Source organism: Magnolia sinica, chromosome 5 (assembly GCF_029962835.1).
Source record: "Magnolia sinica isolate HGM2019 chromosome 5, MsV1, whole genome shotgun sequence".
NCBI classification, from domain to species: domain Eukaryota; kingdom Viridiplantae; phylum Streptophyta; class Magnoliopsida; order Magnoliales; family Magnoliaceae; genus Magnolia; species Magnolia sinica.
In genome coordinates this window covers 21,371,214-21,443,302 of record NC_080577.1, presented here as the reverse complement: position 1 = coordinate 21,443,302, position 72,089 = coordinate 21,371,214, and the positions used below count along the sequence as shown (strand labels likewise).

The following is a 72,089-nucleotide window of genomic DNA, read 5'->3' as shown; positions in this document are numbered from 1 at the left end:
CAGTTAAATATTGGATCTAGCTAGTTGGTTTCTTGGACACCGGATGCTAGATTGGCAAGACGGAGGTGTATTTGATGTAGGACAAGGTCAAGGAACATCACATGGTCAGATAGGATTGAAGGAAAATTGGCTAGCGAGTTTGATCCAAGGGTCTGGCATGCAATATGGCTTTTGATGGCTATAACTTTGCAATTAATTAATTATTTATTTTATATAATATATTATTTTAGAGATTAGTTTTGAATTTTAAGTTAAATTTTACTATTTTTGATAAGTTTTATTTTTTCTATTTTAAAGGTGTTTGCATGCAATATGGCTTTTGATGGCCATAATTTTGCAATTAATTAATTATTTATTTTATATGATATATCATTTTAGAGATTGGTTTTGAGTTTTAATTTAAATTTTACTATTTTCGATAAGTTTTATTTTTCTATTTTAAAGGTGTTTGATGGTTTCAACAGTAATGTAATAACTTAAAGCCCTTGTATTAGTCAATTTAAAAATCATTTAATAAATTTCTTATTTCGGAAAAGTTATTAATTTTGAATTTAGAGGCTTGTATAAGAAACTTTACTCAAACTACTCATCAATGATATCAATTTTATCTCTTAAACATCTCCCTCTTCTTATCGATTTAAGAGTTACTTTAAAAAAAATTAAAAAAATGAAGAAGAAGAAGAAGAAGAGGGTGATCTCTCTTTTTTGGTTCATGCGATAGCTATGTTACATGCGATTGATTGAAAAGCGGCATAGGCAGCTAATGGTCTTAGGTGGGTGACATATAGTCTCAGGTGGGCGACAACTGGTCCAGGAATGGTCATGCTTCAAAGATGGGTGAAAATGGCATTATCCTTCCACGGCTTCCCTATTTTGTTCTTGAAAAAACAATGGATGCATATAAAAGAGGAAACATTAAGGTCATCCTTTTGAGATAGAGACCTGTCCATAGCAAGGAACCACCAAAAACCCCACATGGTGTGGTCCCAACACTATAGTAGGTTGTTATGTTTGTGAAAATTTGGTATAAGTGGTTGCACTAGATTGTGTTTCAAGTAAAAATTTAAAAAATCCCATGTGAAAAAAAAATTTTAAAAAAAATCATCAGTATAGTTAGGTGTGAATGAATCTTATTGGCATACGATAAATACTGCATGATGTAGGACAGGTCATGAATAACTTAATAGAGTGATAGGATTACACGATTTCAAGTTGGAAGGGGAATTCAAGCGTATAACATGTTGTTGGAAAGTTATTGACAAACGTTATGCCCTGGCCAATCAATTAAGGTTTATTAATTTTTCAAATAGCTTTGGAAAAGTTAATCCTTTTAGATACAAGTACAAAATTAAATTTATTAATTTTAGTAATTAACATTTTTGTTTCCATTTTTTGGTTTTAAAATTAAAGTTGTACTTACAGAGTTTTTGTTTTGGTCATATGAGAGTCATTGACGAGTTTCAGTAATATTAGACATATTTTACTATTTTTTGTAATGATTTATACTATCTTAGAAAACTTTACTATTTGAGGATGTGTATAATATATGATGGATGAGCTTAGGCCTCTTTGCTTATATAATGCTCTCTGTTATATTGTAAACAACAATTTTCATCAATTATATCAATTTCATTTCTTGTTTTCAAGAATATTTTCTTGTAGTGGGTTCAAGGATTGTTAACAAGAAGATGACGATCTCCTCTTTACTACATGCACCCACTATGGCACACGAAAATGGATGGAGGGCCACTGCTTGAATGGTCAAAGAGGTAAGGCTTTCCATCATTGTCCCAACTTGATTGGAGAGCAATGAGTTTCAATCACATAGAACATTAGGCTGTAGGTGTTGGTTGTCAAATTCAACTGCACGTAACACGGGCGAGGGTTGAGGGTGTGCCAGAATCGATTGGGTCCGATTCAAAATGATTCAAAATGAGACCACCAACTCCTAGCATCAAGATAGAGCGTGGTTCGACTGTGGCTTAACCATTCGTCTGTTCGACCAATTGTCATAAGCAATTAGAAATGAATTAAAAGAAGAGAATGGTCGAAATGAACAAAGAGGAGATATTGGTGCGGTTCAGGAAAATGTAAATGAATTATTACTATGGGGAATCACCTATCCAGCTCAGAGCAAGAGCGTCGTGCTGATGAGAAAAGCAAAGGCAACACCGGGTATTACAACTATGGTCAGCCCAGCATAAAAGCATAGGCGGACGGGTTCCTAAGCTAATGTCTTTCCTCAGATCTAGCACACAGGTGCAGATGGAAGAGAAGTACAATCATTGGCTACAACCCAAGTTGGTCTGACAAATATGTAAGAACGAAATGATCTTAAATGTACACTAAGGTTAGTAGCTACTGAGTAGGGAGAGACTAAGCCTAGATATACAACATTGTGCTGGTGTAATAGTTGTGTTTATTGTTGGATCATCTTCCTCATATTTACTTTTTGTATTTACAGGCTTTAAGGAGAAGGATGAGAGAATAACCATTCATCAATGTGACTTCATCATATGCAACCAATCAGAGAAAGAGTAGTTATACTTTATCGACCATGACCTTACACTTGAACATGTACTTAGAAGTTAATGTAAGCTTCTTCTTTTTTGGTGGGGCGGGGGGTGGGTTAGCTTGTTAGTACACACACTCATGCTAGCCACCCCCGCTAGGGATTGATACCAAGACCTTGAAATTGGTTGGGACAACCATCTATCTTTTATCCAAAAAAGCTACAATACTAAAAATTGCCCAGAGATGGAATCGGTCATTGGCCTTAATGTATCTCCCTTCTCGAATATCTTCTTTGCCACATGCAACATCCACACCATCATCTAATTCGCAAGCAGATTAGCTTGTGTAAAACATACCAGCGATCTACCTTGTGTGTTGACGTCAGTAAATTCTTTGGGTCCCATCATGAGGTATGTGTTATATCCAAACCGTCCATTCATTTGGTGAGCTCATCGTAAGGCTTGAGCCGAAAAACAATACAGATCTAAATATCAAGTGAACCACACTCTTGGCAATGGTAGGTTAAACTTCTACCATTAAAATCCTTTTGGGAGTCGCAGAAGTTTTGGATCAATATAATATTTTTTTTTCCTCTTCATCCGTGTCTTTGTGATCTTATGGACTGATTGGATGGAAAATAATCGTTATGGTGGTCCTTATGAATGTTTTAACGGTGAAAATCAGTATCCCCCACTGCTATTTGTGGTGGTGTGGTACAATTGAGCTTAGTTGGGATATGATTCATTTTTTAGCTCATGCTCTAAAATGATCTCATCAAGTGGATGAGCGGTGTGGATATAATAAATACATATTTTGAGGCCATATAACTTTGATCTCCTTTCAACCATCTGCACAGCTCCAGGAGCGTTAGCTCGTCTTCCCACGACACCTACCCACACCACCTCTGACGCTGGTGTGTAGCATACCATCCAATCCGCTTCCATCTAATTCGCATCGGTCATGGTACAAACAGTATATGTCTCGGTAAGCGGACTGGCTGGTCTACCACATGCCAGCTATAAAGCTGGTGTTGGTGCATGCTGTGCAAAGCCGAGTTCGCTGACACTCCTCGGTCTCAGAGTTGTACGAAACGGTTTAAAGAATATCATAGTTACATGCTCCATGTATTTATTATATTCACGCCGTCCAATTGCTCATCTATCCTTGAGATCATTTTAGAGCATTATCTAATAAGTAAGCATAGCTAAAGATCAACTGGACTACACCACAAATAGCAACAGGATAATAGTTTTCACGGTTAAAAAAACTGACGAGGCCTGATATTTTTCATTCCAATCTGTTCATAAGGTCATAAGGATCGAGATGAAGAAGAAAAACAAAATTCATATTGATCCAAAATTTCTATGACCTAAAAGGGTTTCAATGATAGATGTTCAATTCCCAATTGCTTTTTCCAGTGTGGTCCATTTGATAGATAGATTTGTCGTATTTTTCGTCTAAAGCCTTAAGATAAGCTCACCAAATGAATGAACTGTTTGGATATAATACATACCTCGTGATGGGACTCACACGACTTGCTGACATGAATACACCAACTATGTAGGTCAATACGCTTCCTCTTATCAATGGATGAAAATAAATATAAAGAAAAAGAAAAACACACCTGTACTTGTAATTGAAGTGACTTATATCCTCATTCAACATCACTGAAAATCATGAAAGAGAGTACATATTCCTCAATTAATTGAAAGATAGAGATGAATATTTAAAGCCTCTGCATTAAAAGCATTATACACTTACGAATTAAAACTACAAAAACGAATTTTGTATAATTATAAAGAATATTCATAATCCAATACGAATTCTTTGCACCTTGTTACACTGTGCGGGCCACCTACAATCACGGTGGAGCACTGAATACAAGGGGGTCCACTACATGGCCCCAATATCACAATGATTTGATGATTACAGCCATTCAAGTACGGGCCAACAGACAAGGATGCCAATACCAGTTTTAATCTCACCATCCATTCTGCATACTTTATGCGTATGGATTGAAATACACAATCGTAGTTATTTTCAAGTAATATGCAATTAATTAGAAAGGATATCTTCATAATGGGTCCACTGGGCCCCACATAGGAATTCGCAGATAAATAAGGTATGCAAGAATTCATATTGGATCATTGCTATGATTATGAAAGTAAACTTAAAACTATAGTTTAAAACCTAATTGAAGACTTTGTTAGTACAACTGAGTACTCTATTTAAATAATATTTCAAATTTGGGAGGAAAAAAAAGAAGGAAATATGTTAGGCCCCCGATGGATGGACCTAAGAGGTAGGTCATTCTCAGATGGCAAGGATGGACTGCATCATGAAAATTTTTACCTTTGTGACATACCCTCAGTATATTAGTTGAGCTACCTCATGTGGGCCCCTTAAAAAAATGTTCAAACTCAGGTGGGCCACATTACTAGAACTATGTAAAATCATGCCTAAAATATCTAGATTCACCTGGTGCTGCTGACCTGAATTTTGGACCAGGTTGAGTTATGGTGCACCTATTTATCCTGGTAGATCTAAAGTTAAGAATGTGATGTTATATAAATAAGATAGTGGATTTAGGAAGACATCTGTGGTGGGCGTCCCCATCCACACTATTCCATGTGGTGTGGCCCACTAGAGTTTTGAATCAGCCCAATTTTTAAGTCAGGTCTTAACATTAGGTGTCACACACACATCAAGGTGGACCTTCAGACTCTAACAGCGTGGTTATATATATAACAATCTAGGCTGTCCAAATCAGTACCTACTCCAACTGATAAATTATATGAGAAAATGATAGTAACCATCTTATTTTTATTTTTAGACCACTATTATTTTACATTTAGCAATCCATTTGATAGTTGCTTGATTAGTATAGTGTTAAATATATGCTCCATCCATGATGGAACTCACCATGTAGTCCCGTCTGAAATATTTCTACTTCAGCAGTCACAAATAGGGAACCGTGCAATGCACAAGTGCACATCCTAACATAGCAAGGATGTTCATGCAAAATCTAGATTATTAACATGTGGTTCTTAGCATGTATGTGTCTTGGAGCAAAGTTGTTAAGGATGGTTCTTTATTGCTTATATTTATGTGCTAGTATTATTATATATTTTTTGAATATTAAATAAATTTTTTGTGATATAAGAGAGCATTAAAAGAAAAAAATATATGTAGAGAGAGAGCAAATAAAAGGATGATACATCCACATTTAAGTCAGTGCGGGAAAAGCTCTGTGGACGCCACCATGATGCGTATGTTTCATACACTCCATCCATCCATTTTGATAGCTCGTATTAGAGCATGAGCCCAAAAATGAAGTGGATCTAAATATTCAGTGGACCACATTATAGGAAACAATGGTGATTAAACACCTGCCATCAAGTGTTTTCCCTTAATCTAAGTCTGGCTGACCTTTTTTTTCACACGCAACAGGTTGGACAACAAACATAGCATTCTAGTGGGAGGGGTTCTTACTCATGCTTGGGAGGTAGACTCACAAGAGTTTCAACATGAGGTCATCGGTTTAAGTGGCCATTGTCGTAAAATCCCACTATAATGTGAGTGCTCGTGTAATAAATAAATAAATAATTTTCCAGTGGAGCCTAGAAAGTTTTTAAGCCAAGGCATTCAATCACTACCTTATCCTATAATGGGGTATACTGGAGATTGGATCTGCCTCATTTTTTAACTCTTGACTTAAAATGAGCTGGAATAATAGATAGGCAGCATGGATAAAACATATACATCATGATGGACCGATAGAGCCTTTTAGGCACCGACCAATAAAAGGTGGGTACTGGTGATGTCACTAAGGAATCGAGTCCCTACCTTCCATACCCTTAAGATTTTTCTGGCCATACAAAAAAATAAATATGTCCACACTTTCTACCTTTGGTTATTAAATATTAAAAAGCTGTGATGCCATATACCAACTAAAGGTATAAAGGCTGGATTCCATCAAATAAAAAAGGAAAAAAGAAAGGCTAGATTTATTAAAGAGGTACATTTAATCTTGCCGTTTTTTAGAAGTGGGGCCATGGCTTTAATGATCCAAATAGTTGATTTGATGTGCCTAACTCGCCACAAATTGCTAGCTTGGTAAAAATCTCCAGACCATTTTTCTTAGGTAATATTTAGACCCCCCGAATTGCAATTTATATGCAATTTCACCAAGTACCAATATTTCATCAAATTGCATTATAAAAAAAATACATTGTTTGGATGGAACAATAATATGGATTTGAAATATCATCTAGAGAGGGCCATTAAAAGATCATTTATTGGCTTGTAATCCAAATAGAAACTAGAAATGCAATTTCGAGAGTGCTGGAAGAACTATTTTGTCAACCAATTAGGATCATTTGATATGAAAGTAAATCTTAATCAGTATGTGCGGGAGTAAGTGGGGCCCATGTGATAGAGGCTAGCAATGTATATGAAGTTTTAGAATTTGATTAGACGGAAGGCTGATGTCAGAGTTGGGTAGAATCTAATATATATATATATATACACACATACTTGACCAAGTAATTTTCAATCATTATTTTTCTTACAGTAATCTGCCTTGTGATAGAGGCGAGCAATGTATATGAAGTTATAGGATTTGATTGGGCGGAAGATTGGTGCCAGAATTGGGTGCAATCTAGCTAATATATATACTTAACCAAACAACTTTCAATCATTATTTTTCTAATAGTAATTTGTTATCCAATCAAATCCTACCACGTCGTGGTACACCGACTTCAGCATGGGAAAGAGCACTACCCAATCTACATCCTAAAAAATGCTAGTTTGATCATGATCGGATAATTCCCTTCACCATTGATGGGATAGATTCAATATTGAAGTGATTCTTGAGAAGCATAAAAATCAATGGAAAAATCAAAGGTGGTGCCATGTTGGACAATCCAAATGGCTAAAATGACCTTTCTGGTTTAGACAATATTTTTATTTTTAGCCATTAATTGGATGGATAGAATTATATGAAAGTAGTTATTGAGAGTAATGGACAATTAAAGTCGCGCTATGTGATGGATGATAAAATCCATTGTCTAACCTAAAAGTATAAACAATTTAAATCGTCCATTTTCCTAGCATGTGATCAAGGTTAGGATCATCCAATCAAAGTGATTATGGAAAGTTAGCAATCAAAGGCTGCACAACCGTTGGTCCCATACATAATCAAAATTACAGCAACATAATCTAATAGGCAGTCTACTTTTCTTGGCCATTTATGAGATGATTTGACTTGGGAATAGTAATTTTGAAATGCATGGGCGATGTGGACGGACACGAGAGACTGATACAAAATAATGATCAATCACTTTTCAAAATGATCAATATGGATCGTTCATTTTCATGGTCATTAATAAAATGGACGTCCAATCAAAGCAATTGTTGAAAGTCATGAGAAACTTCATGTGGGACCCACATGATGGACCATCATATTGATGAAAAGACCTTTATAGCATACTTAATCTAGACCATCAATTTTTTGCCACCCATTAATCAAATGGTTAGTATCATCCAGCATGAGTGATTTTTAAGAGGTATGGGTAGTCAAACGGGGTCTGGGTCGATCATATGTTTTCTACTTAATAATTACACATGACCATCCATTTCTCTACCCAATAATTGGATGGTCGGGATTCTCTTTTGAGAGAGGAGCCAATGAAGTGTGGAACCCACGTGACAAGCGATGGAGTTGATTTCTGATATGTTCAATTAGGACCGTCCAATTTTTTCAACCATGGATCTAATGGGTTGAATCATCCGATCAAAGTGATTATAGAGGGTCATGGGCAAACAAAGGTGAGGCCACCTGATGGCTGGTCTAGATCCATGATCAAACATTTTCTAATGTACAGTCAAAGCGAGAGGCACGATAATCAAAGGTGGGCCTAAAAGATAGATGGTCCAAATTAATGAATAGATATTTTCGATTATACCATTCATTTTCTAGTTATTGATTAGATAATTAGAATCATGCAGTCAAAAGGCTTACCTGAAAGATGAATACTAGATTGATGACTGAAGATTTTGCATTATAATCCATTTAAATGGTCCGATTATTGGCCATTGATCAGACGGTTAGGATGACTCTTGAGATCATATAACATGTGCATCTAATGGTATTTCAAGATGTTTTGAAAATCAGACCAGATCTTGATGCATTTGGAAAATTTTGTAAAAAGAAGAAAAGCAAAAACATTTATTATAAATTAATAATTTTAAAATTGAAATATATGTATAGAATGAAATTATGAAAGCTTAACTAAAATTTTTTGATTAAATCATAATAAGTTAAGATATGCGGAGGTTTTGAAAATCTTGCGACATTTACTTAATTGATTGGTTGGTATCACAAGATTTTCAAAAAATAGTTGATAGTTGTTATGATGATATAAGTAGGCATATGATGGGAGTTAGCAACTAACTTCCCATGGAAAATTTGGCAGTGTGTGTACATGTGGCATAAATAGAGTTTGTTCCGGGTTTAAGCCCCACCATGCTTTGTATTTTGATCACAACCGCTGAATTGATTAATCTAATGTTGAAATATTTTAAATAAAAGAACAAATGAAAAAAAGAAATATAGAAATGAATCTTCTTTTTATCTCGTGTGTATTTTGTTTTGTGATACCTTTTGTGATTTTGTCATTATGTAAAAGAATAGTCACTGCTTCGAAAAAGTGGGAAGTTTGGAATGAGCGCATGTGTGATTTCTCACCATAATCTTTTATGAATTTATCATATCGTGCTTAAGCTTAGAAAATAAAAATATGATTAACGCGAGTCTATTACACTAGTCTAATGAATTAAGGAGCACGAAATATCTCAAAGATATAATGATTCGAACTTATGTTCGCATGTACTCATTATCAAACATGCATGTCCTGTTTGAACTTTAAAGGTTAAAATTAGCATATTAGGTATTGGATCATTCATGAAGGATACCTGATATGCATTGGCCAGAGCACCTTATTTTTGTTAATAAAAGTCCCAAAGTCTAATAAAATTATTTAAAACAGGTTTAGAAACATTTCTAAACACATCTCTAGCTCCCCCTACTAATAGATTAAAACAGCCTAATTGTGAAGTCCTTCATGCAGCTCATTTATATCATCAGACCTGGAAACTAAAACACACGGGCAGTATGTAAAACCCAGATGTATGGACACATTTCAAGAACAGTTCAGCTCCAACCATTCAGTCCCACAAGGTTTCGAACGTTGATCAAAGTACAAAAAATTTTGAACCATCCAAAGAGTAATGGTCCTTGGTAGTGGCGTATAAGTTATAATGCTCTTAGTTTCATGGAGAAACGTGGACCGTTCATATGATTGATCTGAGCTTAAATTAGATCCAGGATACATCTATGGCCTTATTATGAAAAATTCACGTTAAACATATGATCAATCTCCTATAAATGCACTATCAATATTATTTACATAAAAACAGGTCCAATGAACAATTTGAGACATTTAGTTGTTGGGCACATGGATCGCTTACAGCTTTAAAGCATCACTTCTATTAGGTCATCCTATCCATCCCTTCACGGCTTGGAGAATGGATGGCCACAGAAAGGGAGGAAGCTATCTTATGATTATATAATCATCTGATTTGTGGTCTCTCTCTCTCTCTCTCACGCACACAGCCAGCTCCACCTAATGAAAGTCAGATTAGTAGCCTGGCTGTCCAACTGTTTCGGTGCAACTAGAAGCACCATGAAGCTAAGGTGGTCTGAGGACATTGATTGCCTGTTGACCCAACAGGATCTAAGTTGTTGATGCGGATGTGTCAGAGATTAGGCCACCTAAAGCAAGTTTGAAAATTGTGAGTAGTCATACCGTAGATTGCTCAGCAGTGTTGGTACTTAGCAGAATTTGATTTGGCAGCTTTGGAGTGGTGCGTTCCAACACTTCTAGGGTCACCATACAATATTCCTTGTTAATATACCTGGTTATGATTCTCCCGTAACAGCATGCGGCTAAATCAAATCTTACCATCCCAAAAGCACTAAGCTAAATGGTCTTGGGGCCACCACACAGTTTATGTTAGTGAACTGAGTACTAATTCATTTGTTCATATAGAATATTTGGTTTCTTTTTATTTTCTTTACGGTGTGAGTTGTTCATGTATTTTATTTTTCTGCCGTTCATTTGTTACCCATGTACGAGAAGTATTGGAATTTTTGAAATCTGGGTAATTTTTACTTCATGGCCATCCACGATTTGGACAACAACATATTGATCCCACTCGTCGTCCACATTGTAATGTACAAGATTTCGGCTCAAAGAGGAGTGCATAGATATTCTGATAACATGCGATGGATGATATATGTAACACCCCGCAACTCTGGTATGCGGGCCTTACCATTTAAACTTATATCAGTGGAATTTCAAACCTATTTAACAAATAATTCCAATTCAACTCATACAGGAAGGGGCTTCCACTTATTAGTGAAGCCGCCCATCAGGGACCCTAGGAACTAAGAAGGACCCTACACCAGCCACAAGGGTAAGCTTAACTGACCATCTCAAATCAAAGTAGATTTCAAATCACCAGGTCGTAGAATAACGGGACACTAACAACTTAAACTGTCGAATCACCGACTTAGGATCCACCACTTCCTACGAGATCAACCCAACTATTGAATCCAACCATAGACTCCTCAAGGAATGGGAGTGCATGAGCTTGGGTAGGTGGCCCACGCCGACGATCCTGATCAGATACAAGATCCCACAAATGGGTAGGCAGACAAATGTACGTCCCTGCACGGTGTTGGGCTATTGGAAGTGGCCAGGAGGGAAATAGCTGGGCCTAAGTACACCAATGGCCCTTGGAAACCTTTTCAACCATCCATAATCGAATCGGGAATGATCCAGCCCTTGGATCAGCAAAAAAAAAAAACCATGATCAAATAATGAATGGTCCACTCGGACTTTGGGTCAGCCTGATCAATGGCCCAAGACCCCAAAGTGGGGCTTCCAAGTAGAGTGGATGGGGTGGATTCATCACAACCATCATGGTGGACCCCACACAGGGTGCATGCACACCACAGCAGCCCATGCACGAGGTGCACTGGACCACAACAAGGGTCAAATGGGCGCTGACCTGTGAAAATTCAAAAAAAGGAGGTAAACCTCCCTGTCTCGTGCGTTAAACGTAACGGACGGACAATGTCCATTTATCACCGTTGTGGCCCACCTCGGGCCACCATCCTGGCAATTTGAACCCTCCATTTTACAAGGAGCACTGGGACGACCAGACCCACATTGTCCAAGCCCCTCCATGTAAGTGAGCCTGCGATCACGCCGTGGACAGCCAGTAACGAAGCGAGGTTCTCCGAAGATCGGGCGGTTTCAGAGGCTCCACGTGGCAATCCAGGTCGGGCTCCCTCCCGCCATCCCAGCCGTCCGTTCAGCCATCAATCCACACCCTTCTCCTATTGCCAAAAACAAGCAGGCAACCATTTGCAACAAGAAAAGAGAGGGGAGACAACGCGGCTTTTAGCAAGGGCAATTGGCTCAATCCGAGCCCTCCCTAGGCCACGTGAACGAGTTCCGACCATCCCTCCTAGGGCGACACAATCTAAGAACAGGAGACCATCTCATCTCATGAGAAAATAGCGAGATGAGGATTATCTCGTGAGAAATTTTGAAACGCGGATGAATGGCCCAAAAAGTGGGCGTCGCGGTGATCTGCAGTCTCATCTGGTCCGTTCAAACGGACCAGATCTTGTTAAAATACCATAGATGATGATTGGCCATTAACGGCCATCTCATCTTCTCCGTTAACACGTCCAACCCACTCTGACAAGATGGACCTCACAACGGATAAAAATATGCTTTTCTGGTGGGCTGTGGTAGTAGGAATCCATCCTTAGGGTCGAATGGATCCTATACATGCAGGATTTTCACGATTGGTTGTGGGAAGGGCCATCTTTTCTCAACCGTTGGATGGCCCCTTCCCTTACTTATATAAAACGATAACTGTCATTGGGATTTGCACCAGAGAAGGAAAGAGAGTGTGAGAGAGGGAGTGGTGGGTGTGGCTGTGTGACTCAATGCAATGAGTCAACCCAGCTATATTGGGTTGAGTCGGGTCAGTGAGGGCTGCCTGGCGAACTCTCTAAGCCGGTGATCGATCTGGACCGTTAGACGCACCCCATCATCGTAGCCTGCAAGGTATAACCCGTACGCACATCATCCCTCCCACACCACGTAACACGATGGGCCACACCTGAGAAGAAGCTCAGTGGGCCACACCACATACATGATGGGCCGCACCTGAGACGAATCTCAGTGGGCCTCATCACATGCACGATGGCCCTCACCTAAGTCAAAAGCTCAGTGGGCCATGCCCTGCACCAGCGTTGTAGGGCATACTCATGGCCTATAGAAGGGTCAGTCAAGCAATATGGTGAGCCCAAGTGTTTGACACAACCATGCTAGGACAAGACAGGCCCAGCATTGGACAGTAGATGATGGGCCAGGCCGGACTAGGTCTGGCCCAATTTCCTAGGCAGTCGTTGATCATACAGACCGTTCCTGGGTCCCACTGTAGAAATGGGTAAAGCCCAGGCTCTTATCTCAGCCGTTTGGAGCCTTGGGCCTGGGCCGAATCAGTGCTGAACCCAGATCCCTGTAAGGTATGTGAGTGAGTGCATAGTGCTGGGCCGGATGGACCCAGCCCAGCCAGCCTGGGCCAACAGCAGACATTGCTGCTGGGCCAGAGTCAGCCCAGTCAGCTCGCCTCAAGGTGGTATGGACGTCACTGTGGCTGGGCCAGGAACGGGCTAACCAGCCCAATTCTCTTGTGAACAGGACGTTGTTGCTAGGCCAAAGCAAGTCAGCCTAGCCAACCGTCTTTGGGCCGTTTGGGTGTAACTGACGCTGGGCTAGATAAGAGTCGGACCAGCCTAGTCCTCGATGTTGGGATTGGGTGTACAACTAGGTCAGGACAAGCCCAGCCCAGTTCTGGTATAGGGGATGCAACAACGGTCTTTGGCCAGCTGGGCCAAGACAAGCCCAGCCCAGCCGGCCTCTAGTCAGCAAATGTTGGGCCAAAGACGGCCCAGCTAGTGATGGTGGCGCTACTGGGCCACATTCTATTCAGCAGGCCCACCTCAGGTTTGTGTTGACGCTGGGCCAAGATGGGCCCAGCCTAGCTGCCTTGTTGGGGCTTTGTAAACGTAGAAACTAGTGGGCCAAAATCAATCAGCCCACCCAGTTTCTGGGCCCTGCAGGTATAATGTAAACTGGGCCAAACTACGCCCAGTTCGGGCCTTAGTAATGGACAATCTCAGGCCCAGTCCAGGCCACTTGGTTGGGCCAAAAATTGATGGGCCCAGTCACCCTAATGCAGGCCCAATTCCCTTGTTAACGAGTCCTTACAAACCCCACTCATTTCGATAACTTAGATATTTAAAAAGTCTTAAAGAATACTCGTCTAGTACAAGCTATCATATCGAGAATGACTCTAGGAAATCACTTGCGTGATATTGGGCCGCAAAGATACTCACGAGAACTTGAACCGAGGAAAGGACTACGACCCTACAGGTGATGACTACTCCCCTTGGGCTTTTCATCTCTAAATTAGATCAAAGATAGCTTTTACATTGACTATAAATGATATCTTAGAGTTTGATTAATCATTTGATTAGTTTACCTAAACACATGTTTGAGAATTGATAATCCATTATCATAAATATCCAATGCAAATGCTAGAACTTGATTTATTAAGTGACTCTTGAATTATATTTACATGTGTACTTAAGTTTTATTTCAATTATTAGAATGATGCCTTAGTTATTTAAGATGGTTCATTACTTGATCTCTATGTAATTCTCACATGCTATTGTACTGTTTGCAAGACACATGAATCAAAATCTCTCTAGTCAAGTAGGGAAACCTCTATCTAAGAAAGAGAGTCCGTACTTAAGGTGTAATGAGATTAATTGTACTAGGAATAGACCCTTAACATGGAGGTTATGTTAGTGGCAAATTATTCATGTGATTTACCGTTTATGGGGTAATTCCACCTACCTGATTGTGGGATGATCTATTTTATGTTTTTTTTTAATTTTTTTTTTATCACCATTGTTTATTCGTGTTTAAGGCATATATACCGACTCATTTTAACCATTGTATTTAGTATCTTCGATGGTCATTCTCACTCAACATACAATGGTAGTTTCTCATACATTGAGAGTTGATTGGATACATGCTAATGGGTTCTACCAATACCCTAAGGCAATAGACTCATAGGCCAGGGATGGTGGAATGGGACACTATGCCCAAGCCGTCGGCCTACGTTGGGTGACGAGCCCCCCGTAATGACCTTGAGCTTTATTAAACTGGTTGATTGCAATTGGACTAATAATGGTCTGGCTAATCATGTATACATGGCATATTGACGATAGCTAGTGGATATTTCTGGATAGTATAGCACGTGCCCTTAGGTTTATTGGGGTATCATTTCGCTAACTGTCAAACCACCGACTATCGATATACATACTTGATGTTCGATGGTTCAGTTATTATGTTGTACGTGATGTACACACGTGATGTGCTACACTGATAACCAGCCTTTTACATGGGTGACGAGCCCAACTGCCGACTGGATGAGCATCCACAGGTCGATGATGCATTCACACATCCATCATATAATAAGACTGCATTTTGTTATGTTCGTATGCCTTGTTGCTTTCATGTTATACTTGTCTAAGGCGGAGGTGTGTAATCTTGAGGGAAATTCACACTGAGCTGGTTACTCATTCATTCAATGTTCAACCGTACAGAAAATGCAGGTGCAGGTATGAGCGACTATGGTGCGGATCTCGGGACTGATGTAATTGAAGCAGATGAGGAATTGTAAAAGAAAGAGCCGCATCAGGAAGCAGCGGAGTATTTCGAATTAAATCAATAGTTATAAATGTTGTTTGTTTATTTAGAACATTTGAACTTAAGATTTTATATTTAGGTCCCCAGCTAAGTGGACCAGGATATTATCATTTAGTTTGTGGCTTATTCTACGCTTGATTTCTCTATTGCACTTTGATTCGACTTGAATGCCACTTATCCGATCACTAACACCCGGGCTTTTAGGAAACGATTTGTATACTCGGGTTCTGAAAACAGAGGCGTTACAATAAATCTGTCAAAAGAAAAGTGGTCAAAGGATAAACGCATCATCCGTCGAGGACATAGCTCATCATTATCTCTCTTTTAGAGTAATTTTAATATAAATAATATAGAGATTGAGTGCATTACGAACCGCTTTCTTTTTTCTTCTCATTCAAACTTTCGACAATATCGGTAGTTAGAAATTGCTAAAAATAATTGCATTTACATACAAATCAAGTAATTCAAAATAAATCATCCAACCGCTTTAAATGTATCATAAAGTAAAAGGTACTTTTATCTGGTTAAAAGTGAAAATTTTCCCATGGTCTTATTTTAAAAATAAGTGCCCTATGTGTTGTTGTTTAATTCAAATGCGTCATCACATATGTAATGATTGACTTGAATTTGGTCAAACATATATGATTAGGAATAATGACAAGCATGCCAGAGTTTGACTCGAATCAATTGAACACTTGTAATTCCAAGCGCCAAAATAGCTTGATTAAGATTAGGCCTATGAAGGTTGATCATCGATTTTATTAATTTAAGGGTTAGAACATTACAATCGACGAGAAAAAATAAGTAGAAAAGAAAATAAATACCTACAACAGCGTATGGTAGCAAAATTACTCTTGAAATGACTAGATGTTGTGATACACTCGTGGTATGAAGTTAGTATGATATAATTGGTGATATGCCAAGTAAGGATTTAGTGATTAGGAATACGACGATGGTGGTTGCTAACCTACTTATGGTATGTACTACAATGATGACATTGGTTGGATAGAAGTGGAGTATTTAAGTTAAGAAGCTAACCTAAGGGTAATCAACATTTCATTGTAAAGATATTGATTATATATATATATATATATATATATATATATATATATGTTACCAAATGCTGTTTTTATAGACTTTGAAGAGGTAATGTCACGTATAAGTTTATGTATCGTGAGAGATTTTTATAATTAGCCATACGAATGTCTTCAATCTATGTAATTGACTGTACAAATGTTTTCGATTCCCAACATAAGCATACCTTACATATATAAGAGATTATGGATGCCTCTTGCTATTTCAGTTACTAAGAGATTTCAGCAAAGTAACTGAGCTTGTGCATCTATAAAAGTTGCATTAACGAAAATTTAACATTTATTGATGGATGAAGATTTGTTTTGATAGAGTTTGTTTAATCTGTAAATTACTTTTGATAGAAATCTAGTATTTAATTGTACACATATACTTTCATATCTCACTCTAACTCTTCTAAGTTCATCTAGCACTAAACTAATTTAATTTTCAAAATGTAACTAATTTCGGATGCACCGTTTACGTGGTTTAACTTGGGATTTTATAATATCCGTACCAAGAGTCCTAGCCAGCCAGATTATCAAATAACCAAGGCAGTAGTAATAGGAAATCGCGTTCAAGAAAAAGACCCGTTAGTCCGCAGTGATGTTTGAATTCATGTGCCAGGTTATATTTGGACATGAATCAAAAAACGAGGGTGAGATAAAACTCATGTGGCCCACACTGGAATGGAGACGCCACCGTTGAAACCTTCATCGGGCCCATTGGAGTGTTTGCATGACATCCAAGCCATTCATAAGGTCAGCAAATACAAGATGGAAGGGAAAATTCAATACAAGCATAATCCAAAATTTCGGTGGGCCAAGGTTTCAACGGTATGCATGCCATTACCGCTTTTCCCTCTGATGTGGCCCACTTAAGGTTTGGACGTCTTCATTTTATGGATCCGATGTATCCGATTTCGCATGCACATCGGGTAATCCCTGCAGTTATTTTTCTCGTGTCAGTGGATTGTCTAGAGATCCATGGGATTGCTATATCCCTGGATTGCTAAATCCGGTCTGTTTGGCACGCCCGGCTAATCCCGGGATTAAACCTTCTCATCCCTTCCAATCCCTCAAACCAAGCACGTCCGGGGCAAATTTGAACGGTTTAGGGTGGATTGGATGGGATTTAAAGGTAATGATGGTGTTGTAAGTGGATTGTCTTAAATACAAGCATAATCCAAAATTTCGGTGGGCCAAGGTTTCAACGGTATGCATGCCATTACCGCTTTTCCCTCTGATGTGGCCCACTTAAGGTTTGGACGTCTTCATTTTATGGATCCGATGTATCCGATTTCGCATGCACATCGGGTAATCCCTGCAGTTATTTTTCTCGTGAGTGGATTAGGTGGGACTATAACCGTAGTAACTACCTTTATGTATGTATTGTATATCCACACTGTCCATCCGTTATCTCATCTCATTATATGACTAGATCCCAAAAATCATCCATATCAAAATTTCAGGTGGACCACACCACAAGAAACATTATAAATTGGCCATTAAAACTTTTTGTGAGCCACATAAGTTTTGGATCAAGATGATCTGTGGGTCCCAGGAATTTTTTTAGTGGCGGGCGTTCAATCACTTGATTTTTGAGATAATAACCCGAAATGAGCTGACAAAACGGATGCACGGCGTTGATATACAATACATACATCGAGGTGGGCCCCACTATCAGGGACGCGACGTGTTGGGTGTGGAAGGGGCCGCACCGAATCCGCTCCCATTTTTTTCTCTTTCCGTCTTTGGGCGGGTACATCTGTCCGATAAAATGCGACTAGAGAAGACACGTGTATACGAAGGAGGACGAATCTCCCTCACATTACTCAGATTTTAGTGCAGCGATGTACCTTATACGTACAATAGTAGGATATACCGTACTCTAAGTCCATTGAAAATCTCTCGCGTTGGCAATTTCGTTGTTTCTACACGTTCCAGAGTCATTTATTACAAGAGAAAGTACACTTGCCAACGTGTGGGAACAAGAAACATGTGTGTGAGATCGGAATGAGATCGGAGCCTTTCATCAGGAAATCCCCAATGGGTAGATACTATATATAAGAAATGAGACTGATAAGATTACTAGGTAGTTCACACACGTACAAAATAAATGAACCGTTAATAGAACTTGACCAATGGTATTCACTCAGATGATGATCAGCCACTAATTTTGGATATGTGGCGTTTGAACTGTGAGAATAGCGTGATGATCGGATCAGATCTGGAGAATTGTGCCTCATTTCCACGTGTGAGGTAAGTGAACTTGACATTTATCTAAGTGGGCCACGTACTGAAATACAAAAAAGCAACTCGAATATTCGAAGGGTAGTTGCTTGCTACTCCAGCGGTTTATGACTCTTGATATGCCAGCAGGCATCTCATTGCATGATACATCTAAGTACATTAAATTCCAGTCAGATAAGCTTTTCCGTCCATGACACAACTAAGTGCCTGCGTACCATCATCACACTCTGCGGGAGTATCAAAGCTTTTATCTTCTAATAAAACGCAATTGCTGCGGTATTAGAACGGGGCGAACGTACATTCGCGGAAATTTCCACTGTGTACGATCAGATTCCGCTAACCATCGATGGACGCGGTTTGGGCAGTGACTCCCAAACTCTGTGGGCCCTATCATGATGTATGAATTTAATCCATTCCGTCCATTCATTTTTTGATCTTATTTTAGGACGTGAGCCCAAAAATGAGGCAGATCCAATCACAGGTGGACCACACCACAGGAAGACAGTATTGATTGAACTTCCACCGTTAAAAACTTCCTCGGTTTTGATTAGGTCACGAGACCTGGATGAAAGGAAAATACAAATATCAGTTGATGCAAAATTTATGGGGCCCACCAATTTTTTTCAATGATAAGCACTCAATCCCTACTGTTTCGTGTGCTCTGGTCCACCTAATATTTGAATCGGCCTTATTTTTAGGCTCATGCCGTGCGATGAACGGGAGAAATGAATGAACGGCGTGCGTGGGTAAAACTCATACATCGTAGTGGGGTCCACAGCGCTTTGACATTAGCTGGATGACTAGTGTTGGGTCACTAGCCGAACCTCCACCAGGGACATACAGCATAACCGAAATTCACACTGGCCGAATGATCCCGACCGTTAAATTGAATTTGGATGGATGTCTTATTATTTCAATTTTAACCGTCGGTTTTGTCAGTCGTAAATTGATGGTTCTGATCACTCAGTTTTGTCCTCCTCTAGATATGAACAATAAAATTTTAGTAATAATAATAATAAAGATTCCCTTATAAACAGCATATCTGCTGCGGGTCATAAGAGATTGAAACTACACAATCGCCTTGTACATCTTTATTTTATTTGGACGCAGTTTGGCCAGTGACGCCGACACTAGCCAAGTGGCTAGTGGTCGGTGCTATGTGGGCCGACCATAATCTATATGTCTTATCGAAATGTTCCATTTATTTTTTCAAATCATTTTAATAATTCATACATATCAAAATCCCGTGTGGATCACACGGGGGAAAACAATAGTGATTAAACGTCTACCATTAAAAACCCCATGAGGTTATTATAATATTTATTTGAAATCCAACCTGTATATTAGGTCACAAGACCCAGATGGAGTTAAAAATCAAATATCAGCTTCATTTAAAACTTTTTCCTAGCCTTGAGAAATTTTTAATGATAAGAGTCCAATTAACAATGTGTAGTCCACTTGATATTTTGATCTACTTCAATTTTGAGTTCATACTATAAAATTATTTAGAAAAGTGACTGAACGGCACCCATGAGACACATACATCATGTTGGGTGCTCCATACTAATCAGTGGCTAGTGGCAGGGAGTAGCCAATCCGTTTCTTTTATTTCAGGCAAGTAGTCATGGGAAAAATTGCACGCCATTGCTTTTTTGAGGGCCGGGTATTAGGTGCCACCCACCTCATCTGTAAAATGATACGGCTAGATTTGATTGCTGGATGGTATAGATAGGTTTCCCGGCTCGGCTCAGCTCATCTAGTCATGTATTTCCTGACCATTCAAATCTCACCGTGTCATTTCATCATGGGTGGTGATTTGCTCGCCACACAATCCGTACATTTCATATTTTAAATATCTCATGACAGTTGTCACTTGAAACGAAAGGTAATTCCTCAACTAATAACGTTTGGATTTTATGCTTGATATGAGGCCCACCTGTAGGGTATGTGGATGACTTTGAATGAAATAGTATGAGTGAATTTGTATTTTTGTCCTCTAATAAATGCAATATTACTGCTTTTACTTTTGATTGTGGCCCTTAGATATAAGCCATTTTGCAATAATCTAAACCATTCATCGTTCCTACAATAACATACACAATGGATGGTTAATAACTGAAATAATCTTTAATATTGAACAGCAATATAAATAACCCTCGGAAGGAACATTTAAAGGTAAAATTCATAAGATTAATGATAAAGGGTTAAAATATTCAAATCAAAGAAATTCACAGCTATCTCATCATATAAACAATTTGGGCCGTTGAGGCATGAAATCATATTTAAAAATTATATTCCCAGCAGAAAAATTATAATATCAGGAGACGTATTGTAGCAAACACCCCATCCAAAAGACCGTTTCACAGTAGCTTCTTATCCTATAACTCCCAGTCTTGTAAACCACTTCCTCTGTCCACATTCATTGCATGTGCCTCATCCACTTGCCTGATGAAAGAAAAAACAAACAAGCAAAATTCCAAGTTATTGGTCTTATTTCTCATGTCAGGCGGTGGTTGTATCCCTCTGTTGTAATAACGCCATATGTGTACATCATGTGTGGGACCCACATTAAAAAATAAAAATAAAATAAAATAAAATAAAAAAAAAACTCCTTAGATGAAATGACAATTTTGTCCTTTTTTAATATGTGTCGGATGTTTATATATGCTTTTTATTAGTGTTGAATGGAGTGTGGCTCACGCCCTGTTGGACGCAATTTACTAATATATGGAGTGAAATCTTTGTCAATTAGCTAGGTCATGTCATTAGTGTAAGATGCTGCAGGATGTAGCCATGTAGGTCCGGTCATTGATGGCTCTCCATGGTCCTCTTTTTATTTATAACAGCGTACCTGTTTTGTGAGTGGACTTGCATGTAAGTTGTCGGTGATTCCATGATTATCTGTCCGTAGTTTAAATTGATAGAATGGTTTGTGATAATAGGCCTTTTTTTTTCTATGGCCACCACAATAATCTCCACCTTTGATCAGCAAGTGGGTCACAATTCAGAAATCCAAGGGTCCAAATTTCATATAATGCAAAGAAAACGTTTATAAATTGTTATTTTTGTGTTTTGATAAACATTGAGGTTTAAGTAAACCTCCCACGTAAGCAATGGGACATACGTGCGTGCAATAAAGCTATTGTAGCACCACACGTGCCAGCAATGGAACATATATGCAAGATCTAATCCATGCATCAGGTTAGCACTGTCTTAAAATCTTGGACAAGCAGCATGTAGGGCCCAATATTGGAAATAGGTGTATGGAAATATGTAATCCATTGCCCACCTGACCAGTGGATCAACCTGATTCTTGGACTAGGGCATTAATGAAGTGGTGGTATTCCGATGGATGGATTGGATCTTGAAACTATCGTTTGTGTGACATATGGAGGGATGTGATAAGGCCAATCATCATCTTCCTCAAGGAATAACTACTTCAATTATACTAGTTGCCTCAAATTCATAATAGATAAAATAGAAATAATTTTTAATAAAAATAAAAATAAGTTGATTAATTATAAAAAAAAAATTTACAATCCTTTAAATAATGAGCCTAAACCTAGGATGGAATTTTAGACTCAAACTCCAACTAAAACACCCTAAAAATGTGACTTACTATAAATAGTAAACTTACTATTTATAGCTTGTCACCATTCCTACTAGCCTACATGGTTTTCTACCAAAAGTAGTAAGTGTCCAATGTAGCCTAATCATGTTATTCTCTTAATTTTTCTAAGCCATTTTCATGTTGAGCACGATTCTTACAACTCACAACATCAGAAGTTATTATCAATCTAAACCTTACTACTAATAGTAAAAAAAACAAAATTAAAAAGTACTTTTGATCATCAATATGATGGAATCTTGCAAATCTGCCATGGGCAACATGGCATAAGCAGGGTTGGTTGGTTAAAGTATCTTCTCCTACCCAAAACCATAAAATATGTTGAAAAACTACTCATCCTGATTTGTGAAATACGACTGTTTTAAGGTTTAAACGGTCTAGATCATTTCCACCTATGACCGAGCCTTCTCCGGTCCATCCTTGCTATGAAAGTGTCCGTGGCCCTCTCTACATTATCATGCCATGCTAGTACACATGTCGACATACACATGAGCTTTATTGCATACGTGTGTGGCCTTAGCAAGGTTTTTCCTTCTAATTATTTTTAGCATTAAGATATCCTTTGTTATCTCTAACATGGATGTCACCTGGACTGTCGAAAGAAATCGATGGATCTTGTTAAAGTACACATGGACTATTTGTATTTGGGTGCTGTACAGATCATCCACGTACAGCTCATGGATCCACCCATAACTCGTCTGACTTACCCTTTTGCCGAGTCAGATCATGTAGACCGACGAAGATGCTTCTCCCTTTCACACCATCATTCTTCTTGTTGTGAATATGGGAGTTGCAAATGGACCTGTACTTACTGTATAAACTTACCTTTTTAGATGATTTTGATCATCCATCCAACTATAGGATGGTCCTATAGTTGGTGGATCCTATAATCGGTAGTCCACCAACTATAGGACCATCCTCTTCCCTGTAGGAGGAGAAATTTACAACTGTACGACCCATTTGTGGCCCATTTACATTTCTAAGCCCACTTCTTTTTACCTCGTGAGAATAATCCCCATATGTACGGACGACTTGCCAAAAGTCAAAAATGCCCCTACTTTTTCAGAAATGTGATTGCTGAAAGTTGGGGGGTTTTCTATAGCTACGAATCATAACCGTAGCCCCTGCTTTTACAATATGTCCTTTGATATATATTGAAAGTATTTTGATATGCATCGAAGGCCTTTCGATATGATCAAAAAAGGTCCAAAACTGTCCAACAAGTTTGCCTAAAAAATCCTGCAATTTTTGATACATATCAAAGAGTATTCAATATGTAGGGAAGGTATTTTTTAGCTATAGCTACGGATTATAACCGTAGCCATAATTGTAGTCCATGCCTGTCTATAAAATAAAATAAAATTATTTTTTATTTTTATTTTTTTATATGGGGAACTTTATTCTACCTACAATTTTCTCTAATACATATTTATATAAATATGTATATATAAGCATATAAAAAAAAAATTTCTCTTTTTTCATTTCTTTCTCTATTTATTTAACAAGAATATCTTCTAAACCAAAATTAATTATTTGACATACCATATATGATTTTAGGGTAGGAAAAGCTGCTTTAGCCAACCAACTTGGTTATTTTCCAAGATTCCATCAGGTCAATGGTCGAAAATCCATTTCATTCACTTCGCGATCAATTTCAATCAGTTTACGGTCAATTTCATTCATTTCATTTACTTCACGATCAATTCCATGCGTTTCACGGCCAATCCCGGCGATTCCCCTTCACTTCACGGTCAATTCCCTTCACTTCACGGTCAATTCTATGCATTTCATGGTCAATTCCCTTCATTGCACGGTCAATTCCATGCATGGAATTGACCGTGAATTGAGGGGAATTGACTGTGAAATGCATGGAATTGACCATGAAGTGAAGGGGAATCGTCAGAATTGACCATGAAATGCATGAAATTGACCGTGACATGAAGGGAATTGACCGTGAAATGCATGGAATTGACCATGAAGTGAAAGAAATTGACAATGAAATGCATGAAATTAACCGTAAAGTGAAGGGGAATCGCCAGAATTGACCGTGAAGTGAAGGGAATTGACCATGAAATGCATGGAACTGACCATGAAGTGAAGGGAATTGACCATGAAATGCATGGAATGACTGTGACGTGAAGCGAATTGACCATGAAATACATGGAAATGACCGTGAAGTGAAGCGAATTGACTATAAAATGCATTGAAATGACCGTGAAGTATAGGAAATTGACCGTGAAATGCATTGAATTGACTGTGAAGTAAAGGAAATTGACCATGAAATGCATGGAATTGATCGTGAAGGGGAATAGATGGGATTGACCATGAAATGCATGGAATTAACCGTGAAATGAAGGGAATAGACCGTGAAATGCACAGAATTAACCGTGAAGTAAAGGGAATTGACCGTGAAATGTATGGAATTGACCGTGAAGTGAAGGGGAATCATTAGGATTGACTGTGAAATGCATGGAATTAATCGCGAAGTAAATGAAATGAATGAAATTGACCGTGAACTAATTGAAATTGACCGCGAAGTGAATGAAATAGATTTTCGACCATCGACCTGATGGAATCTTGGAAAATAACCAAATTGGTTGGCTAAAGTAGTTTCTCCTACCCCAAAATCATATAGGGTACATCAAGTAACTAATTTTGGTTTAGAAGATATTTTTATTAAATGAATAAAGAAAGAAATGAAAAAAAGAGAGAAAAAGAATTTTATATGCTTATATATACATATTTATATAATTATGTATTAGGGAAAATTGTAGGTAGAATAAATTTCTCCATGTTAAAAAATAATAATAAATAAAAATGAATAGACTTGCATGGACTACAGTTATGGTTATGGTTATTATCCGTAGCCATAGGTAAAATCACCTTCAATACATATCAAATACTCTTCGATATGTATCGAAAATTGCAGGATTTTTGAGGCAAACTCGCTGGACAGTTCTGGATCTTTTTCGATCATATCAAAAGACCTTCAATACATATTGAAGTACATATCGAAAGACCTTCGATACATATCAAAGGACATATCGAAAAAGCAGGGGCTACAATTATCACTACGGTTATAATCTGTAGGCATAAGAACACCATAGTTATAGGTTCCGTGTTTTTTTTTTTTTTTTTCCTGTTGTAATCCCCACCGCTTTTTGTGGGTCCTATTATGAGATATGTGTTATATCCAAACTGTCCATCTATTTGGTAAACTCGTATTAAGGCTTGAGACGAAAAATAAGACATATCTAGCTATCAAGTGGACCACACTGTAAAAGGCAGTGGAGGATTGAATGTCTACCATTGAAACTCTTTTAAAGGTCACAGAAGTTTTGGATCATTATGAAATTTGTTTTTCCTCTTCATACAGGTCTTTGTGACCTTATGAATACATTGGATGGAAAATAAATGTTATGGTGGGCCCTACAAAATTTTTAACAGTGAAAATCATTTTTCCCGCTACTCTTTGTGGTATGGTCCAGTTGATCTTTGGATATGATTCTTTTTTATATATATAATGCTCTGAAATGATCTCGAAATATGGATGAACGTTGTGGATATAATATATATATAACTGTGGGGCCCATGTAACTTTGATCTCTTTTGAACCGTTCGTACAACTCGGAGTTCGAGGAGCGTCAATGCTCGTCTTCGAGCACCAGCCGGTCCTCTTGCGGAAGGAAAAGCAGGGGCATTTTTTACTTTTGGGAAGCCGTCCATACGTATGGGGCTTATTTTTGAGAGGTAAAAAGAAGTGGGCTTAAAAAGGTAAATGGGCCATATATGGGTCGTACAGTTGTAAATTTCTCCTGTAGGAAGAACAATTAGCTAGGTATGGGTATAGCTATATGGGTGTGTAGATTTGGATATTGATTTGGGGCCCAGCAGTATATGGGTGTATATGTATACTACCCAAATCTGACCTAACCTGATAATGTTATACATTAGATATTTATATATGGCAAGGTCTTAAATCCAACCAGTTGGAATATAATTTAATGCCTAACTAGTAGAAGCTTCAACCTTTTATGTGCATGAAAAATCCAACCCATCCAAGAAGTTGGCCCCATCATGAGGATCACCTTTTGGAAAACCTATCACTAGTTAGTAATTGAGTGGACCACACTTCTGTTTTTCTATTTACCAATGGATGAAATTTGCTTTCTACAGTATGAACTACTTGATATATATCAGATAGGCTGACCTTTTCACTAGGGGATTTTTGTGGTGGGGCCAACTTATTGAGAGGGTTGGATGTCACATTCACTTAATAGGTTGGAACTCATCATCTAGGTGGACTATAAATTGTGGTCCAATTAGATTTGAGACTTCTTTTTTATTATATTTTGTAACCATATAACACATTTTTCAGTTCATGAAACTACTTAAAAAGAGAGGTTTCTCTACAACAACATTCAGAATAAGCTTATTGTACCATACTTGTACATGGGCCCTACCGTCACACGTGTAGTGTGTATGTCATCCAATCTGTCCAATAGGGTCACCCATCATCAAAATGGGATGCCCCGGCCAATCTAGCCTTCACGGGCCGCTAAGTAAATTTAGAGGTTTTTGGGTGATTGTCTATTGTTTTCTATCGTGAGGCCTACTTGATAATTAGATAGTCATGATTTTTGGGGCATCCATCGTCATGGTAGGCCTCACATAATGAGTGGGTAGCATAGTGTACCGACACACCCCACTATGCTTCCACAAGCAAAGTGCCTCAAAAAAGCAATTCAAAAAGTGGAAAAAAATTCAGTACTTTCTCAAAGCGTAAAGGCCTGATGGTTGACATGGGAACACTAATTTATATTGATGGCGACCATGGGTAGTGACACCAAACGCTTTTTTCAAATTTCAAACCACAAATGAACACTAGACACCCTAATTAATATGGGTATGGTGTCCATTTCAGGCCTTCATTGGTATCAATAAGGCTATTGGGTGATACTCATTAGTTGGTATGGTATCAGTTCCTAATGTGATGGCAAGTGCATTAGTAGGTATGGTACCAGTTCCTAATGTGATGGCATGCACTTGCGATGGTAGTTCGATTTATGCATGTTTTGGTGGGCTCAAATCAGTGCCAAGGAAGAAAGCCAAGTCATTAGGTCTTCTGAATTTGAATTTACAAGCAGTTATTTCCCTGAGCTTGGAATATGTTTATGTTAGTAGGAAGTTATCTTCTTGAAAGGTTTTAATTTAAATTTGCTACAAAAATAGATATATAATGGTGGATTAAGAGTAAAATATTGCATTTGGAAGTTTTTATTAAAAGTAAACTATTGTATTTGGAATTTGTAATAGGAGTAAATGGTTGATGTAATCAATGGATGAGCTTATATATGAGAGGGTTACTAATTAAAAGTGGGTGAAGATATTATTTTGTGTCAGTGAAAGATTCTCTTTTGTTGGAAGTAAAATCTCCTTTTGGTTGAGCATTTCTCTTGAGTGAAGTAATCTTCCTTCTTGTTTCTCTTTCTCATCCTCTTATCCTTTTCTTTTCTATCATTTAGTATTTAGAGATTGAGATAGCTCTTGGGTAGTGCTTTTTTAATGGAATGAACTCTTTTTCCACGGATGAAAGAAGGCTTAGAGAAGGATGCGATAACATCTTAATTACTGTTTTTTTTGAAAAAAAAAAAAAAAAGAAGAGCCACAGGAAATTAAGGTTGGACTTGAAGGTAGTTCTATTGTATTTTATTGTTAAAAAAATGGGTCCAGCTCCATGGCTAGGTAATAGACAGACTTTGTTTTAATATTAAGATCATGGGATCAAATGCCCCTGTGGTATGAGTGGGTGGATGGGTGGGCGTGGGTGTTAAAGAAAAAAAAGAAAAAGAAAAAAGCAACGTTAAAAGAAAGTAGGTTTAAGTCTCAGCCATCTGCACCCAAGCAGCTATTGTTCAAAGAAGATTTGATACGCGTGGAATTGGATGTCGAGGAAGAAGATGTACTTGATAAGCATGATTGGAATTTAAATCTCAGCTAAGGCCCAATCTTCGACGCCAAACCACAGTAAGTGCTTGAGGAAATTGTAATCCTAAATGAATTTACCGTTAGATCTCTTGGTTGTGGCAATTGTGAATGTGATGAAAAATTTAAACAGTTAGATTGGTGGAATCAAACAAAAACCTCTCACGAAATGAGTATACCATGTGGAGATAATAGATAAGGGAACATGAGTATGATCACAATAAAAATTCATTTGAGTGCATCAATTTTCTTAGAGTTGATCTTTACTAATTACCCACCTAAGCAATTCGAGCATATTACCTACTTGAGGAATGACATTGAGAGAATTTGGAAGATTCAATGACATGTTAATGTACATTACCATTAATGCAAGCAAAGTTGATTTGACTCGACGATTACATCATCAACTTTCACGGAAAATGAAGAAGATATATACAATATAAAGGCATATCATAATCAAAGGCCAACAATAGCTTAAATGTCAAGGACAAGTTTCTTTCCAATTCTAAGAGTATGATGCAACACACGTAATAGCATGCACTTGATATGGTAGTGTTGTTGTCATAAAATTCATAGTCTCAAATTGGTGCCAACAAGAAAGTCCAAAAGCTAATAAGCTTTTTTAATTTGAATTTACAAATAACTATTTCAATGCACTTGAAATATGTTTGTGTTTGTTAAAGTTATCTTTCTATGTGAATATATAAGTTAAGAGTTGTACAAACCCTACTTAGATAGTGGAGCAAGCCATTGGACTTGACCGAAAGGATCACATCTCATAGGTAAACCCTAAACTACACACTCGTATCTAAGTTGGTATAGGTCATTATAAATCCATCCAAATCTACTCCAATCTGATCCAAATCAACCCAAGATCTAATTCGAGCCATCTAAACTCTAAAAACAAGGTAATATGGGCCATTTGGGAGAAGTTGAAATCCAAAATCCACACCTACTTTTTCTCTTCTAGAGGTTGTCAAGTGTTGTTGGTTTTTAATGACAATTAAATTATGACATCATTTTTTCAATTTTTTGAATTTTCTATCATTTTTATTCTTATCATAAACTAATTTTAAAGGTTGTTATATATAAAATAAATAAATAAAAGAAAATTACTCTATATCTCCACCCACAAACATCAACCAAATTACAAGTCTTACGCCCCAAACATTGATCAGTGAGAAGATGTTATGTGTCCAATGTTGGGAAGCACGCCAACAACACAGTGAACCGAAATCTAATCTTCGGTCTCACCCACAAATGATAAACAAGAAGAAATATAAACTAGAAACAGATCAAAGGAATCCAAACAAACCATAAGACAAGATATACGTGGAAAAATCTTAAACTAGGGTAAAAAATCATGGATGCAGACTTCCACTATGAAAAAAAAATGAAGATTATAAGGCAACATACTAACCTCTCCCTTGGAAGTACAGATAAAATTTATTGTCTACACTTTAGAAATATTTTTCAATATTCACCTTTAACCCTAAAATAGCCCTATGGACCCCAATTTATAGTTTTGGCAACTTTCCTTTCGCAACCTTGTGAAAGGCGACCGTCCGCATCAAATTCAGAAACGAATCTGCATAACCTCGACTGGTCGAGCAGACTACATGACCGGTCGAGCGAATCCCACGACTGGTCGAGCACCTCAGACCCAAAAATCTGATGCTCGCTGGACTTTGAGTCGAGCCAGTCCACGACTGGTCGAGCAGGGGCCATGACCGGTCGTGCGGCCCCTAGATGTGGCTCCACATCTAAACAATCTCCCACTTTGAGACACATTGCTATAAACCTTCGCCTTCTACATCTGGAGTGCACCATCTCCCCGTTATCAAGCCTGAAGACCAATCAAAGCTGAATTAAGCTTCAGCTTCTCCCGTGTGACCGTCTTGGTCAGTATATCCACAGGATTCTCACTTGTATGAATCTTCTCCAGAGCAATCGATCCATCTTCCAGTAACGAACGTATGAAGTGATATCTGATGGCAATATGCTTAGTCCTTGAATGAAAGGCTGAATTCTTAGCTAAGTGTATTGCACTCTGACTGTCACTGTACAACTTGTAATCTGCTTGCTTCTTACCCAACTCTTCCATGAAACCTTACATCCATACCATGTCCTTGCATGCTTCTGTAGCCGCAACATATTTTGCTTCTGTCGTATTGATAGATACTATCTTTTTTAACTGAGAGACGTAACTGACTGCAGCACTACCCAGAGTCAAGACATAACCTGTAGTGCTTCTTCTGCTGTCGATATCTCCTACCAAATCTGAATTCACGTAGCCTTATAGCTTGATTTTCGATCCACCATAGCACAGCCCTACATCCTTAGTACCTACCAAGTATCTAAGGATCCATTTCACAGCTTCCCAATATTCTTTTCCGGGGTTGTTCATGAACCTGCTAACAACTCCCACTGCTTGAGCAATGTCTGGTCTCGTGCTCACCATAGCATACATAAGACTCCCAATAGCTGACGCATATAGGACTTTAGTCATGTAGTCTCGTTTCTCCTATGTCTTTGCACATTGCTCCTTAGATGGCTTGAAGTAGTTAGCTAATGGAGTGCTAACCGGCTTAACACCTCCCATATTGAATCGATTAAGTACCTTGGCTATGTACTCTGCCTGTAACAAAATCAGTTTCTTGTTTTTCCTATCATGTTTTATCCTCATGCCATGGATTTGTTTTGCAGCTCCTAAATCCTTCATGGAAAATTCTCTAGACAGTTGTCTTTTAAGATCTGAGATGTCCTTCATACTTGAACCAGCCACGAGGATATCATCAACGTATAGAAGAAGGATGATGTATAACGTATCAAACTTCTTCAAGTAACAACAGTAGTCTGCATGACATCTCCTAAAACTGTTTCCCGACATAAAACTATCGAACTTCTCTGCATCGGGGCCTGCTTCAGGCTATATAAGTTTTTCTTCAGTTTGTACACTTTGTTCTCCTTTCCTGATGTCACGTATCTAGTCGGCTGATGCATATATATCTCTTCTTCAAGGTCCTCATGAAGAAAGGTTGTCTTAACATCTAGTTACTCTATATGTAAGTCCTCTGTAGCCACTATACTTAAGACCATATGAATTGTAGACATTTTTATCACAGGTGAAAATATTTCGGTGAAATCAATACATGCCTTTTGTTGAAACTCTTTCACAACCAATCTAGCCTTGTACCGTTTCGAACCATCGTGCTCCTCCTTCATTCTGTAAATTCACTTGTTATGAAGAGATTTCTTATCCTTAGGTAGAGTCACTAGCTCCCATGTATGATTGGACTCAAGAGAGTCTATCTCCTCATCCATGGCCTGCTCCCACTTAACCCGTGTATCTGACTGTAGCGCCTCTTCAAAACACTCTGGCTCACCATTATCTGTTAGCAGTAGATAATGTAAGGAGGGTGAGTATCGAACCATGGGTCTCCTCTCCCGAGTAGACTGTTAAGGGTCAAATATTGCATATTAGACCCCATTGATTGCATGGATTTATGATTATGATATTGCTTAACGGCCTGAATTAATCGTGTTTGTAATGCAGGGTGTGTTTAAGAGCCTGGACTGAAAAAGGGTGGTAAATGCATGGATTTGACGCTCCAGAAGCACCAAGGCAAGGGACGGACTCTAGGAGACCAAGAGCGACGGAATTATACACCAGGAGTCCGCGAAAATCGAGAAACTAAAGCTCAAGCGGCCTGAAAGTCAGGCAGAATGCAAGATCACAGGGTTCCCACCATCCGTTCAGCTCAAAACTTTATATATGGACTGAAGACCTTAAATAAGCCGTACAAATCAAAAATCAGCCATTGGATCGCTGTGGAAGTGGCCCAACGGATAGATCAGCCCCTTAAAACCTCAAGTAGGGCCCACCTAATCTCTGGATGTGCTCCAATTTTGTTCTCAACCCCTTAAACTATATGGAAAACAGGATGGACGGAGCGGATTCAGCGAAACATTACAGTGGACCTCATATGTACACTGTGTGTGCACAACGTGCACGTACACAGGTCATGCACCACTACACCTAAGGTCGGTCAGCATACGCTGATCGACCAGTTTCTTAAAAACCGGAAACTCACAGCGGACAGATGTCCGTCCGTCGGTTTCACGCAGTGGGGCCCGCACTTCATCCAAATCAGCCATCTGGACCGGTAATACTGTATAGAGGAGGGGTATTAACCTCACCTAGGAGTCCCTTCTCCACCATGAAAGCAGACGTGTGAAGATCTCAACCGCGCGCAGGATGGACGGCGGAGTAGAAGATCTTGTGTACCCCATCGATTTCACTCCAAAAGTCACCATTCCCGAATGGTTTTTCACAAGTATTTAAATGGACGGTGTGGATTTCTCAACCGAATTCAATCATGGCCTCCACCAACATCCCAGCGCAAGAAGCGCGCAAGCTCTGTTGCGCGCAGCCGGGACTTCCGGGCCGTTCTCTGATCAAGATGGTGATCGGATCAGCAATCCAAACCGTTCATTCTCATCAATAGGGAGCCGTGACCACCACCAAGAAGTCCGATTCTGATTTTGGACGATCAGTCGTCCAAATCTCAAGCCAAACGCAGGTTGATCGCGGGTCCTTCGCCTGTTGCTGCGGAAGTTTGTTTTATTCCGACTCCAACACGTTCTCTTGTGCGGAAGACTTCCGCCTAGAGTGGGGAAATTCGGCTCCGACGAGTTCTATAAAGGGAGATGAATGGAGGTTTTGCAAAGAAGGACGGGAGCGGGAGGGAAGCTGGTTAGCTTGGTGGTCGGCTGGAACGTTAGACAGGGGGCTGGACGTGAAAGGGAAGCTGGAGCCGTGGGCTGCTGGATCATGAGAGGCACGGCTGGGACATCGAAGGAAGGAAGGAAGGGAGCTTTGGACGGGCAGATGGAGGCAGCAGGAGGGCTCGTTTTGGAAGGCTTCAACGTGGGATGTTAGACAGGGAGCTAGGAAAGTAATTTTTATTTTTTTTCTTTTTTCTATTTTTTTCTTTCTATTGTATTTGTTTTGGATCCAGCCCATTCATGTTGGGCTGAACCTCTTAGCTAGGGCTAAGAGGTGAAGCCTGTAAGACCCGTATTTTAGACCGTACCGTTCTGTAGGCTCCCGCGGTACTCTCGGTCGAATTCCTGCAACCCTTGACCTGTTATCGGCATTTGCGCGTGGTCCTGAGTTGTGTCCCTTATATTTGAGTCGACTTGAACCGAGACTTGTATCCTTGCGACCGCGCCGTCGCCGCGGTTCCGATGCCGTGTCTTGCGCGTCGAGGCGATACCCAGGCCGCGAGATGTGGGCTCGCGTTCAGTTTGAGAAAACACCGCGCATTTTGCAAACCCGAGAGAAGATTTCAAATCATGTCCCATCAATCACATTAATCACACCTCATGTCAAGTACACATCACCTCATCCCCAAGCAACCCCTAAAGTCAATACTCTCTTACACAAGGTACACCCATCACTCACTTCACCCATCACCCCATCACTCACCCATCCCTCTCTCTCTTACAACCACTCTCTCTCATCTCTCTCTCCCTCATTCTCCAAGCAACCCACGTCCAAGCTTCCATGGGAGAGAGCTTGTGTGGCCCACTTCCTATCTCCCATCCCCACCCTCCAAAACCAATCTCGACCGTTGAATCTCAACCGTTGGAGCTCTAAAATGCATTGATGGAAGAAGAAATTCAAGAAGATCAAAGGTGGGTGTTTTCTTTTGAGTTGATTTGTGGATTGGTGGCCCACATATGGTGGGACCCATCTTGATATATGTGTTATATTGAGGAGCCATAGTGGCGGGACCCCTCCATCTATCTCTCTCTCCCTCCCCTCTCATGTCCGTCTCTTTTTCCCCTCTCTTGATGTCGTGTGGTGTACCCATGCCATCCATCATGGTGGAGCCTACTTGATGTATGTAGTGCAATCACACTGTCAGCGACTTGGACGATGGGTCCCACAATAGCGTGTGTGATTCATCCATCGCTGTGGAGCCCACCATGAATGGTGTGATGTATAGGCCATATAGAGCCGTCCAGATGGTGGAACCCACCGCTGGACCAATGTCATCTTGCTCTGTGGGTTCCACCAGTTTCAACAATTTTTGTGGGTCCCCGTACAACAGACGCAGATTAACCACTGGTAGGATGACACGTCACCGAGGATTGTGTGGGCCAGCGTGATGTATGTGGACATCCACACCTTCCGTCCATCTTCCATGCATGAGGACCACCTCACATGTGTGGATCGTGTGAGGGTGGGCCCACCCATATGTATGTATTTGATCCAGCACCGTCCATTTGGACGGTGCGTGAATAGATGCCCACCTTGATGTACTCAACTCCCACCGTCCATCTGTCCAGGACGGTGGGCTGATCAGGAGGTATTTATCATATCAAAACTAACCACCCAACTGGAGGACGTGGCCACCTCTGCACGTGCGGCTGGAGCTCACCGTGATGTATTTGTTCGATCCACACTGTCCTCTGCACGTGCGGCTGGAGCCCGCCGTGATGTATTTGTTTGATCCACACCGTCCAGACCTCTGAACGGTGCTGGATTGGCTGAAGGGTGCCAGACCACCATGGTGCATGTGTCTGCACATCACGCTGTTCATCTGTTTTGCGGGTGGGGCCCGCTGGTGTGTGTGGCGTCCACACGTGGGGCCAGCGAATCCTGACCGTCCATCTTGCATTCACGAGCAGCTTGGCTGCTGTTTTGATGCCGCTGCATGTTTCAATAATAAATAAAATAAGATAAAATAAAATACATATATAAGTAATAATGATAATAATAATATAATAATGAATATTATCATAATATTATAATATACCAAATATGTTGGTGGGCCCCATGTAGGCCCCACCTAGAATCGGAAGTGGATTAGCTGGACTACCTCATACCAGTAGCTGTTGCTGCTGTCTGGTCTTTCATCCACGCTGTCTAGATCATGCTGGACGGTGTTGAACATGTCTGGATGGTACCAATTTGCATGGATAATGTTTGGATGGTGCTGATCTACCTAAACAATGTTTGGGTGGTGCCGACCATCATTAGGGTGCCATGCGCCCCGTAGGATGATGTGTACATTGATACACATGTTGCATGTGCAACTATTGAAGTGATCCAAGCTCCCACTCATGGCCTATTTGTGAGGACTACCTTGTTATATATTTGTAGTCCATCTACAAGGCCCATTTGTTGCGTGTTCGGGGCCCACATATTATGTATTTGAGGCCCATTGCAGGGTCCATCCGTTGTGTATATTAGACCTATTATTGCGGCCCATTGATGTAACCCAATTGATGTATATAAAGCCCATTGGTGCGGCCTATGGACGCAGTCCACTTAATATATATGAGGTCCGTTGGTGCGGCCTGTGGACGCGGTCCACTTAATATATATGAGGTCCGTTGGTGCGGCCTATGTGATGTGGCCCATCGTGATATATATTGAAGGCCCATATGATAGGGCCCACCTGTATGAATCTAAGGCCCATAGTAAGGCCCATTGTGATGTAGTCGAGGTCTATGTGATGCGGCCCATCATGATGCGTATTAGACCCATATGATGTGGCCCACCGTGACATATGTGTTTGATTGGAGCGGCCCATTGATACGGCCCGCTTGATGTTTATGGGGCCCACTCGATATATAAGGCCTAGTATTGAGGCCCGTGCTATGAGACCCATATGATATACTTGAGGCCCAGGCGTAAAGCTCACCTGTTGTGTATTCGAGGCTCATGGGCTGTGGCCCATCGTCATGTATTTGAGGCCCATGGGCATGGCCCGATGCGATGTATGTGTGGCCATTACGTTACATATGAATCCCCTATGTGGGCCACTCCTTAGGAGCAATGTTGGTTAAATGTCCACATTGATGGACAATGATGGCTAGATGTCCTTATTGTGACCTTCCCTTAGGCCTTGTTCAGCTTATTCTCGTCGACTCCGATTGTTGTAACCGATTTACCGATTCTGATTATCGATCGATCCGATTGTCATGACCGATTTGCCGACTCTGATTATCGATCGATCCCGATTGTCGAGACTGATTATCGACTCCGATTGTCGTAACCGATTTACCGATTCTGATTATCGATCGATCCGATTGTCATGACCGATTTGCCGACTCTGATTATCGATCGATCCTGATTGTCGAGACTGATTATCGACTCCGATTGTCGTAACCGAGTTACCGATTCTGATTATCGATCGCTCCGATTGTCATGACCGATTTGCCGACTCTGATTATCGATCAATCCCGATTGTCGAGACCGATTATCGACTCTGATTGTCGAGACCGATTTACCGATTCTGATTATCGGTCGATCCGATTGTCATAACCGATTTGCCGACTCTGATTATCGATCGATCCCGATTGTCGAGACCGATTATCGACTCCGATTGTCGTAACCGATTTACCGATTCTGATTATCGATCGATCTGATTGTCATGACCGATTTGCCGACTCTGATTATCGATTGATCCCGATTGTCGAGACCGATTATCGACTCCGATTACCGTGACTGATTTACCGATTTTAATTATCGATCGATCCGATTGTCGTGACTGATTTGCCGACTCTGATTATCGATCGATCTTGATTGTTGAGACCAATTACCGACTCCGATTGTCATGACCGATTTGCCGACTCTGATTATTGATCGATCCAGATTGTCGAGACCGATTACCGAGTCCGATTGCCGTGACTGATTTACCGATTCTGATTATCGATCGATCCGATTGTCATGACCGATTTGCCGACTCTGATTATCGATCGATCCTGATTGTCGAGACCGATTTACCGATTCTGATTATCTATCAATTTCGTTTGTCATGACCGATTGCCGATTGACGTGACCAATTTGTCGATTCCGATTATCGATCGATTCCGATTGTATAGCTCAATTCCGATTTGTTGAGGCCGATTGTATAGGCCGATTCCGGTTGTCGAGGCCTATGTGATGAGGCCCATTATGATGCATTTTAGGGCCAGGCGATAGAGCCATTGTGATCTATGTTAGGCCCATGTGAGAGGCCCATCGTGATGTGTATTAAACCCTTGAGTAAGGCCCATCGTCTTGTATATTAGGACTCTATGTGAGGCCGTAGGCCCATTATGTGTTTGGCTCTATGTGGCCATTCCTTGGGGGCAATGTTGGTTAAATGTCCTCATTGTCGAGGTCGATTGTTGATGTCGGTTATTGATACCGATTATGAGTATGTGACAGCATAACATCATGATACATGCTCATTCGCATCATCTGTATGTTTGTTATGAGATCCATTGCATATGTCATTGTGCAGGATGTTATGAGACTCCCTGATAGGGGGATGTTGTCTCACATGAGTGCACAGTATGCGCAGGATTGATGCATGACTGGATTGTATGACTCATGCATCTTACATTGTGTACTGTGATTATTGTACGCCCTAGCGACATCAGGGTCGTAGCCTCCACAGGCATATCGTGGATGGCCAGATGGGACACCGGAAATCTGTTTTACATGGGGTGCTATAGATATCCCTGGGTGAAAGTCCCTAAACCCTCTTGGTTCCAGAGGTTGCTCCAACGTCTAGACCGAGTGGATGCATGAGCGCATGAGGGCCGTATACCGTTAGGCCACGTCCCCACTGTATCGTGGTCGGTTGGAAGGGGGTGCGGCCTTACCTGCCCGAGAGGAGGGGGCAATGCTAGGCTGAGTCTCCGCTATCGACGTGTCGGGTAGATATTGGCTGACTACTGGTCAAGCAAATAGTGAGGTCTCTTCCACTTGCATAGTCACGCATCAGTGGGCGACGATTTGCATGTAAAGTGTGCTAGACCCCGGTGATTTTCTAGAGAGGAACCGTACTGATATGTGAACTTATTGAGCAGGAATTGCATACTCATTCATTCATTCATTCACTATCCACTCGGGCTGGTGGTGCGCAACTATTTATTACGTGTACCTTCGCATGGCCAGGATTTCGGTTGGGCGCGCGACTAACCTGAGATCAGGAGTTCACCACATTAGGTCTGACTATCCAAAGTTAGGTATGGGACTGGTTTGGATAGAAGTCCCTTGTGATGGACCCCATAGCTTGCGATACTACGTACTATCGTCCCGGCTTCATACTCTAGCATGGTCATTCCATTCTCACCGCATATTGCATTACATCCGCGACATATAGCATTTTGGGTTATTGTGTGTTTGGCATTTATATGGTTTAGATAGGACTGATGCTATTTATGAACTCATTAGGAATTGCATATTGCATCGCATCCTCGGCATTTAATATTTGGCTCTTTATGACTCCTCATTTGTATAGTTGTTTTATATTACGTATTCTGAAATTGATTGACTCATGGACTTGTCCGTATTTCCATTTACTCTATTATCGTATGAGTTATGATCTTGTCAGTATTTCTGCTTAATCTGATAATTCATGATCTTGTCAGTATTTCTGCTTATTCTGATTATGTACGATTTATGGATTACTAGTATTTTCGGTATTGTATGATGATGGCATTGTATTGAATACTTGGCACTTACCTTGTGCACACACTTACACCACCCTCTAAGCTTTTTATAAGCTTATGCACGATAGATGCGTGCAGGTGATGTTAGGTTGTAGCAGTGTTGAGCTTGGAGCATGCAGCGGTCTTCTGAAGCTTGACTTTCGATTTATATATTTCTTTTCAGCATTGTACTCGATGATTATATTAGTGGATATGTCGTGATGTTATTGCCTTTGTGAAATTGGTAATCTTGTGGTTATGCTTATTACAAGTTAAATGTATGTAAAAAAATAAAAAAATAAAAAAAAAATCCTCCTTGTAGGATCCCAGGATCGGAATCTGGCGTATGGACGCTAAGAGCCGAGAATGGGGTACTACGGAGGTGGATCCAGCCCATTTATGTTGGGTTGAACCTCTTAGCTAGGGCTAAGAGGTGAAGCCTGTAGCGTGATGGGAGAGACTTCGCTCGTGCCTATTGTCTAGACTAACTGATGTTGATTTTTGTTCAACTTAAAAGGAATACTTTTAGTTATTTTTAATGGTTTGTTGTGACTGAAATTACAATAGATCTGCGATAGTTTTGAATATTTCTTCTTCCTTTTAATGTTTATGACGTCAGGAAGCCCTGTTGTTCACCATCGTCTCATGGGCATGGTCGGATGGCGGTATCCTTCCTAACTTTTATGCATTGATGATTGGTTGGTACTTAGTTTAATTCTGTTGTTTGCTCTGTCTCCTGGGCATGGTTTGATGATGGAATTCATTCTAATTCATATACCTTTCACCTCGTGAAGACCAAATCAAGTAAGTTCAGTTTAATTTCCATGGTTCTTGATACAGGCATACAATCTCCCTGATCTCTACAAGTGGATCCTCTGAATCCCTAGTTTTCCTTCATCTGAATTCCTTAAGTTTTAGATAATTATTCCACAACTATTCCCTAAATTCTATTTGATTTAGATTGCATCTTAGGCTAGTTCTATTTCTACCTAGTTTCAGGAAACGTACAGGTTTCAGTCCCTGTGGATTCGACCTCGGTCTTACCGAGTTTATTACTACATCACAACCCTATACTTGGGGAGTGAACATAGACCTCCGCACAACCAGTGTCTGTAGCTCTACCTCATAATGCTCATGTGCATGATCATCTAGTGGCGCCGTAACACCCGTGTCCGGTAACTCTTCCATCTTTACGAATTCTTTCTCATCGGCCTTATTTTCATGCGCACTGTCCTTATGCATCACTTTTTCATTGAAGACTACGTCCTTGCTTCTGATGATTTTCTTGTTTTCTGCATCCCAAAACCTGTAGCCAAAATCATACTGCCCGTATCCTATAAACGTGCACCTCCTTAATTCGCATCCAGCTTGTTTTTATACTCTGCATCAATGTGAGCATATGAAGTGCAACCGAACACTCTGAGATGTGCAAGGTTCACTTCTTTCTCAGTCCATGCTTATTCTAATAGCTTACCATCCAATGGTGCTGAGGGACTTCTATTGATGAGATATACGGCAGTATTCACAGCATCTCCCCAAAACGTCTTGGGCAACCCTACATGTAACCTCATGCTCCTGGCGCGCTCAAAGATGGTCCTGTTAATGCGCTCAGCCATACCATTCTACTGCGGTGTCCCTGGAATCGTTTTCTGATGTTTGATTCCATTTGCTGCACAACACTCATCAAATCTCTTATCACAGTACTCTCCCTCATTATCAAATCTAAGACATTTTACTGTTTTACATGTCTTATTTCTATCATAACTTTTCACTTCTTAAAGACATCAAATACATCAGATTTATGTTTTAAGAAATAGACCCACAGTTTTCTACTAGCATCATCAATAAAGGAAACAAAATAACGTGAGCCACCAAGAGATAATACCTGTGCCGGTCCCCGCACATTAGTGTGTACAAGCTCCAATAGATGCTTCTTTGGAGCGCGTCTCGTCTTCTTGAAACTTACCCTCTTCTACTTTCCATACACGCAATCCTCGTAGAATTCCAAGTCAATAGACTTCAGCACTAGTAGCTTCCCTTTTGACAATAACACTTTCATCTCTTTCTCACTCATATGTCCTAACCTCTGATGTCATAACTGCTCATTCACTCCAGTTGATGCGACTGCAAGTGAATTATATGATCCTGAAGTCACGTACAAAGTGCCTTCCTTTTTACCTCGAGATACCACCAAGGCACCTTTTGTGATCTTCCAGGAATCACTGGTGAATGTCATCACATAACCAGTATTGGCCAACTGCCCCACTGAGATCAGATTCCTTCTCAAACTCAGTACATGTCTGACATCCTTCAATTTTAATGTCGTTCCATCTTTCTGATTTATATGAACGTCTTCCTTTCTAAAAATACTGCACGACTCATCATCACCCAAGTAAACTCTCCCAAAGTCACCTGACACGTAATCACGCAGAACTTCCTTATATGAAGTGGTATGAAACGAAGCACCCGAGTCTATAACCCAAGACTCATTCCTCGCATCAAGAGACAAGATCAATGCCTCTGTGTCACTCTCCTCAAATAGATTCACTGAATCATTCCATCCATAAGAGTTTCCTTCTTGTTTCTTGAGCGCCCTGCAATCACGTTTCATATGCCTCTTCTTGCCGCAATGCCAACACCCGTCTTTGTCTTTTAGTCCCTTGGACTTCTTCCTCGACTTAGAACGTCCGGGTTTATTGTCTCATTTGTTCAGCGATCTTCCTCTTCCTTCAACGTTTAGAGTATTCCCTGAATCCCCTAAAACCCCCGATGCCTTTCTTCTAGATTCTTCACTGAGAATTAGACCGGCCACATCATCAAATTTCAGCTTTGTCAACCCTGAAGAATTGCTCACAGCAATCACCAAACCATCCCAACTGGATAAGATCAATAACGCCCTGACCTCATCCTAAAAAACAATGCCAACGGATTCCAATTGGCTCTTGACTGTATTGAGCTCGTTTAGATGTTCAGTCACGCTCCCACCATCTAACATCTTCATATTGAATAGCTGTTTTATAAGATGAACCTTGTTGGACGCTGAGGGTTTTTTATACATGGTGACTAGGGCTTCCATTAATTCTTTTGTAGTTTTCATCTTTGATATATTAAAGGTGACGCTCTTAGACAAAGAGAGTCGAATTGTTCCTAAAGCCTTCCTATCCAGTAAAAACCATTCATCATCTGTCATCTTTTCTGGTTTCTTCTCTTTTCCTCCTAGAGGAATATAGAGGTCTTTCTGATACAGATAATCCTCCATCTGCATCTTCCAGAAGGCAAAGTTTGAACCATCAAACTTCTCAATTCTAGTTTTCCTTCTTCCGTCATCGCTCCCAATAGAGCTAAACCAATAACTCTGATATCAGTTGTTGCGTAGCACGCCAACAACGCAGTGAACTGAGATCTAATCTTCGGTCTCACCCACAAACGATAAACAAGAAGAAATATAAACTAGAAACAAATCAAAGCAATCCAAACAAACCACAAGACAAGATATACGTGAAAAAACTCCAAACAAGGGTAAAAAACCACGGATGCAAACTTCCACTATGAAAAAAATGAAGATTACAAAGCAATATACTAACCTCTCCCTTAAAAGTATAGAGAAAATCCCTTGCCCACACCTTAGAAATATTTTTTAATATTTACCTTTAACCCTAAAATTGCCCTAGGGATCCCAATTTATAGTTTTGACAACTTTCCTTTCGCACCCTTGCGAAAGGCGACTCAAATTTCCGCAGTCCGCATTAAATTCGGAAACGAATCTACGTAACCTCGACTGGACAAGCGAACTACATGACCGATCGAGCGGATCTCACGACCGGTCGAGTACCTCGAACCCAAAAATCTGATGCTCGCTGGACTTTGAGTCGAGTCAGTCCACGACCGGTCGAGCAGGAGCCATGACCGGTCGTGCAGCCCCCAAATGTGGCTCCACATCTCAACATCAAAAAGCTTTCAAGAGCCAAGCATGCAATATTTTACATTTACTTACGCACCAATAATCAAAATATCATCACCTTTATCTATAAATACCTTTCCTATCCCATTTCTAATACATCATCAACAAGCCCTATGGATTAGCTGAGGAAGTCTTTGAGAAAAAAAAAATGAAATGTTTTGGTCTCTAGAATCTTGTCCTCCTTCAGGTTCCATATGATAAGGCTGTAAGACTAGGGTATAGATTTTTTTTTTAAAAAGCTTTAATTATTTTCTTTAATTTTAAAAAATGCTAGTGTTTTTCCTCTTCTACTCACATCTTTGATAATGACCTATCATATTACAATTGAAAGTTTTATGGAGTAGAGTCAAAAACCTAAGAGCTTTGATCTTTTTCCTTTTTTCTAAAAAAAAAATAATAAAAATCATTGGAGTGACAGATTTTATTTTATTTTTCTCTCTACTCACATCTCCAAGCTTTCAAATAGTTTGAGAAACTTCTTTATTGCTTTCGTTTACATTATTTTTTGCTTATTAGGTTGCTATATTTTTCTTCTCTTAACACCTCATACTATAATTTTGCTTTATTTCTCATTCTATTCATTTATTAATTTGCAATCAATAATATAAAGTTTAATCATAATAATCTCAAATTCTGCAAAAAAAAAGATCTTATATTTACATGAATGAGGAATGATGCCTCACATCTTTCTTCCACATAACACCCTTAGAATTTATGAACATAGACCAAGTTGATTTATTCAAATCCAAATTATTTATTCAGATCTTGGGTAATAGTGATTTTACAACATCTAGACTGCTATAAATTCTAAGATTTTGGCTGACGGTGACTTAAAAATCATTTTCATCTCTTCCTATCCCAACCCTTTTGATGTATTTGCCAATTTAAGTTATGAAGAAAGTAATAAAGCATTTAATGCGATGGTTGCATATTAAATTAAGATTCAATCTTATATAAAAAATAGTTGTAATATGAATAAATGGGTGGTGAAATGACTTAAAGAATTCTTAAGAAAATAGACACCAGGTGGTGGCTAGAAGATATATTGGTAGGTGCAATCAAGAAATGAGTTGAAGATAATGTTGTTATATAAAATGATATGATTTTGAAGTATTGATAATTCTCTCTCTAAGTTGAGGACTGCCTCCTGTAATGTACTTTAAGGCGTGTTTGATTTTTCAGTGAACCGGTAAATATCAGGTAAAAGAGTAATAATTATTTCCCGTGTATTTACAACATGCCTAACTAGACTACTTACTTTTTTTACATGGGAACCGAAAGCATTACAAAATATGTATGGGTCCCACTGTGATGCATTTCGCTTATCCACACCGTTCATCCATTATGCCATTTGAATTTATAGTATGAGCAAAAAAATAAGGTATATCCAAAACTCAAGTGGACCACAGCATACGAAAAAGTGAATCGAATACTTGCCGTTAAAAACTTTGTGGGGCCACTGTTTCTTTTAGTGTGAGCCACCTGAGTGTTGTATCTGCTTCATTTTTTGTCCACGCTTCAAAATATTGTAATAAAATAGATGTACGGAACGGATGTATCATAAAATTAAAATTATTTCTTTTGAATTAGTTTCAATGACACAAATGCATATGAATTTTCAAACACGTGGACCGAAATAATTATTTATTTCCATTGTATTTTTGAAAAAAACAAAGAGGCCCTTAAGACCCTTCTTTTATTTATTAAATTTTTATTTTTATTTTTTCTTTCTTTTTAATTTCTTTATACATCATCCAACCAACATGAGTAAGAGGGTAAAACAATCACATCACTTTTGTGTGGATATTGAGTTGGAACTTTCACCAGTACTGATGTAAATAGAATAACTTTCCATGAGATAAAATCGGCCAGCGGTCAAGTACGCAACCATTTATTTAGATTAATAAAGCATACAGGCCCATTCAAAACTAAGGTGGGCTCCATACAGAAGATAGTTAAAATGGTGAGAATTGTGGGTCCACCTTCACATGCATATGTCATTCAATCTACTCAACTCATCTGCCACCACATGTAGATAAATAAATGACTAAAAATAATGACATTCCAAAATGGTGGGTCACATTCTATGAATTTGGAGTTGTTGGACATCATTTTACACCATTTCCTAAAATGGCAACCCACTAGCTTTTGGACTTTACACCGTTTAGTATAGTGTAGCCCTTCTATGTCTTGAATTTGTCTGTATTTTAGGATCTATGGTGAAAATGTGGCGGAAGGCCTGATGGACGGTGTGGATCTGATGCATGTCTGTCCGACTTGCAGTGATCAGATATCAGGCTTTCCACATGCCTTCCCAAATCTGGCAAACACCGGTGAATAATAAGAGACTTGTTGAGGGGCATTTACGTCCTTTAGCTGGTCATGACATGCTCACGCCATTTGTCCGAGAACCATCCAAAATGCGTCACCATCCGTCACTAATACCTGAGCTATTTTCTCCTCCTCCTCCCACTCCCACAAACCCTCCTAAACAACATCCCAAACCAGAAAAGAAAAAAAAAATTAAAAAAAAAATTTTAAAAAAAACCCTATTTTCTCATCTTCTCATGTAACAAAGAAGAAAAAGAAGAAGAAAAGCTCTACTTCATCTGATCTTTCTCTCTTCCATGGCTTCTCCAATTCCATTTCTAGACCTAAATCTGCTTCCTGACACTCCTCTCATTTCCCCCAAAATCGAACCGAAATCTGAACCCCATGAAGAAGAACCCCTCCAAATTCTACCTCCTACAGACCCTAACCCTAACCCTAATCCTGGCCACCAAATCTCCACCGTTCCAGAAACACCTCCTGCTGCTGCCGACGATGTATACTCTGAATTCCTCCGGATCTCCCATCTCTTCCGCTCCGCCTTCGCTGAGAAGCTCCGTCGCCGATACCGCGACGTTGCGGTCCTGCACCCTGATTCTCTTTCGATCATCCCCGCCAATCACGAGCCGTACCTCTCGTCGGCTATCGTCACTGCCACGAGGGCAAAGCGGCACCGGTCTACTGAGATGGTCCGGGTATCGCCTATCGGCGTCCATGATCACCAGCACTTCAGGGGTTCGGTGCGGACGGCTCGGATCACTTACGAGTCCCTCCGGCTGTTCTTGATCCAGGAGGAGGAGCGGGCGACGAATTCCTCTGGGTCTGCTAAGCGGATTAGAGCGGACCTGAAAGCTGCGGCCGCGATGATGGACCGTGGCTTGTGGTTGAACCGGGACAAGCGGATCATTGGCTCGATCCCTGGGGTCCATGTAGGTGACCAGTTCTTCTTCCGGATGGAAATGTGCGTGATCGGACTGCATGGGCAGGTGCAAGCAGGGATCGATTATGTTGCTGCTACTCGCAACACAAATGGTGAGCCGATCGCAACAAGCATCATCGTGTCTGGTGGGTATGAAGATGACGAAGACAAGGGGGATGTGATAATTTATACTGGCCATGGTGGGAAGGAACGTGATAATTTAAGGCATAGCCTTCACCAGAAGCTTGAAGGTGGGAATCTCGCTTTGGAGCGGAGCCGGCATTATGGGATTGAGGTCCGGGTGATTCGAGGAAAGAAGTGTGAGGGCAGCCCGACGGGCAAGGTTTATGTTTATGACGGTCTTTATCGGATTCTTGAGTATTGGTTGGACATTGGCAGGTCAGGGTTTGGTGTTTACAAGTATAAGCTTTTGAGAATCGAGGGGCAACCCGATATGGGCAGTGTGATTATGAAGTTTGCAGATGATTTGAGAAGAGATCCCTTGTCTGCTAGACCTTCTGGATACTTGAGCCTTGATATTTCAAGGGGGAAGGAGAAATTGCCTGTTTATCTATTCAATGACGTCGACTGTGATCGGGATCCAATGTTTTTTGATTACCTGGTCAGTCCAGTATACCCACCTTTTGCATTTCATGAAGCGGGTAATGGAGGCACTGACAGTCGTGGGTGCGATTGCACTTCTGGGTGTTTGGATGGTTGTTATTGTGTCGAGAAGAATGGAGGCGACATGGCTTATGATAGCAGTGGGATTCTTTTGAGAGGGAAGCCATTGATATATGAATGTGGTAGCTTTTGTCGCTGCCCACAAAGTTGCAGGAACCGTGTGACCCAGAAAGGGGTGAAGCATCGGCTGGAGGTGTTCAGATCTAGGGAAACAGGGTGGGGTGTTAGGTCATTGGATTTGATTCGGGCTGGCGCCTTTATTTGTGAGTACACTGGAATAGTCCTCACCAAGCAACAGGCAACGGTGGTCGCCATGAACGGTGACAGTTTGATCTATCCTGACCGATTTCCTGGACGATGGGCCGAATGGGGGGACATATCTCGTGTTTTCCCTGAATATTTGCGGCCTGCGTATCCTTCTTTGCCTCAGTTGAGTTTTGCGATGGACGTTTCGACAATGAGAAACGTTGCTTGCTATTTCAGCCACAGCTGTAGTCCTAATGTACTTGTGCAGTTTGTATTATATGATCACTACAACTTGTCATATCCTCATCTCATGCTCTTCGCCTTGGAGAACATCCCACCCTTGAGAGAGCTGAGCATTGATTATGGTGTGGGAGATGGATGGACAGAAAAGTTCTCTCCGTAGATAAATACTTCGTAAGAGGTTGTACACTATCAATGTGGTGGCAAACAGTCTTTTGAGGACATGCTGCTTGGGAATGTTCTTTCAGTGGGGCAGATTTCCTATCCATGGTAACACTTTGAACTCTCTTCTGCAGTTTAGACCACTGGATTTCTGTAATTCTTCTCTAATATTTATGACTGTTCATTTTTCTTTCTTGCTTGATATATTTTGTCTATGCTGTGTTAGCCATACCTACTTTATATTAATTATTTATGCAAGTGGTTACTTCATCGTTACTTCACTGAGCTGCTTCTTCCCCAAGTTACAATGCTTATCTTGAGGCATGGCATTTGCCAGATGCATGGGCCAGAGTGAACTTAGGTGCAATAGCATAAAGTTGACAATGAAGTCCCCTAAGAATTTTACAATGAGAATATTTGAAAATCTATCCAGCAGCATGAGAATTTCTTGAAACATTGTGGATTTTGGCTTCAGTGTTGAAAATAACTTTAGATGTATAATTTTCTTAAATCATTGTGTAGTTGGAAAACCAGCTGAGTCTAAGTGGTGGAAGTTCTTTAGGGTCCATTTGTGTATGGAATCCCGCAAAATCAGGATTAAGTCTAATCCTGATTTTTGCAGCCCCATGCCTTCCATGTAGGAACTGCACTAAAGCGGTGCTTTCCTCCGCATAAATGCCATTAAAGAAGTTTTAACAAAAAACCAGAAATTGCATTTATGAAGAGGAATGTGCCTCTTTAGTGAGGAGAATTCTCCATGGAGGGCATGGTGTCCGCCAAAATCGGTATTATACGTAATGCCGGGGATTCTGGGGGATCCACTACCCCAAATTGACCCTTAGGTTTCTTCATTGTGAATACGTTCTCAGTTTTCGGCTCTTAAGGGATGGTTCGATCACTAGTTAATTTCCAGCCTTTTCTCCTTGAGGCAAAACTCACTATGTACACTCAAGGCGCGTATGAAGCCAAGTGAAGTTTACGCTTCTTGACTTTAAGTTTCATGTGTCATGTATGGTGTAAGTTTCAATTTGTTTCATCATGGGACAACTTCTTTTTATTCTAAAAAAAGGGTTCTGTATTGACTATTGAAGTGTCTTAGTCATTATAGTATTTATACCAATGTCAGAATTATCATTATGGAGTATGAGTAAGGCATGTGACTTTCGAACAAAGGAAAAAGAAGTGGTGACTGAGTCATGGTTGATGAACGGTGGATCTTTTTGCTACAAATTAGGGCCACAGAACGGCGATCCATTGCTCTGATGGGCCCCACCATGAATGGGGAGCATACTCCAAGAGATTCCTGGTCATCCCCTCATTGGCCTTTATCGTTTGTCTATGCCGTTACTACATTTCTTTCTTAATTGCCTATTTGCAGGTATGGATTGAAAAGATAGGATTGCTACTAGCGTAGATCTTTGGGGCATGGTCCAACCACAGATGACGCCCATCAGAACAACTCCCTGATTTACCATGTTTCCTACCGTTGCCAATTGCAGACCTAAGGATATTAAGCATGCTTGGGTTGAGGATAATGTAATTCTTCTTATGATGAGTTATGCATCCATATTTTATCAATTTATGATCACTTTGATGTTAATTTCTGCCCAGTATAGAAGAAAGTGCGTTGGAGGGAAGTAGAGAGAGATCATGCACGTAGGCCATCTGGCCGTCCAATTCAGATGCCACTGTGGTCAATTGTGTGATCAGTCCCAGATTACATGACCTTAATACCCTTGGGTACCTCCTTCATGCATATGGACCATGGTCCCCACAAGTCCACTCGGCCATGCATGCACCGATATGCAGGATATTTTGGTTATTTTGTGGATTATCTTTTAAGATGTAGATTCTTTTTAGTAGTTATTTCCCTTTCCGGATTTGAAATGTAGATGTTGATCTCTGTTAACTAGGATATGATTTAGATCTAAAATTATAGAGTCCTGATTTGATTTGTAAGATCTCTTTGGATCTCTATCCTTCTGTAATCTTTCAAAAAAATAAAAATAAATAAAAAATCTCTATCCTTTTGTAGAGTGGTCTGTAATCTGTAACTGTATAAGACCTCTAAAGGCCATATATATGAAAATAGTTGATGAATGTTATTAATGAAAAAAAAAAAAAACATTAAAGTTTAGAAAATACTCTCTTGGACAGGGAGAAATATTCTAATGCACTCATATGGTTTTCTTTGGACAATCCTCAAAAAAGTTGTATTGTGATATGCAATTCATAAAAGTCTCTTGTATAAGGGTTTCAAGCTCCATGGGCATCCAAACTCACTCTTCGAGTTAAGTGTGATATACATTTCATAAAAGTCTCTTATATAAAGGTCCAAGCCCAGTAGACATCCAAACTCTGCAAGCTGAAATTTCAAAGTCAGAACCATTTTCCTAGAGATCAATTGTTGGGTCATCAGCAATCATGAGATTTGTAGTGCCACGATTACGTACATGAGATTTGTAGTGCCATGAAATTTCAAAGTCAGAACCATTTTCCTAGAGATCAATTGTTGGGTCAGCAGCAATCATGAGATTTGTAGTGCCACGATTACGTACATGTGGGATCCTGGCTCAGACTAAACCATTAATCTAATAGGCCCCACTGCACATGGAGGGAGCTCTAAAGATATACCAAGTTGGATTAATATTTCGATAGCTGGACTTGGGACTATCCTTTGAATGCAGACCATTTTTGTAAATCTCATTGATACTCTTTCTTTTTTTGGTAGGCCATTGATTTAAGGGGTTATATTAATCTTGAGAATTCTTTAGGAATCCCCCGTTCATGTCGGGTCCATCGCATCAACAGCTTGGATCACCAATCGTCTGTCCCACATGTATGGAATCTGCACTTTAGAAAAATGTCTACTGATGAGGAGTACCTTATAGTTCCCCCCAAAATTGAATTGCATCATAACGAAACGACGAATTTTCTTGATCGAACTATAGTTCCTCTTGAAGCAGCCTCAAACTAATAGTAATTAGAAATCAACTCTGAACTTTGACCAATAACTCAACTAAATGAAGACTCAAATTACCTGTTCATGAGGATGACTGGGAACCAACTTTAACTGAACTTCTAATTTAAAAACCAAATCAAGCTGAACTTAGAAATTTCTAGATTATTGAAACTTTGAGATCTGAAAGTTTGAAACTCACACTCAGCTTGGAAGACCAACGTGAACCACTGCCTAGTCTGATTGGGCTTTTGATGTACCCACATTCACGGGGCCATGTAGTGGTGGTATCATCATCTCAAGTGACTGATGCCCCCTTCTTTATAGAATTGACATTCCTCCTAGGTCTTTTGGTCCTTTGTGACAATCGACTTGGGCTGCATAAGATATTGCAGATAATGTCATGAAATCTTGATGAACATAAATATAATCTCTCTTTCTTAGTCTTTTTTAGAGTCAAATATGAAATTCAATAATAGAATCAAATGGATCATGATGGTTTTTCACGTACGTTTATTTTTCTATTCTTCTCCTTTGGTGCTTTTTATGGTTGGTTGGTCCACTTGGTGGCATCAATTATTGTGGATAACATCATGCATTCCTGATAAACATCAAATGATGAAAATTTCGTTTGTTTTTTGGGTTATATGTCAAATGTCAAATTGTAGTAGTAGAATCAATGGATGTTTGTCTTGTCCTAGTATTTTCTTTATTTTTTATTTTTTGGATCATTCTCATTAGAAATATAAAATTTTCTGCCCTGACAAAAATGATTTCTGTATTTTGTGGCTCTGATCAACCTTCTTTTTCTTTTTCTTTTTTTTTTTACTAAAAAGGAAAGTAGTTTTTTTTTTTCACATCTGCCCCTTTCTAATTTACCATTAGAAATATATTCTTGGTTCAGTGTAGGCTGGGTTGTGGGGAAAGTTTTTAGGGGGATCTTGAGCAGTTTTGTTTTTCGTTTTTCTGTTGGGAAGGGTATAGTTTTTGTTTCGTTCTTTGGCTGGGTCTATCCAGTTTGGGTGGTGGGTGGTTTTTTTTCTTTTTGTTGGTTGCTGTTGTTGTTGTTGTTGTTGTTGTTGTCTTAGTGCTTCTCCTTTTTCCTTTTTTGATTTTCATCTCTTTTTATAGTTTTTGGCTTTCTTTTGGCTTTTTGGCCGTAATAATATCCATCTTTCAAAAAAAAAATATACGTAAGTTTTCTGCCGTAAAAATCGAAATATGTATTTTTTGGTTCTCGTAAACTTTTACTAGTAAAAAATAAAAATAAATTTCTGGAGAGGAGCTCGTGCCTAGGATTATCCTTCGCCCTGTTGTCATTTTAATCCTTAGCTTTTAACCTTTTAAAACAGTCTTTGTGAGTTCTGAAGATTTAATGGCTTTGAGGAAGTAGCTCACAGAGGATTCCATGTAATAGTCCAAGCACTTCTATTAGTTGGCGTTGGGTTCACTGTGTTGTACACAGGAGATCCGATACTATCTCCTATTGGAGAAGTTTTATTTTGGTTTTTGGCATTTTGCAGCATGCGTGTTGAGGGTGCTCATTCCTCTTTAGCCATAGCATCTCAGAAAGTTACAGATTTAGCCTGACTTTATCAGTTTTTACTGTTGCAGTTTTTGGTAGTTTCCACAAATCTTTCTTATTGATTGATTATTTCCCATTTGACTCCAGCTAGCTATATTAGAGCTGTTGTAATTTCCAAGAATATAGAATCTTTACATTTTCCGTGATAACTAAATGTTATTCATAGAGCTTTGAGCTGCATATTTTATGGAAATAAGACTAAAATATAGAAATCAGGTGCAACTTTCCAACGAGTTGGCAACTGGATCGATTAGGAAACCATTCATCATACATAGATCAGATTGTTCATTCTGTTACAGAATTCTTGGAGAAGAATGCAGCATATTCATAATCAGGCCAACAAATTACTAATTAGGAGCGATCATAGGGGATGGTCTTGTTCTTCTTGGTTTCTTGTCAAGGAATTTTCAACATCTTTTCTAATTTTGATGCAATATCACCTTCAACAGAAGAATGCAAGAAATATTTTATTTTATCCTTCAAAAGTATAAAATATCTAAACTTTAAGGTTGTTTCCAAACATATTCTGGGAAGATCACACTGGGAATGAAAAATAAATTAAAGTAGAAAAATATGGAAGTGGTAATGTTTTTAATATCTGGAATTCTGGATATTAGCAAGATGTAATCAGGTAAGTCTTGGGATACTATCGGGACTATGAAGATATTTTGAAAATGTTGCGATATCATCAGGTAATACCATTAAGTGAGAGTATTACTGGGTGACCATTGTTTATGAAAATACTGGAAGAGTATCTCATTATTTTAAAAATATTGGAGATGTTTGTCACCTTCGGATTGATGCATGTACATGAAGTTTGGTGAGGTGATGAACACAACATTGCTAACCTGCGTGCATCTAGAGTCATTACCATCTACATGTGTGTGCATGTGCTGATAATGGCAAAGGCATGCAGGAGCGAAGTTCCCCCTCATGTGGTCACACTGTTTTCCTCTTCTGGCCTAAAAATCAGGCTTTGTGTTTCTGTCTCAGGCCTGTCTGGTGTACATTAAAAAAAGGATCTCTAGACTTTTTTTTAGCCACATGTGTTTTTCTTACTGCATGGCCAACCTGAGGGGCAAAGCAGCCTGATTTCCTTGCTAGAAGATCCAAACAGGGTGGAAAGGTAGGATCTTGCACACGTGCCATATCAGCAAGTGAGCTTGCATGCAGATGGGCAAGGCTCAATGCTCCTGCGGACCCTCTATAATGCAAGGGCATTTTCACACAGGGCTCGAGTTGGGGGGGATGGCGACCATGTGTAGTGGGGCCTACGAGGGGGGTTCGGCCGAGGGCTTGACCTGGGCTTTGAGATAAAAGGATTGATTCGCCACGCTCTGCCAGTTCGAGCTTTTAGAGCAAGCGATTAGTTGTCCTGCATCAAAAGTGGTATCAGAGCGGGAGGTCTCGTGTTTGAGACTCCTCATCAGGGTTGATTAATGCATGGGCATTTTCACATCGGGCTTGAGTGGGGTGGCCTGTGTGAAGTGGGGGCACACTTGGAGTGGGTGGCCCATGTGAGGTGAGACCCATGTGAAGTGTGGCCCATTAGGGGGGTTCAGCCGAGGACTTGACATGGGCTTTGAGATAAAGGGATTGATTTGCCATGCTCTATCAGTTCGAGCTTTTAGAACAAGTGCTTAGTTGTCTTGCATCACTCTATGTACATTATGCATAACAACATGTATGTGTGTATATATATGCACTTTACGTATGTAGATACATGCATATTTCTTTACGTGAGTGCTTAAAGAAAACTAATTGGACTCGTTCATCAGAGAAGGGGGAAAAAGAAACTTGCTTAACCACTGGGTTGTGAACATTCTTCAATATATGTGTACCTCTCTCTCTCTCTCTCTCTCTCTCTCTCTCTTTCTCTCTCTTTATACGTGTGTGATGCAGGACTGATGCATGAACCAAATAACTTGTGAGATCAAGTAGTAGAATTAGGACAATTAACAAAAAAAAAAAAAAACCACAAGCATTACCATAATCATCACGAATTCCATGAAAACCAAAAGAACATCATCCATAATCCTAGCCTATGTTACCAACATCGTCACACATAATCATTAAATAAAAGAAAACTTTGATCTAATGGATGTAGGGACATCCAATTAGCATAGGGTATAGTCTATTTCAAAGTAGAAGACCTAATACAACCTAGAGTAAAAATTAGGGTTTGGGTAATTTCGAAAAGTAGGAAAGTTAGGGATTTTAGGTTTAGGGTTAAGGTTTTGGGAATGGAAGAAAGTGGTTTTGATATAAGGATGATAGAAAACCAAAAGGGTCAAGGTGTGGCCGTATGACCAACTCGAAGGATTCATACACGTGGCCATATGGTCACACGTGTGGCGTGGGATGGATGTGTTTAGGTCAGCTAGGGTTTGGATAGTAAATAGATAAGGGAAAGATGTGTTTAGGAGAAGATGAAGGCTTATGTTGGGAGAATCGAAGAATTTGAAGAAAATACTTTGTTGGAGGGGAAAAGGGATGATGATGTGGGGATAGATGGAGACCTCACACCTCTATTGATGAAGATTAGCCTCACACCAATCTCCCTTCCAAATCACATGTAAATTACAAAATCCAATGAGGGAGAGGGTCACACACCCACAATCTTTTATGCTCCAAGAAAGTTCAAAAATTACAGTAAATACCATGTTTTGTGAATTTTGATAAAAATAGCCCTAATCTAACTAAAAACACTCATAATGTTGTCCAAACATAACATAAACAAAACTAAATCTTATAAGCTGATAAAATCTAAGAAAAACTAGTGTGGAAAATCCACGATCAATGGCCCGATCATATGATCAAACGGCTCGATCGTTACGTCCCTCCAATCCAACAGTCTGGATCACTCCATAAAGCAACCCATGTGCATCTTCCCAGTGTGAGGTCTTCCAGATGCTTACACATGCACATGGGGTCTTCAACATGATCACGAGTACTCGTTTGGCCATAGGGAAATCGGTGCTGCCCACCTCCTCTGATACATACGCAAAGGTGTACATGAAGTGATATCGTCATCAGCGTGGCGTGCGCACGCACACATAGAGGAGACACAACTATCATGTTGTTTATACAACACCAGCCCCCAATGGTTGGCCCATTGAATAACACGGTATGCAAAAATCAAGCTAATCACTCATCATATGGGCCTAACATCCAAAGTACACATCTAACCCACCTGATGTTTGGAATGACCTATTTTGGGCTAGGTAATGTTTATGATGATGGGTTGGATATCATACACGCATGATGCATTGGCAATTATGCTCTAGTTGGACCATAACTTGGTGGTCCAACTAGTTGCATGTGAGCAATGATCACGTACATGGGATGTATGTGAATTTCACATGCACCCCACTAGTTTGGCATGCATTTTCTATATCTATACATGCATATATTGTATGTTGACGTGTTTCTTTTCTTTTCGTCTCTTTTTCTTGAGAAACGCATCACACACAAATGCAGCCCCCAGTGTCTCATGCGTATCTATATCTATGCATTTATATATTTTATGTCTGTGTTCCTTTCTTTTCCTATCTTTTCTCTTTCTTTCTTTCTTATTCCTTTTTTTTTTTTTTTTTTGAAAAATTGTGTTTGTGTTTTTGTATGTGTGATAATATTTCTGTGTGGATGTGTGTGAAAGTATTTCTGCTTGCATGCATGTCTATATGCATATGATGTCAGTGTGAAAGTATTTCTGCATGATGCCTGCCTATATACGTAGGATGTGTTATGAATATTTCTGCATGCATATGCTGTATATGCACTTATGTAGGATATGCCCGTGTATGTAAATGGATCAATATGGGGACCCCAGCCCCCTTTCCCATTCACTTCTAGGACACATTTTTGGAAAATTGGATTCAAATGGATCCCTAAAACCTCAGTTATAAAGAAAATACTGATTGAATTATTTATGAAATAAATCCTGAAACCTTTTGTTGTGGTAGTTAGTGGTTTCTTAATAACAATACCACAAGTGAATATGGGTTTTAAAATCGACTGTTGGTGATGAACAATGGCTTATAGTAATCCATGAAAAAAAGACCATTACAATCCACGCCAGGGACAATTCAAAGAGTGAAGAATGGGACTAAATATGACAAGAAAAGGGGAGAAGGAAAGACTAGAAAGTTATTTATATGACCAAGCTATCCTTATCATATTTACTACATTCATATTGAGCAGACAAAAAGGGAAAGAGAAAAGAAAGACAGCAATCCCATCTTTTGGGTGTTTGGCCACCTCTTGGGATCCCGATAGTACTTGCCCATATCTAACTAAATTAATTAATTAATTTCTTGAACAGCAAATATGGTTTATTAAAATAGGCCCAAATGGCACCTACAGAAACCTAGAAGCAGATAAAAGGGGTCAGCCATCTGGCGGCCAGAGACCCAACAATAACAACATATAATATCTTTCTTCATTAGAATATTTTGAAAATGCTTCTGTGCTCACTGTCTAAATTAACTTCTCGTGACTTAGATAGCTACCATTAGTTTTATGTGCATATATCAAGAACATGCCAACCACTCGTGCGATAGATGGATAGGGGGAGGAAGGGAGGGAAGGAGGGTAAAATGGTTCTTTTTCATACCTTTCCTATTGAAGATCAGATAATCCTATTCAATTATTTGCATCTCCTAGATGGAAGTTTAGATCTCAGTCGTGAGATTGAGTAAATGATCTGATAGTCACTGATTCCTCATGTTTTATTTTTGAAGCATAGAAACTGTATTTAAATTGGGTTACATATCAGCCGATCAATATTTTAAATAGCTACGGTATGTAGTGTGTAGCTTGCACTACTACTGTAGCTTAGCCTTAACTCAACGCTGTTATGGGGCCATATGGTCATTACAAGTCAATACAACCTTCACTGTAAAGGGCCCATTTTGAAAATTTTTATTTTCAAAATTTCTCATTTCCACTTCTTCTTCCAGCATGAAGCTTAGAAACTCATTTTAAACAAGATCTAGGCCTATTTTTGGGATCAAACACAAATTTAAGTAGGATTTGTTGAATTGAAGAAGAGTGTATAATTTTGAGAAATATTGGAAGAAGTGTAAACCATAAGATTTTTAAAAAAAAATCCAATTTGTCCTTGTTTATGTTGGGTGTGTTCTATTTGTCCTTTTTATTGTGTGCGCGTGCGTCTGTTCGACACGATTAAATACATTTTTGAAATTAAAAAAGATGGGATTGTCAAATTTTTTTTAGAATTTTACCAATAAATTTTGAGTTTTTCCCCATAAAGTTTTTGAACATTACAGGGATGATATGCTGGCCGATACCCGTTAGGTAATACTGTGCTCATAGGTGGTGTGCTAATGGATGCTGTGGAGGAATTACTGGTGCATATTGTTTTGTAATCTGTCACATTATTTCCATCTTGGCATCCTCAGTCTCATTATACCTGCACTTACGTTTTGGATATACAAAACATTCCATGCAGGTGTTATCTACATACAATCTAAAGAATGCACGACATTTCCTTTTGCTTGGTGAGAGGGTATGCTGTAGCAGTAGAAGTTATGCTACTCTTCTTTTCAGCTGATCATCAGTAGAAATGCATTGTGCATCTTGTTTTGGAGCACCAGGGGAGGAGAAAACGATTCGATGCCTTCTATGCTGTTGTATCTGTAAGTGCTCTCAATCATATGTATAAAAGATAAGAAGGTTTTAAAATTTTGCAAGACTAATAACACGTTTAAAAATGACAATACAGCAGAGAAGTAAATGCCAGTGATTGGGGTGGAAATGACTGACAACCATTTTTTTTTGGTTCTTTGTTCTTTCCTTCTTAGGTCTTCTTTTGGGGGGAAGCTTTCTAAGGAAAGTCCCATGTATGTATGCATGGATGCATGCAAGCATGTAGCAAAGCATGTAAATATTTGTAAATATAATGGTTATACTGAAAATGGCATGTATGAGAACATAAATGCATGATTGGTCTCTCCTTGTATTTTTAGGATGAATGGAGCAGAGATAGTTCACTGATTGGACGATCCTCTCTGTCCAATTGATGGTCATAAAAGCCGACTCTATAAAGAGAGACCAATGGGTGAAATGAGATGGTGAGATCCACTGATACATATTGCTGAGATTTAAAATCTCAGCCATATTTATGCAGAATATTAATCAAACGTTTAATATTGCAGTAGTATTTAGTTCTCATTGATTATATTGTGATATTAACATGAAATTCTGTTGTACTTTATTTTTTAAATCATTGCATATATGTGTGTGTGTGTGTGTGTGTGTGTGTGGTATATCGATTTATTGTAAATATTTATTATTTTGTATTTTCAGCAAGATTTTTCTGATAATATCCTCAGAAAAACCACCAAGTCTGAAAATCTCTCGTATGGATATATGCATTGCGGTCTGGGGAGCTTTTCTATCGAAGCTCAGCAGGGCTTGAAGATTTGCCTCTTCTTTTAACACAATTTGCAAATCATTTTGAAAGTCCGTGTTTGTTGACTTTTTTGCCATGATGGCGAAGTTGGTTAACCACCACTGGCCTTTTACTGACGCTCTTGGATGGATGTGCTAGGTGGCTTTTCTGGGCTGTTGGTCAGAACAGCCATCTCTTGGACAGACTATTGGAAATGGATTGTGTTGACCGTCCAACTTGAAACGAAACACAATAAATGTTGATTTGTGATGGAGGAGGCAGATGAGGAATATCTTGATTGAGGTGATTATGGTTTGCTATGATGGCTCCAGAACAGAAATTAGCAGGAATGTTCTAAATGTTTAGACGGTTCCTAAATTACTAACACGGTAATTTTCTATGTTTGTCTGTGTTGTTGAATGTGTTTTTATTATAGGAAAAACTTGGAAGAATAAATAAATAAATGGCATCTGTTTTCCCCGAAGGCTTGTTTTGGAGATGGTTATCCATTTTAAATGAAATATCTTCCTGCTATACTGCTACTAACTGAAAAAAGAGGTCACGCCTGACTTCCACCGGAAAACAAAAAGTTTACTGCCACTCTTTTTTTTCCAGCCTCTTTTAGCACGTGCTAAATGCGAACACGTGTGTGATCCACACCGTCCATCATAAGTACGTATCGGGTAAGAAATAAAAAGAAGGAAAAAAAAAACTACACCTTACCGTTCACTTTTTTGCGACAGGCGCTGACAGCTACAGTGCTATTTGTCAGTGGAAGATGAGTTTGATTCGTTATCTTGTCCCCCGAATTAAGCCTTTTAAGAAAGTGCCATCTGGCAAATAATGATTCATTCGAAGATGGGATGTACCATATTTCTAACCATTCTATAAAAAAAATTTTAAAAAAAGCTAACGAGGACACGCGGACATGGTTTTGCACCAGATATATGAGGTTTTCCAGATATTGAGTGGTTTTTACAGAGTCGTAGTTGGCATAAACCCAATGCTACACGTCATTGGGATGGTCGGTGAGGTAATGCTGCCGAGTTATCCACCGAGCGGGGATAAAAATATGGTCCAGCAGTTGAAGATACCGGAGGTGGTCGAGATGCGGAACTGGCCAATAAAAGAGGAACAGTTACAAGAGGGAAGCATAACAAGACTTGGAGATTCTTTCAAATAATGTAACATGAGAAGGATTTAGAGATTCTTTCAAACAGTGTAGCTGATAGAGGAAAATGTAACAAGAGAAGGATTTAAAAATTCTTTCAAATAATGTAACCGATGGAATTATCAAGAGAAGGAACTTGGCATGATAATAGAAATATCTAGAAAAATAAATTTTGCAGCAAAAATCTATAAATAGAATAAATTTATAAAGTAAGGACAGCACACTATCTAATTTAATATCAACTAAAATTATCAATTTACGTTATTTTACGCGTAGCGATAATCCGTTAGCAATAAGTCTTATATATAGTTTTTAGGTTCTTTCAATAGACATATTCTTGCAGTTGTTCTCATTGATCAATTGTGAGTCTTTCCTGTTGTTTGATTGCATAGGTATTCTGAAAAGTTTTTTCTTATTGAAGGCAATATGCAACCCACTTTCGAAGGAAAAACCCTACCATTTGATTATCGCCTCATCATTACAAAATTCCGCAAGTGGCCAAGTAAGTCATTGATCTTCTCATAATTTGGTCATATACATTGACATCAGATGTATCTGCTTATTTCAACGCTTAGATTCGAAAGTTGATCGGTTTGGATCGAGCTATTTTATCAATTCTAGCACACCCGCGCACACTACACATGACAGAAAACAAATCGAGTGCTAATAGTTTTCAACATGCTCGATGGGACTCAATTACAAAATATACTTATCGGTGCAATAATTTCTTGGAATCATGAGCCGAAGGGGTGGTTGTAATTCTTCAATAGCCATCACTAATACTGTTGTTGTTGTAGCTGACGAGCCTCCTGCTCAGGAGGAAGAGTTGCGTTGCAAGTTCAACAGGTACCTGAGCAAGTAAATCAATCACCTAGTTCATGCATGTTCCACAAAATCCAGATAGACCATCGGCATCTCGAGTTGAAACTCTCGAGATTATGTTAGCCGAGATAATTGATGTGTAAAGAAAATTTCGGCACATCGCAGAATTGTCACAAGTTCAGGCAAAATAGTCACGAGCTCAAATTGAAGCCTTTAATAGGTGGATGGTCAGTCATACCAAGAGCATGAATCGGTTGGTAGCTTTGTTTGCTAAAAGAATACCTGTTACACCTCAGTTACACGTCAATATTAGTTATGTTGGGAATCTAGCACTAGTACCACCAATTTAGTTAGTGCCACTGACACTTCTTTTACGATGAAATGCACCACATGTTCCTATCTCAGGTCAAGTCTAGGACGTGTGAAATTCACCACCACTTGTAGATTTCAGACGTCCTGAACGTGTTCCTGTCCCGGATGTGTGAAATTCACTACTGCCGGTACATTTCTTGTGTTTTAAATATGAGAACGGAAACTTAATCCCTGAAGCCATGAATTAAGGGATACTTGGGGAGTAATCTTTGCCCATAAATCAACCTTATAATGAAGAGAAATATCAAGTTGGTCCAGAAATACCTCCAGTTGCTACACAACAATATTAGGATTATAATCAAATTGTTCAATTAGTTCAGGAAGTAGCAGGCCAAGTTCTCAATCGAACAACTACTACTGTTTATCATGAGTCTTATCCTGATTAGATTGACCGACAATATCCATTGTCGAGGAGTTATCGATCAAATTATACGCTACTTATAGGTGATATCGGTTAATCGACTATAAAATATATAGGTTGTTTTACCATAAAGTGTGGGGAATTGGCCAATAATTATCACTGTAAATTATAATTATTCGGTCATTCTCTAAGTGGGGTAGCATTTACTTGATATTATAATCTGTTGTCGAAATCCATACAAACCTGACAGAAAATGGAAGAGAAGTTTCATGCATTGTTCTTTTATAAGGATAGAAAAATTTATATGGCTGATCATGCACGTTTTCAACAATTGCCAGAAGAATCAGTCGAAAATTATATTGCTCAGTTTAAAAGGGCAAAAAGTCGATGCAAGATAGTTACGACCAATGGTAATTTTATCCAATTGACCCAAGATGGTTTAGAGTTTAAGTTTCGAAAGAAGTTTATTGGAACATAATTCACAGATATCTATTATCTAATTAAAAAGGTATCTTGATATGAGGCTTTGCTTCAAGAGTTGATGCGACAAAACAATGCATCGGCAATGACATACTGTTATTATCCTAATTATGATGTTGCAGTGATTGCAGTTGTGGCTAAACAACCATTTGTTTACTCGGCTTTAATTTAAATACAGACAATTACACCATCCAATCAAAAAGCTCAACGGACGTACACTTTTAATATTACTCAGGCTAATGAAATCTTTAATATATGCTAGAAGGAAATTTATCAAAGTTTCTGTCAGCTATATGATACCGACAACTAAGGAATTAAAAATAATAATTATTGTAAATGGCACGGAACTTAGTCACATTCCACTAATAAATGTATTGTTTTCATAAATGTTATTTAAAACCATATCGACCAAGGATTACTGAAGTTTAAAAAATAATAATAATAAAGAAAAAGAAGTGATGTTGATTGATACTTATCAATTTCCAACCAGCATGGAAATCAATGTGCCCATCATTAATCCTCAGAGGTTGGTTCGGCTAGGACAAAAAATTGTTCTTGGAACTCAAATGGATCAAGCCAAGGAATAGGACGTTGGCAAGAGGAGTATGAGGCCTAAGCATACGGTTAAACGAACCGAAGCACATTCGGAGCCAGTAATTTCGGTTTTACTAATTGAACTATCAAGCAAGCCAATTGATCAATCCAAACCTTGAAGAATGAAATTTCTTTCACCTACAAAGGGTTAAACATGTTAGCGATCACCTTGGGTCTGTCCTAAGGCAATGGATGGTTAAACCATGACTTACTTAAGAAGGAGTTTGGAAAATGTTGAGTCATCCAAAGTTACCAGCAGAACCAAAAGGGATGGCGTGTACTCAGAAACGACGTTGGCAAAGGCAATGAACTGTGAAACGAAGACAATTAGCCATTATATGAGGTGAACCTCGTATGAAGTTTCTGCAAATGTGATCAAGGCTAGTAATTCTAGAATTTGAAGAGTAACAAATATCGGTTAATATGGTCGAACTTCATATAGAGTCAGTCGAGAATAACCAACATCTTGAAAATGAAGGCATGGATATTAAAGGATCAATTGAATACTTCAGTGATGAGTGTTTCTCGGATGATTTTCTGATTAAAGAATTGTTAGTAAAAGCAAAATCACTAGAACAAGCCTCATCTAAACAGAATAAGGAAATTGAGAATGAAGCTGGAAATGAAGTTGATAAATAATCAAATTTGGAGACACTTGTAGGCAATGTCTGAATTTGATGATACAGTTTGGCTCGTTCCCACCGATTACGTTGGATTGCAATATAGTACTAACTCTGTTATTGAGTTTTCATGCTAAACCATCTCAACCAAACAAAATGAAAGGAGACGTAGAAGAGTTAAGTCCTCCTATAATCATAGGACATGGTTCATTTGGATCGACCTTTGGTCAAGGCCGATTTCACAGCTAGAATATAACAGGTCAAGGAGAGTCAGCAAAAATGGATGTTTTATTGATATGACCAAAATAGTAGTATTGGCCAATCAAGTAACTGAAGATGGTATTGAGTTGAAGGATTTGAAGCATGCGCTAGAGAAATTGGATGATTCTCAAACTTAAGTTCAAGATCCTTTAGTTGAAGTAAATTTGAAAATAAAACAATATCCCAAGCCTACTTTTATCAGTGGATTGTTGGATCCACATATTCAGGTCGAACTCATTAACTTGCTCAAGGAATTCGCCGATTGTTTTGCCTGGGACTATTATGAGTTCTTTTAAGTAGACTAAAACTTGGTCGAACACAGGTAACCTATAAAAGAAGGTTATCGACTGCATAAACAGCCACATAAGTGGATGATGGCCGAGGTGACAAAAAAGATAAAGGAAGAAATTGAACGGCTTTTAAAAGTAGGTTTCATCAAACCTATCAAATATGTCAAATGGATTTTAAACATAGTGCATGTCATTAAGAAAAATGGGAAGCTTAAAGTTGCATTGACTTATAAAATTTAAGTCGAGCCACACTAAAGGATGAGTATCCTATGCCTATGGCCGATTAATTTATCAATCGGGTTATTGGATATCAAATGGTATCCTTTATGAATGTTTGTTTAGGATATAATCAAATAAATGTTGTAGTATAAGATGTCTTAAAGACAACCTTCAGATATCATGGTCCTTTAGGTATGTTTTATTGAGTCGTAATGCCATTTGAGCTTTAAAATGTATGAGCTACTTATCAAAGAACTATGAATACCATTTTTCATGATATAATTGGTCGATTCATGAAAATCCATATCGATGATTTAGTAGTCAAATCAATCAGTTCAGTCAAACATTTTGACCACTTACTCAAGTCATTTAAAAAGACAAAGATTTATAAGCTCAAAATGAACCCCCTTACATGTGCTTTTAGTGTATCGGCCGAATTTTTTTTTAGGATTCATGGTACATCAAGAAGGAATTGAAATCGATCAGCATAAGGCGAAGCAATAATAAAAACTTGGCCGCTGAGAAACAAAACTGTTCAGTTACAAAGGTTTTTTAGCAATGCTAACTTTAGCAACAATTTATTTCTAATTGTGCGTGAAAAACTACTATGTTTTCTCCTTTTCTGAAGTTGAATTTTTTTTATTTTTTTTAAATGAGTTCAGATGGAAGATAAAACATCAGTTGGCTTTTTGAAAACATTAAAAATTATTTGTCTAGGCTACCAGTGTTGATGCCACCAGTAAAAGGTTAATTGCTCAAGCTACTAACACAAGACGACGATGACTGAAAAGAACGCGCGGTCTATTATCTTTGTCGAACATTGTTAGATATGGAGAGACGGTATTCCACCATAGAAAAGTTAGATATTATTAGATACCGAGAGACGATATTCTCATAAAAAAGTTATGTTTATCATTGTATTTCGCGGCTATAAAATTACAATATTATTTATTAGTTGAAATAATCAATGTAATTGTAGTAACTAATTTAATAAAATATATATTAAATTGGTCAATTTTGAATGGCTAAATTAGCAAATGGATTTCGTATTATCTGAGTTTTACTTAGTATATGTACCACAAATGGTTGTGAAAGGGTAGAACATAGCAAATTATCTATCCAATCACTCTTTTGACATAAAAAGTGAATTTTCTTTAGAAGATTAAGTTTGTATATGATCTATCGATCATCCTGAAAATTAATATTTGATAATTCAAGGACCGACAAAAGATCAGGAGCAGTGATTGCCCTAATCGATCCAACTGGTAGAAAATAAGAATTTGCATTCTAGCTTGAGTTCGATTGCACCAACAATCAAATTGAATACGAAGCTTTGATAATTGGTTTTAAAATGTTGACCGATTTATGAGGAAAAGATGTATTAGTAATGGATGATTCTTTATTGGTAATAAACCAATTAATTGGTTTGTTTACTTTGGACTTGAGGGGCAATGTTGTACCTTATTTCTGGTCATTTTAGAAAAAGCCAATGAGAAGACATGTGGTATTGCATGAGAGATAAAAGATAGATGAAAAGATCTTCAATATACTTAGAGTGATTTTTGCGGAATCGTAGCTGTCATAAATCCATTGCTACACATCATTGGATGGTCAATGAACTAACACTATTGGGTTATCTAACAAGCGGAGAGAAAAATGTGGTCGAGCAATTTAAGATACGGGAGACGACCAAGTGACAAAATGTTGCCGATAGAAGAGGAACAGTCATAAAAGGGAAACTTAACTAGAAAATGATTGAGAGAAAGGCCCTTCGACTACTGTAACCACTAGACTAATGATAAAAATATTTAAAAGAATAAATTGGGCAACAAAAATCCATAAATAGGAGATGAAAAAGGACAGAACATAATCTAATCCAATGCCAAACAAATCTATCAATATACTTTATCTCAAGTTATCTTAGGAGTAGCAATAATCCATTAGCGGTAAGTCTTAGCTATAGTCTTTAGTTGTAATCCAAAATTACACTCATACGCTGGATTTATTCTTTATGCAATATCACATGGTTCTTTCAAGAGACGCATTCTTACTGTCGCTCCTAGTGATTGATTGTGAGTTTTTTCTTTTATTTAATTGCACTGGTGTGTAAATCCCATTAGGGAGATTCTAATTGTTGTTATTAACAAATTACAACCTCTGATCTCCCACAAGTGTCCACCGCTCCAAAAAATCATTTTCAATCAATCAAGTAATTGACGGCTTGGATTGGGTAGATTTGATGACCACCCTTAGGCTGTCACATTGAAGGATTGGTGCGTGTGCGTTCTACTAACAGAGTGGATGAGTTAACGGTCTTTATGTTCTAATGCAACGGATTGAGTTTTAGCTAAAGTAAGCACTTTGTATAGAAAGGTTTCTTTGAACTTCTGAAAAACACAGCTAGAAGAACCGAACCATGCAGCCCTTGTTTCACCTAACAGCGAGCCTCTAGCCAGCCACGCTGTGAAGCACGACTGTCTCGACGGTAAGCCCAGGTCCGAACCCGAATAGCACGCCCCACTCAAGACCTTCACCAGTCGTCTTACACCCTTCTTCCACCGACTTCTTCCTCATCTCATCCAGTATAAACAGCACGCACGCGCTCGACATGTTCCCATACTCACTCAGCACGTGCCTCGTCGCACGCAGCTTCTCAGCCTTAAGTCCCAGCTTCATCTCCACATGGTCCAAGATCGCAGGCCCACCTGGGTGCATGATCCAGAACAGAGAGTTCCAGTCGGAAATACCCAACGGCTCTAAGGCCTCAATAAGGCTCTTTTCAATGTTATTTGAAATGAGCCCTGGCACGTCTTTCATAAGGTGGAAGGTCAGACCCGCTTCCCTAAGATGACCATCGATGGCTCCATCGCTGTCTGGGAGTATTGTCTGGGCTGCGGAGATAAGCTCAAACAAAGGTTTCTCAATGCCAGGGATGGGATCTGCACCCACAATCACAGCAGCTGCGCCGTCTCCGAAAAGTGCTTGGCCGACAAGGCTATCGAGGTGAGTGTCGCTGGGCCCACGGAAAGTGACGGCTGTGATCTCAGAGCAGATGGCCAGGACACGTGCACCTTTGTTGTTTTCAGCAAGGTCTTTTGCGAGTCGAAGCACGGTTCCACCGGCAAAGCAACCTTGTTGGTAGAGTACGAGACGTTTGATTGAGGGGCGGAGGTGGAGGAGCTTTGTGAGCTGGTAATCGGCGCCGGGCATGTCGATGCCGCTGGTGGTGCAAAAGATGAGATGGGTGATGTTGGACTTGGGCTGGCCCCACTCCATGATGGCTTTGGATGCAGCTTCTTTGCCTAGCTTGGGTACTTCCACCACCACCATGTCTTGTCTTGTATCGAATGATGGAGCCATGTAGGCACATACGTTAGGATTTTCCTTTAAAATCTCCTCCGTCAAATACATGTACCTCTTCTTGATCGTGGATTTTTCACCTGCACAAATATTACGTGTGTCATTGTCAGATCAATGTGAATTTTGGACTTGGGCCCATCTAGTGGGCCTACTTAGAGGGATGTTCTTGAATGGATCATTGGAATCTTGGCAATTTTACAATCTATCTGGCGGTGGTCGTGACTGTAGGGAGTGTATGACTCTTATCAGGTGGCCACACATGATCATTGGTTTAGATTTGATTGTTAGATTATTTAGATTGAGTAATTTAATAAGTTTCATTGCTGTTGTGATCATTGTAAATAAGTTTGGTGCAGGATGCTGGACTTGTGATCTCCATATATGGTTAGCAAGCTTATCTAGCTCTATTTTCTATAAATAGATGTCATGGTCCTCTCAGCATGTAGAGAACAAACCCTGGTCTCATTTAGAGGTTCTTCTGACGGTGTGAGGTGTAGAAGATCAAGATTTCTATCAGGCATTAGGAATGTCTTCCCAATCAGGTATACGTTAATATTATAATGGTATTGAATCTCTGTTATTTATTCATACACAATCGGCTAATTCCGTAATAAAAATCTAACATGGAGCACTTTAAGGTAATTTCTGGTGGGCCCGTAGGTAAGGCCCACTCATTTCTAGCCCACTTGACGTCGCTTTGCGTACCCATTTTCACCTAACCGGAATCCTCTATGGCATCTGTTGTACGCAGCAGGTACAACATCCGAGGTCTGTGGGGCCCACCGTGTTGTTTATAAGACATCCACGCAGTTGATCATGTTCTAACCCTCGTTTTCACCGTACATCCCAGAAATCACTGTGATCCAAAGCTCAGGTGGGCTGCACCACACGGAACAACGTCAGATCACGCTCAAAACCTCACGCGATGAGGATCATCTGATGTAAGAGTTGAATGGCAGGACATGGTGGGCCCCGCACACAAACTATGGTTGGCATCCCCTGTCTATAGGTCCCTGTGGTGTGCCCTACCTGAGTTTTGGATCAGATGGTCGGCCCACGTACAAACTAAGGTCAGCATCCCCTGTCTTTTGTTCCCTGTTGTGTGGCCCAACTGATTTGTGGATTGGAATGAATTTTGTCCAGAAGGACTAACATCCAGACACGCATCTGATGGACGGAGTGGATGTCACAAACACAACACTTTGTGCCCGATAGAGCTCGGGTGTTGTACCGGTTGATTACAATAGGTGTTCAACTGGTTCATCATAAAATATCATAATGTTCATGATATTTGGTGCAACCAAACGCGCCCATTATCAAAATGTATAAAGATTTTTCAAAATCTCATTATTTAATTTTTCTACTTTTTGTCAAGGTATTATTGTGATATTAACATGAAATTTTATTTAAATATTTGAACGATCATTACATGTATTTAAAAAGTTTTAAATGATTTATTAAGTTATAATAAATATCTTTTAATTTTTTATTTCCATAGAGAATTTCCCTACAGTATCATCCTAGAAATACCTCGAAATCTCAAAATTTTCTGAGAAATTCCCAAACTCACAAATTGCCGACGATGGGATTTGTTCCCGTGGTTTCAATGGCCTGGATCAGCCCTCATCTGCTGATTAAAGTCATAAACGGGCCCATCCCCAAATTCGGTAGGGTCTTTCTTAGGGCTAGGCCGAACCACTTATCAGGTGGGCCATGGCCTGCCCAGGACCTAATACCACAGAGGCTGCCCCCCCTCATTGCAAGCTTTAGGGTGTGTTTGGCTGCACCACATTTCATGAAATTTGATGAAGGCCCAAGTTAGATTGATTTATCATGATTTTCTAGCAACCAAACAAGACAGCCTTAATAATCATGTTTACGTAGTATGTTAAATAAGGGAAATGTTCCTGTAAGTTCAAGCTATGTTGGTATTGCATCTGAACCGTTCATCTCGTGACTTCAATTTAAACATGGGATGTTCGGGAAAATCAGGCGGATCCATTTCCTAAGTGGGCCCTATTATCTGTATAAATGCAAAATCATGCCCAAAACATAATAAATCACTTCGTGGGGCCCACCTAAGTTTTGGAGTGGTCTAAAAGATGGTGGAACCCTCATCTAGATAGGATAAATAGTGAATCGTCCAGAGGTGTAGACCTCATCTTGGTGGGCCCCACAAACAATCGACAAGGTTCCTATATCAGGTTGAAAGTATAGCAGGTTGGGTCCGATTGGTGCTCAACCCTAGCCTAACCTAAGGTTCCTATATCTCAACCCTAACCCACCCAACCTCGGATTGGGAATTCTCAACTCAAGCTTAATCACTTTGATATATGCTAATATTTTCATTATTACATTAGCCTACCATATTTCAATACACATCCTTTTTTTTTTTACCTATGATTTATTTATTATATATGTAGGTATTTATATTAAAAGATTTATACTTTTCTAAAACAAAGTTAAAATATATATTTGGGAGTGAAATCCAGCATATCTTGTTAGCTTGAGTCAATTGTAACTTATATATCCATCTGGTCCCCCATAGTAGGATTTCACCGGAAGCGGATTGCGTACTGAGTAACTCAGTTCGGTTAGCGTACTGAGTAAACTCCGTGGGCCCCTGTGTCATTCATGCATTGTATCCACTCCGTCCATCTCTTTTAACACATAATTTTATGGCTTTATGCCAAAAATGGATTATGTAAAATCCTCAAATGGACCACACCACTGGAAACTGTGTGAATTGAACATCTACTGTTGAAAAATTCTTGGGGACAACAGAGGTTTTAGATCAAGCTGATAGTTGTGATTTCCCTTCATCCATGTCCTTCTGATCTTATGAACAGGTTGGATGACAAATAAACATCACTGTGGGCCTTAGAAATTTTTCAACGGTTGAAATCAATCCTTCCACTTTTTCCATTGGTATGGCCCACTTGAGCTTTGTATATGCATCAATTTTGGGTTGAACCCATAAAATGATCTGGAAAAACGAATGGATGGCATGGATAAACCACATGCATTCGCGGTGGGCCCAACTGAGTTTACTCAGTACGATAAGAGCCTACTGAGTAACTCAGTGCGCAATCCGATTTCGATTTCACCACCTATGATACTCAAACCCTTAACCGGGTGTTGAAGCTCCTGAGAGTTTACCACCAGAGCAAGAGTAAGGATACAACCAAAGCCTAACCCAACCTTTATCAGGTTCTATATATATACACCAAACCTTGATAGGCCGAGCCCAACCCAATGTCAGGTAGGTCACGGGTCGGGCGGGTTCTTTCAGTCCTATCCAACGCACATAACGGTGGGCCCTATAGAGTTAAACCTTACCAATAGTTAAAATGCACCGGGGCGTGGGTCCATCGCAATTGTCCGATCCGAACCATCAGGATCATCCGACATGGTCTCGGCACTAATGCCCACACATATCGAAACCGTTAATTTCGCAAAAATGAGAAATGTGGGAGAATGGAAGAATGTTATGCTTACACATGCGCTTGAACTTCTGTTTTATCTCCACCTTGTGCTCGCTGTTCGTGACTCGAAAGTAGTAGTCCGGGTACGTGCTTTGATCCACAACATTCGGTGGGTTAGCGGTCCCGATTGCCATCACGGCGGCCGTTCCTTCGGCCCTCTGCGACTTACGGATGGCATCGACGGTCACCATTTCAACGGACCACGGTAGTTGGTACGTGGGAGTATGGATGAGCGATGGATGAATGGACGGCACAAGAGGTTTGGTTGTGCTTTCGTTTCTTATAGGGAGATTGCTGTAGATGGCCAGCCCTCCTCCCTCTCTCTCTCCCCACACCGCAAAGAGCAGCTGTTTGGTACTCCCGCCGCCTACTATTCTTTTCCATTTTAACTGTAGTAAATACATGCAGGCGTATTGATTTTTCTTACATCGTGATTGTAGTCGTTGGATCTGGGATCATTTTTAAATAATCCAAACCGTTCATGTGATGGTTCTCATCATGGAAGTTGGGTAAATAACTCTCAGATTAAAATATTTAAATTCCTTGATCATTTAACTATTTAAACTCTATGATGATAGTTCACCACCGTTTTCAAACTAGTAGCTAATCATGGATGATATCAGGCCCACCGATTGAAAAATTCTCGATTCATCCAGATTGGAGTCACCTTATTAATGGCCTAGATGGCATATAAACATCACGGGGCATCTTTATCTCCACTGTTTCCCGTGGTGTGGTCCACTTCAGCTTTGGATCAGTCTCATATTTGATATCATCGTCTAAACTGAGATGAATAAACAGATGAACGGAGTGGATATAACACATATCGCGGTGGGCCGACGGAGCTTGGGGCGGCAGTAATCTGCAAACTCCTTAAATTTTTCTTTGGTTTGTGCGGTTGGGCGGCTGCCCTTTCTGGCTGTCCATCTGTCACCCGACTACCCGTAATCTTGCCAAAATAAGGGATGCGGATTTCCTGCGAAAGCCTTTCGCAGGAAGTTCCTGCGCTGGGAAAGCACGTGGGGCCCACTGGGATGTTTGTGAGAAATCCTCACCGTCCATCCATTTTGTGAGTTCATTTTAGGACATCAGGCCAAAGATGAATCATATCCAATGCTCAAGTGCGCCGAAAATATGATAATTAAACGTCCACAGTTGAAATACTCGTGGGGCCACAGAAGTTTTGAATCACGATAATATTTGTGTTTTCAATTCATCCTAATAGGAATGATGTTATTAACGGTGTGGATGGCATGTAAACATCACTGTCGAACTCAGGGAGGTTTCAACGGTAAGAATTTCCCTAAATACCTTTTCTTTTAGTACAGCCCACTGGGGTCTTGGATCCTATTCGATTTTGGTATAAACTCCTAAAATTAGCTCACAAAAGGGATAGACGGAGTGGATTCCCAACAAACATTACGGTGGGCCCCATCTGCGTTCCCAGCGCAGGAACTTCCTGTGAAAGGCTTTCGCAGGAAATCCGCGTCCCAAAATAAGATACTTAGCATGTGCAATATTACTTCTGACCGCACATTTGCTCCAAATAATCTACACCGTTCACTTCGTTCTCGGGAAGTCATACGATGCTTTGACGGACTTTTGTACGGTGTAATCCGTGCTTCTTAGTTTGTACAGGTGGGACCTATGATTTAGTGATCCAAGTCGTTGATGTTGTG

At 39.5% G+C, this 72,089-nt stretch overlaps 2 protein-coding genes across 6 annotated transcripts; one reads left to right on the top strand and one right to left on the bottom strand.

The window, feature by feature from the left end:
* The first annotated feature begins 45,309 nt into the window (after positions 1–45,309).
* On the top strand, positions 45,310–58,124 carry LOC131245717 (histone-lysine N-methyltransferase family member SUVH9-like). 5 transcript variants are annotated; one of them, XM_058245362.1, is made up of 3 exons: positions 45,310–47,524; positions 57,434–57,620; positions 57,951–58,124. In XM_058245362.1, the coding sequence occupies exon 1, from the start codon at positions 45,465–45,467 to the stop codon at positions 47,415–47,417; it is 1,953 nt and encodes a 650-aa protein (XP_058101345.1). In that variant the 5' UTR covers positions 45,310–45,464; the 3' UTR covers positions 47,418–47,524; positions 57,434–57,620; positions 57,951–58,124. The 5 variants fall into 5 exon arrangements, with proteins under 5 accessions (XP_058101345.1, XP_058101344.1, XP_058101343.1 ...); XM_058245361.1 differs by lacking the exon at positions 57,951–58,124 and adding an exon at positions 57,710–57,935; XM_058245360.1 differs by lacking the exon at positions 57,951–58,124 and adding an exon at positions 57,707–57,935.
* A 7,870-nt stretch (positions 58,125–65,994) lies between these two features.
* On the bottom strand, positions 65,995–70,756 carry LOC131245716 (chalcone synthase 1-like). Its single transcript, XM_058245356.1, has 2 exons — positions 70,424–70,756; positions 65,995–67,005 (listed from the first exon to the last, which is right to left on the bottom strand). The coding sequence occupies exons 1-2, from the start codon at positions 70,599–70,601 to the stop codon at positions 66,014–66,016; spliced, it is 1,170 nt and encodes a 389-aa protein (XP_058101339.1). The 5' UTR covers positions 70,602–70,756; the 3' UTR covers positions 65,995–66,013.
* Between the last annotated feature and the right edge of the window lie 1,333 nt (positions 70,757–72,089).

Coding starts and splice junctions, on each gene's coding strand:
- LOC131245717 (XM_058245362.1), top strand. CDS start 45,465: ATGGCTTCTCCAATTCCATTTCTAGACCTAAATCTGCTTCCTGACACT.
- LOC131245716 (XM_058245356.1), bottom strand. CDS start 70,601: ATGGTGACCGTCGATGCCATCCGTAAGTCGCAGAGGGCCGAAGGAACG. Junction 67,006..70,423: donor ACAGAAGTTCAAGCGCATGT/GTAAGCATAACA, acceptor ATATTTGTGCAG/GTGAAAAATCCACGATCAAG.